This window comes from Phaseolus vulgaris, chromosome 8, assembly GCF_000499845.2.
Source record: "Phaseolus vulgaris cultivar G19833 chromosome 8, P. vulgaris v2.0, whole genome shotgun sequence".
Lineage (NCBI taxonomy): Eukaryota > Viridiplantae > Streptophyta > Magnoliopsida > Fabales > Fabaceae > Phaseolus > Phaseolus vulgaris.
In genome coordinates this window covers 14,539,130-14,611,218 of record NC_023752.2, presented here as the reverse complement: position 1 = coordinate 14,611,218, position 72,089 = coordinate 14,539,130, and the positions used below count along the sequence as shown (strand labels likewise).

The following is a 72,089-nucleotide window of genomic DNA, read 5'->3' as shown; positions in this document are numbered from 1 at the left end:
TTAAGTTATAATTTAATTTTTACTATATGTTTTCTTCACAATAATCAATTTGACTTCATTTTCAGGAGAAATATAAGAAACATCGAGAAGAAGCCCGACAACAGCAAATGCTTGAAAGCGCATTTTCGCAAAACTCTCATGTTGCCTCTATTGATGACAATGAAATATACATCGATGTTGTTGGAAGTGGAAATAAAAAAGGGAATGTCTATGGTCTTGGTGTATTGAGCAAAAGGTTTAATAGTTCAACAAGTGCTCACTCTGCTACTACAAGTCAAGCTCCAGTAGTCCATCAAATAGAAGAAATGCGTGAGATTATTCAAAAGCTAAATGATGAACTTATGACAAAACGGGTCAATGAGCGGACACTTGAAGAAAATATGGAGCTATTGATGAAAACTCATGAAGAGCAAAGTGAACGCTTGCGCAAACAAGATGAGCAGATGCAACTCATCCTCCAACACATTCAAATGAAAAATCCCGCATCAGACTCTTCGGATCCTACTACCAGTGGACATCATAAAGGAGACCACATTAGAGATGACAGTTCAGAAGAAGATTAGTTGTATGTTGAATTATATCATAGATTTGATTCTTTTAACTAGTTTTCAACAGTTTTAGTTGTGTAGTACGATTTACCTTTAATTTGAGTACAACTTCTTCTTAAACTATGTATTTGAAGTTCATTCCAATTTAGCTTGATTGAATTTTGAGTATCTATAAGCAGGTTTGAATTTGTTTATAAAATGGTCAAAATACCATTTTAAATAGGTATTAATAATACATATAAAAATAGCCACCGAAATTGATTTGGTGGCTATTTAGCCACCGAAATCAAATTTTTCGCTATAGGGGTCTCCATTTAGCCACCAAATTAGTCACCAAATGATTTATTTTTAGCGACCGAAAACGGTGGTCACTATCACCTTCTATCTCAGCCACCGATTTAGCCACCGAAATTTGGGTAGCTAATTTGGGTTTTAAATTTTGGTGACCTAATTTTCTGCGACCAATATAGCCACCGAAATTTCGGTTGCTAATTTGGTTTTCAAATTTTGGTGACTAAATTTATCTGCTACGAATTTAGCAACCGAATTTTCGGTTGCTAATTTAGTTTCTAAATTTTTGGTGACCAACTTCTCTGCGACCTATATAGCCACCGAAATTTCAGTTGCAAATTAGCGACCACTTTATAATTCGGTCGCTAAAGACTTTGCGACTAGGGTTTTCGCTTCCATCTTTATTTGGTGACTATTTCGGTCATAGATAGGTTTAGCGACCGATTATAGTGCTTTTAGCGACCGAATTTGGTGGTCGCTAAAAGTGATTTTTTTTGTAGTGTAGGTAGACTGAGTAGGTACACTCAATGTCCTAGTCAGGATCATTGGGATGTGCTTGCAAGACTCATGAAATACTTGAGAGGTACAATGGCTTGTGCCATTGAATATAGTGGATTTCCCGCTGTGCTAGAGGGTTACAGTGATGCTAATTGGATCTTTGATTCAGATGAGACAAAATCCACTAGTGGTTATGTATTTACACTTGCAAATGGTGCAGTTACATGAAGATCAGCAGACAAACAATTATTACAAGATCAACAATGGAATCTGAGTTCGTTGCTCTCGAAATGGCTAGTAGTGAAGCTGAGTGGTTGAAAAACTTCTTAGCAAACATTCTGTTAGGAATGAAACCAACCCCATTGATAAGTACCAAATTTCAGTAATATTTCATATTAAAATATAGGCACTTATGGATATTAATTGCTAAAATAAGTATAAAATAACCTCTAATTTATGAAATTATACCATTTTACATATTTTATTATTTTAATTTGAATAAGAATGATTTATTTCCAAATTTTTGTTAATTTCAGGTTTCTAGGGAAGAATGGAGATAACTGGGCAAAAGGAAAATATACAAAGCTAAAAAGAGAAAGTTGTAATGCATCAACACTCACTAAAGTTGCCCAAACTTGCAAAAAAGCCAAGATGTCACCAGTGAATCTCACTCAAGCGAGCTCAATCTCGCTTAAGTGAGATAGTTTCAGGAACGTTGGGGTCGCCCAGGTGAGCCCAATAACGCCCAGGCGAGAATTCACTTAACCCAATCAAATTAGATTAAATATAGGGCTTAAAGCACCACACTGATGTGCAAGATTGAGAGGAAAACACCACTGAGTGAATCATAACCCAATTAGGAGAATAGGAGGTGTGAAAAACATTAGAGGAGGCAATCGTTAAGAAGGAACATCCTGGATCTTCTTTTCATGCTCTCCCTGCTTGTAATAGTCATCATGTGTGGCTAATTCTATCCTTTGGGATTGAGAGTAATATGTTCAAACTCTTATGTATTGAGGTGATATCTAAACATAATATTTTGTTATTGATTGATGATTGATATTATTGTTTTGTTTGTAATTCTTGGTTTATAATGATCTAGAATCTTAAATTTGACTGGAAAGTACTTCTAAGGTTTTGGCCTAAATGATAATACTTAACATTTTGAATGTTAGGAATAAATTTGAAATGTTAATTGTTATCAACATATGATCTTAAGGATAAGTTGTTTTTTTTTAAATATGCGAGGAATTGATATTTAGGAAGCATCTTAATAATTTTATATGTGAGGAATCGATATAAATAATTTTTATACGGGCATCAATATCAATCAAAGGACACAATATTGTCATGCTAATCAAAATGAAAAAGAGTGAAAATGATGAATCTCAATTCCTATTTTTCCAATTGAAACAAAAAAATCTTTGATTTGTTTTCTTATTAATTGTCATCATAACAAATCTTAACAAACTTTTATTATTCTGTTTTATATTTAGTGAATCTTTTAGTTGATTATTCAACTATTCCCTGTGGGTTCGATATCCGTCCTTAGGGACAAATTATTCCTTCTAACAATGCGGTGCACTTGCCCTAGAAAAGTCATCAAGTTTTGGCATTATTGTTGGAGAACAGTTTAATTTTTTAATATAAATCCCTAAATATTGTGAATATTTTAATTATTTTATTTTTTGTTAATAGTTCTTAATTTGTTTATTGGAAAATAATAATTAAGTACTAACTTTTATTATATTTGAAATTCTGAAATTTATATTTATGTTATTTAAGATTTATAAAAAAAATCTATAGTAAATATTACAAATTAATACTTGACTTATCTTAAGTTAAACGTGACTTTCTGAATACACTATATTTCACGGTAAGAAAAGAAAAGACTTAACATGCATATAAAAAAGTACTAAATTTTGCATTAAAATAAACATAATAAATTTGATGAACTTTGCTAGATTAGCTAAAATTTTAAATATATTATTCATACGTAAAAACATAATTATGATAATTTTTACTTTAACTCGAACCTTAAAAAAGTTGAATTATATTGAGAAATACATAACTAAATTAGATTAAAAAATGCATAATTTCTAACATAACAATTCCAAAATTTAAATTAAATAATATAATTATTTTACGTCCCTATTAAATTTTACAAAGGATAAATACTCGTTTTAAATTATTTTTAATAAATAAAATATTTAAGGGTTAAATATGTTTTTTTATTCTGAAATTAATTTTTTTCATAATCCAAATTTTAGACTATTTGAATGTATAAAGATTATTGGAATGAATACTTGACAACAATCAACACTAACATTTTCTTGACACATGATAAAATATATTATAATATTTACGTTAATTATAACTAAAAAATTAAAATATATTATAATTAATATTTTTTAAATATGATTTTATAATTATAATAAATATTATAATTAATATAAATGTGAATGATCACACCATACATTTTTTAACCTGAAAAGAATTTGAAGGTAAAAAAATTGACAAAAGTTTTTGGCGTGATCAACCGATGCTTTATGTTGAATGATTTAAATTATATCAAAACTAAAATATTTTAAATAATATGTTGTCTTATAATTAATTTTAAATAATGTAATTTTATAGAGTTGATTAATATCATTCTTGTTTGGATAACAAATATCAGAAAATGGTTTCTGACACTAGTTTGAAAATGCAAAACTAATCTTAATCAATAAGAATCTAAACCAGTGTGTATCCTATAAAAAATGGAGAGCACCCAAAAGTTGTGCAATGCTGAAACTTTGATGGATCACAAACCAAACACTGTGACAAGTGAATGTTAAAAATAAACATTGTTGCAAGAAAAATAGAAGGGTATGAGACCAATACATGAGAATGGATCAAACATATCCAGCATGAGATGTGCTTCTGTGTCTCACGTAACAAGAGCAAAAAGTGGACCACGAAATTTCATATTCACCAATAAAAAACGGTGTTGTAAACACATCAATTTACCTTTCTATTTCCAAAATAAAAACACATGTGCAGCAAATGAGCCACAATATTTCTTCTCTTCATCTGCGAAACATTTGGATTAATTTGACGTATACCTATATTGTCCAAATACACTTTAATCATTTGGCTTTTCATATGTCATGATTATAGAAAATAATGAGTTTTTAGTGATTACTATTAACTATGTATATTTGACATTTAAATTTCGAATTTAAATTAATGGTTTTAATCACTATTTTTAAATTTAAGCATTTTTATTAATAGTTTTTAATCATAATACCTTTTTAATCATGATAGTTTTTTAAAAAAAAATCACTCATTTGTATTAGTTACATACATTGACACATGTGGCTAAACCAGAATGATCCCCTGTGATAGTTATGTGAGTGCACAGAAACCAAACCATGTGCATTCCCTTTTCCCAAGTCAAACATTGATATAGCCTTTGAACCTACACACCTAGGCCCCAGAACAAATAACATATAAGTTGTATTTCAGTTTGGGACCCTTCGTTGGGTCTAGTGTACTAAAAACTTTCTTATTGGTGTTTGGACATAGAGATATGACTTCTAGTTTTCGTGGTTGCTCCAGCACTTGCTGTTTGACTTTCTTGCACAATGACCAAACACATAGCAATAATCATCGTCTACGTTAACATCTTTGTTGCACTGGTATCAACAACTTCATTGTACTATTTGGTCATTCCTTTCAAGTTATAAAGTTCTGAGATACACTAGAGTCAAGCATCCATCAGAGTAAGAGAATGTAAATTTAGGATAGTTATTAGTTACCCTTCAACTATGCTACTATAAATATCTCCAAACAAATACAATGTTGTTTTTGTGGCTCCATAGTTACCATACAATCCAAACTAAATTTAAAGAGTCTAAAATGCTTTGTAGCTTTGAAATGCATAGTAGTGTTGATGCCATCTATTTGTTGCACGGTTCCAAATCCTTGTAGCTACTTTACACAAAGAATAAGTGGTATACACATTCTCCTTTCAATGAGCACAATGGAAAAATTGTATTATCTTATAGTCCTTTAACTAGGAGTTTATCTCTAGTGACAACTTTATCCAATATTAGACTCTAAACAAAGAATTGAGCTCAAAAGAAGAGTTTTAACTTCCCAAAGCTTACTAAATAGCTCCCCAACTTCTTCCAAGCATTCTTATTGTAGGATCCTAAAAGTTGAGCTAACTCAATATGTGGTTGATTAAGAACTTCCCCACTTCCACTCATTTATTTTATCACAATATAGTTGTTTGATCGTGATCCTTCTTTCCGGACTATTAAATTGGTTGACTTCCCACTCAAACCAATTCATTCTCCAATTTACCTTCTTGACCCATGTGTTATTATTCCACTCTCTCAAATCCTCTATATTTGCATTTGTATTAGTGTGGTTGAACTAGATTCTTAGGTACATTACATCCAAAATTTCCGCTCCTGCCTATTATCGTGCCAAAAGTTGATTTTCTGATCATTCCCTACTTACCACTCCAAGTTGATTTCAAACCAATTTATGTGATCCTGGCCACTAGTAGTCCTTCTAATGTCTCTCCTACATCTTCATTCCTTACTACTACCCACATCCATTCACCATCTCTATTTACCTAACAAATCCATATTGGACCTTGAAGTGTTTGTTTTGGTAAATACTGCTCTAATCATAAGTAGGTAAAAATATAAAAGGTAAAAATGGGGGTTAAGGTATTTTTAGGGGGTATGATGACTTTGTTGCATCTAAGGTCTAAACATTTTAGGCATGTATACAATGGAATAGGTGAGTATATATAACCTTCCAGGGCACTTTGGCTGAAAATTTTGAGTTTTAAAAGGGAGGGAAAATGATTTTGACATTTAAATCTTAGATATATGCTAGTGGTAAGAATTAACTCCATGTGTTTTCATGTTTGAGTCACTTTTCACCCTAGTGTCACACTTGTCATGTCTAGTCTCTCCTTTAACTTTTGCTTTCGTTTGGTTGAGAATTATATGGGCTCCAAGTGGGCTTGAATGACTTCAAATTGTTCCAACACTTATTAAGCTTAATAGATCCAACTACAACCTAAGCTAAAAATTACTAATTGCACAAATTTTACGAATGAAAAAAAAATATAAATCTTATAGAGTCCAAGAAATGTAAAAGAAAGAAACCAAACAATTATTTTTGTTAGCAAGAACATATTCTCTTGACAAGATCCTTATTATCATATTTGAAATGTTGTGTTATTTTTGTTATTTTTCTTTATCTTTATTCATGTACTCATTGTTCTTCATTTCTTGAAGAGAATTCACCCACAAATTTTTAAAACCCGCGTTAAAGAGAGTAAGATAACTCACATTAAATGTAGAACTAATTGTATAATCATAAGGTAGATCTAAATCATGCGTTACTGTTTGTTTTTTTTAGGACTTGAAAAGGTCTATCACCCCTTGGTTAAAGTTTGGACTTCTTTTAAGAGGTTCTTTCTCAAGTGAAGTCAAACTCAATTTCCTTGTTCAAGGATGATTTCCTTTGTTTCCTCATTTGCATGTTTAGCATATTGATCAATCTTCTACTCAATTTGAGCTTTAACTTTAGTGTGCAATTCATTAATTAATTGAGACTTTAAAATCCATTATTATACAACATAAGGTAAAAGATTAGAAGAATATGAGATTAAGAGGTGTTAAAGGATTAAACCAATACACAATCTCAAAAAGAAAATGGAAAGTTGTGGTATTAACCACTTTATTGTATGCAAACTCTATATAATGTATTTTCTCACTCCATTAGGTTCCCAAATATCACACATCTTAATAGTCGAGATAAAGGTCCATTAAACACTTTGTTTTGACGGTTAGTTTCAGGGTTATGTATAGTAGAAAAGAGAAGTTTAGTTCTAAATTTTCCCTATAAGGTTCTTCAAAAGTGACTAAAAAACTTTTGAATCCCTATAAGATACTATGATTCTATAAAACCAATGCAAACTAACTATTCCCTTAAAGAAGATATTTTCAGTATGACATGCAACATCAACCTTGTGACATGTAATAAAATGGGTTAGTTATGTCTAATCTTGTATAAATGATTTATGACTTAAAATCAAGGTTTCACTGATTATGTCAATTGAGAAAAATAATTATTCTCTTAATTGGTTCATATTCTAATAAATGTTTTTGATCTATTTGGTAGGGTTTCCTTAGGTTCTTAGGAGTTTTAGTATTTTTCACTTCTTATTTTTCTTGTTGTTTTGGAAACAAGCTAGTGCCAACTAAGAAAAGTTATTTTGAATTGTAAATGAATTTTATTATGAATATAGAAAGTTTGTTAAATGATATTGGTATGGGAATTGTTGAGATTTCGCTTTGAGATGTTTGATTTAATTTGGTTGTTAATGTATTTTTTTATGTTCTGAACTTGATATTTGGTTTGAATGATCAAATTGAGTAATACTTGATATTTGTGTTGTAAAAGTACACTTCAAACTTGTTAGAATAGATAAAATATTTAAATTTGGGTTGGAAAACTATTTAATGAAAGTATGTAGAATTGTTGGTTTTACATATGTTGAGGGTCAAGTCGTTGCAAGAGTGGTGCACAAGTGAGAGTCACCAACTTAGTTATTGAGCACCATTGTTTGACCAAGTAAACACTCAAGCAATAATACTCCTTAATCAAGTTGTGGTTTCTAATTGTAACAAGGGAGGTGTCACGTCAATTCTCCTTCATTTATAATAACTATCGCTCAAGCAACACCTAAAGGTTGCTCAAGCGATAGAATATTGGTGAGATGATTGAATTCTAGAAAGCCTTTGTATGTTAAGAGAGTGTCTTATCACTTGATTTTCAATGTTATTTTGAAATTAAATCATCTAATGTTGTAAAGAGACTTATATAATTATCACATATTTTTATAAAGTGTATTTTAAATATATACGTTAAAGGCTAGCTAAAGTGATGTGCATTTTCTCAAAGAACACATCTATTGAATTAATCTTTAATATATTCATACACAGATTTAAGATTCGTAGACTAAATTCTCTCTATTTTGTATTCTTCGTTCTTCATCCATGGATAGCTCACTATAAGAAAATCATTAAATAGAGACTAATTTTAAAGACCAAAAATAATTAGTCCCTATATTAACTAGATTAGATATTATTGTAGAGACTAAAAAAATTATTGGTATCTAGAGTAATTTCTATTATTAATAAATAACTTCTAAATTGGTATATATTTAGCTAGCAAAGTTTTAGCTACCAACTAATTAAATTCTAAAGTTGGTAGCTAAAATCATATAGGTTTCTATACAAAAATAAAAAAATTTACCTCAACTTCCAAAAATAATGGAAGACTCAAAATCTAGCAAGTTGTATGCTCATTTTGAAGTCTTAAAAATATAGAATCTAATTAAACTAAAACTATACAAAAATAATATCTACATAAAGGTTATAGTCAAAAGAGTAAACAAATGATAAATTAGCTGAGAATACATGATTAAAGCAATTATATACATTAAGTTTAATATATTACAACTAAGAAAATTGTTTAAAAAATCAAAATAAAACATATTGAAAGTGTTTCCATCATACAATAAAACTATAAATGTGTGAAAAAAATATTGTCATCATCGTAAAGAGTAATCCTTATTACTTAAGCGACATGAATTGTTACTTAAACAATTTATTTGTAGTTCAAGTCAGGATGGAGTTGAAAAATTCTCTATACCAAAATCTCTAATTATATATGCAACTAATTTAGTTATATATATAATTAGTTTGAGGGGTTACAATATTAATATAATTAACTTTTAATAATAGCATTAAGTTATACAATTTTGAGTATAGTCTTTATTATTTACAATAAAAAAAATGTCCTCCATTTATGAAAATATCACCACGTATGAAATTTTTATGGATAATTTTTTTAACAAATTAAAAACAAACATTGTCATATTTATAAGAACTAAAATAATCTCTAAACATTTTAATGGACATGTGTGTTAGTCGTTGGCAAAACCTTAAGATACATGTATTCATTTTCATTTAAAAGAGTACAAAACATACAAATATTACAAACAAATATTTTTACAAACTCAAACTAAAGAGCTGAAAACACGAATCGTAATCCATTTTTTATGGATTACAAACTGCGATTGGTTTAAACTATGAAACACAAATTCACAACTAAGCATAATGACTAATACATGTATGAGAAAGTCTTAATTTGTAACAAAAATTGACAATAGAAGGTACAAATGGGGAACAAGTACTTCTATTCAGTCCCCTTCGCCAGTTATTTTTGAAACAGCTGACAATGTTCCAATACAAGCGGATATCATGCCCACAACGATTATAAAAGAACAATTTGCTATCTGAAATTAAAAAAAAAACATGTAATTTAATTAGTTTCATGTGGTAATATTAAAATAATAATTAATGTTTTGAATAAAGATATGGTTTTGTACCTCCGAATTTGATAATCTGCCACTGTGTAACTTGAGAAAACATGCACATGGATAAATAAGTGCCTGCCTCAAAACAACACAATATTGTAAATATTTAATATATGTTTAAATAAATTGCACTAAAAATGTGAATAGGAAGCTAGAGAACTTACAACGAGTATGGACATGAATGAACCAATTAATGCCATCAAAGAACCTGCAATAATTTTTAAAGAGATAATTAAACCACAAAAGTGTATGATGTTCTTTGTTAATTATCATTGTTCTCAAGAATATTTAGATATATGACTAAAATATGTTTTTCTCATATTTTATACTATGAAAATCCTTGTATATGTTTTATAGATTCATCAAAGTTGATATTAAATGGTTTCAGTTTTGCATGCACCTTTCCGTTTTCTTCCCCTCAATATACTTTTTAAGCAAAAACAATGTGTCCCTTCAGAAGCCTTAAAAAAATTACATAAAGAAAATATTTTGATTGAAATTATTTTTCTGGAATTTTTACTAATTTATTTTTTTTTAAAATACTAAAATAGATAAGTCGTGTGTTACACAAGTTTAATTAAAATTTGACTATACCGAAGTCGTGTCCAGTTCAAATACACTAAAGTTGTGTCACCTTGACACAACTATTTCACAATATAGTCGTGTCATGTTGGCACGACTTATCCATTTCGATAATTTTTAAAAACCTTATCATTTTATTAATTAAGAAATGAAATTTCACTAGATTTTTTAAAAAAATCCTATTTTTCCATCATATAGGAGAAGAAAAATTTAATATTCTTTAAAAACTAATGTAATAAGATTAATAAGAATAATTCATTTTCAGTTCTATTTTCTTTTTCTACAAATATTTGTAGAAAGAAACTTATCAAACAAGACAAAAACTATTGACAAAGGTGATAGTAATAATAATGATGATAAATGTGTGAATACTTACCAAAATATGGAATATAGAGAGCCACAAGTAAGCTTAAAATCACTAAACTTGTTCTAATAAGAACGGAGGTAGCATGACATCTTAGCCTAGGAGAGGTGGCTAGCTCCTCTATGCTCAATGCAATAGGCAATAACGTTAAGGCATATTTTGCCAATGGAGTCACAACCTATAAAATACATAAATTTATTAAATATATATCATTTAAACAATCATAGACATAAGAGAATAAAAAAATTTCTTATGTTCAACATATATAAGTTCAAATTTGTATAATAACATAGAAAAATGAGACTAGTTTCTTCTCTTACCGTTGTCCAAGTTGCAATCTCAGATGCATATAATTCTTTAGGCATGTTTAAGGTAAACTGAGATGAAACTAAGTCACCAAAAGTTAAATACCCCATTATTCCCACACTCATATACATGAAACCGCAAAAGGCAAAGCTGCATAATGGAAGTTATAGTCAATAATTTTGTCCAGCAAAACAATATTTTCATAAACATTTCTAGAAAACATGAATTGAGTACCAAACATTACATCTTACAAAGCTCAATAATAGATTTGATACTTACCAGGTATACAACACTGATGGAAATTTGGATGGTTCCTTCATAGAAGAGTAGATGTTAGGAAAAACTGCATGGCCAGCAAAACAAAAACTATAGAGACCAATTGAGACAGGTAAGTTTGCCAAGTCTAAAACATTTTCTCCTGGCTTATATCCTACAACTTGGTCCATCGTCCCAACCCAAAACAAGCAAAGTGCAACAAGTATTGTTGCAAATATTCCTCCAACTGAGCAAAGATGAAACTTTTGTTAGCAATCAAAGAGAGATTTGTAAATTGTAACACAATGGTGATCAAATACCTGAAATATAAGAAAGTAAACTTAGATTTCGCAACCAAACTGTTGGTAGAACAAGAATTGCTGCTGTGATGGAAAAAATTTGTTCTGTGTTCAAATCAATCCCACCAAATCTCAAATGGGTGTTAGGATATAGTGATGAAAGGTTATCACTAACTAGTATTATATACTCAACACAAGAAGCCTGCACATAAGATCTATTCAGAGGTAAGTATGTATTTTGAATAAATAAAGCTAAAGAATGTGTTTAAAAACAATTGCAAATGCATATCAAACTCTTTCACTTACAAAAAGTTCCACGTATAAAAAGATCTGCATTTAACCAAATAAAATATGTTAGTTTTCCTTTCTATACACACAATAATGTTGTATATGCGCGTATTGAAGTTGATTTGGCTTCACTAAAGTGAGAAACTCACTTTAGAGAGTAAAGTAACTAATCATGATCATTGATGAGAAAATCATTCATTTTCATTGATTTTCTCATCAATGGCTAATTATTCACTTGACCGTTACCCACTTTAGATGACACTATTAAAAGTTATTATTTGATACTCACTGCAATCCCCAAGCGACCAACAATTCCAAAAGCAGCTTGGCCAATATCTGGGTAGGTTTTGAGTCCAACGTTGCTTTCTAAACATCTTATTAATAGCATCCCAGTATAACAACACATGATAGCAAACATTAAAAGTATTACAAGGCTCAGACACCCTCCTTTTTTCATTGCATATGGAATGGTAAGAATTCCTATTCCACATAGTATATTGGTTCCTTCATAAAAAAATAGATTTTGTAAGTCAACACAATGAGGATAATTATGCATAAAGCTTAACAACAATCTTTCATAATGAATTTAGTTTTGAAATAATTAAATAATTTTGTATGTAAATATCTTGTATCTTGTTTTCATTTCACAAAAGTGAAAACATTACCTTGGTTATTTTACATTATGACAAGATGACAGATGTAGAGGACATGGATAATGCAACAACAGATAGTAATTATATTAGAATTGTGGAATGATAGTCACCATTAATTACTGATTTTGCAAATGAACATTGTTCTTGTGGCGGTGGCAATTCCTCCACAGAAAATCTTGCACTACTAAGTGGTTGTAGGGTATGTGCTGAAGCAGGATGATTCTCTTGTTTGAATGCACATGTCTCAGAAACAAGGGGTAGAGTTAGAGCAGAATCCTCTTGGCATTCTTGAGATCTCTTGAATGATGTAGCGAGAGAATTACTTCTCCCTACTGAACCAAATCTCTTTAAGAGAGTAAGTCCAGGAGGTGTTGCACTAGTTAACATGTCCATAGATTGTCTGCTCATAATAAACAAAGGAATTTAGTACTTTAATATTGTTCAAAGTTCATATATTATATTGGGAAATAATTGATTTCTACATTAGTATATGTGTAGCATGCATCACAATAAAAGTATATTGAAATGCATATTCAGATTCAAATTCATTGGTCATAATCCTCTAATGTTATAGTGATCACATATAACTAACCAACACATGTTAATTAATGGGGTAATAACCTGTTTCTTGATGAAGAGACCAATGCAAAAACAACTCAAAAACTAACACAGGTAGAATTGAATGTACAACAAAGTGGTACAAAGATTCTTGCCCACTCAAAATAACAATAAAAAACACATCTAATTAACAACATGAAGAATTACCTGTAGCTTTGAGGCCAAGAGATCATGGAAACTTCATTGGATAAACTTGGCGAAGGAGGTGAATTATCAGAATCAGTATCATCATCCAGATGTTCAAACACCCTTTGTGCCTGATTTTCTTCATCATCTGTTTGGAAATCTTCCTCACGATCAGGACGCAGATCCTCATCTAGCTTCATCTTACCTCTTTGCATGTTATGCCACAACCTATTATTTTCCTATGACGTGTATCAAATGTACAACAGAAAAATTATCAAAACTTCATCATTATAATTTTCTTAGAATTGAAATAGAAGGATGATCAACACAAATGTTGAGGTTGCTTCGAACTATGTTAGCGTGACAGTTTTAGTTACACGGAGGTGATAGCTTGTGATAATTATTTGCTTCCAATTTTTATGTTCTCTTTTGTTTCATCAACTGTCAAAGAGGTTGTTAAGAATAGAAAATTACACAAGGGACGGTTAAGGATTAAAATTTAACTTACTTTTTTTCTTTAAAAGATTTTGTGGAGAGAAAAATTCAATTGAGAAGAAAATGATAAAATGTAAAACTCAGAAAAATTTGGATTTATTAACTAACCAACAGAAAACAACTTTATTAAAACTTCTAAACGTTAATGTATTTTATTTTATTATATATGAAAATATATTTGTTAATGTTAGATTTCTTTCTTCTTTTGGAGTTATTCGCTACCACATTATAATTATTTTATTATTCATATGTCATTAACATTCATGATATTGAATTCATGAAGATAAAAAAAATTACTATATACGAAAATATTTGTCAATATAAGATATCGCCTTATTTCTACTTTTAAAACAATTGACATTAATTCCATTAATATACAGAAATATGGTTGCTGGAAGGAGATCTCTCCTTATACTTATTACCATATATAATTACTCTGTTATTTAATATTTGATTTTTGAATTTTCATATATTGAATTTATAAACAAATATGATTTAATTATATATGAAAATATCTTTCTAGAGAAAAGATTTCTCCTTCTTTTTATTATGATACAATATAAAAAATACGATTTAATTAATTAAAGTAATCAAAGAAGTTAAACTTAAGTTATTTTAACTTATTAAAATGTTGTGAAATTTCACAGCATTAGTCTATATTAAAAAAAAATTAATTGCTTAAAAATATCAGTTTAGCAAAGTGTTGTTTGTATTTTGAAATCTATAAGGGAAAAACAAAAACACAGATTACGTTTTTCCATACTGAGAACTTTTTTTGTTAATAAAAAGATTTCTCGGAGTTCCTTTCAAAAAAAAAAATCTAAAGATCAAGTTCTATTAACTACCAATTACTTTTAGAAATTTAAAATAATTAATTACTATATTCATTAAAATAAATACTATTTCATAAATTAAAAAAATTATTAATATCTAAAATAATTTTTTATTAACGTAAAATAATTTTTATTATAAATAAAAATTTATAAAAATAGTTTTTAAATTGATATTTAATAGTAATTATAAAGGTTATTTACTATCTTTTTACATATTTTTAAAACTATCCATTTTTGTATTTTAAAATTTTGTATGGAGATAGTATATTGATGATTATAATAAAATTTACAAATAAAATTTTTTAGAAGGTTTAACTGTTGCAAATAAATATTTAGTTGATATATTTACCAACATATTAAAACTCACTAAAATTATCCATTTTTGTATATTTATAATTTTGTTTTTATAATTTTATTTTTCATTTTAGAATAAAAGATAAATTAGAATATAATAAAGTTATTATAAGAAGGTTGTTTGTCTTTTCTAGTTTGATTTTCGTTCCTTCTTGTTTGTGTTCAAATAAAAATATTCTAAACTATCAATAAGTAAATTAAAGTAGTTTTAGTTTTAGTGGATATTAATGTGATATAACTGAATGTTTTATAATCTGTTTTATTATGGATTTTATTCAAATATATACTAGTATGATTTGTTTTCTTATATTCCATCTATTTCCATAAATAATTTGGTCGGTAACTTGTATTGTTAAATCAAAATAGGTTAACTTTGATTTATGATTCATCAAAATACACAAATTTATCTTAAAGGAAAATATCTACGTATTCGATATCTCTCAAATCTTCAATGTCTATTAATTTTTGTATTTGACGGTACATACACCTCAGAAAAAAAAAGTTTAATAAAAGAAATCTAACCTATTTAATATGATGATGCATTTCCTTGGAAGTTGTATTGATAATTTATAATATATGGTAGGAATTCCTGAAAATTAATATATTGTTTGTTACTAGTTTTGAAATACAATATTGGGAAGGTGAAGTGTATTAGAAATAAAAACGTTGTTTATCTTAAAACAAGTTTTTTAAAACATAATATTTGCATTTTAATATAAATAATACATATTTAAATATTAAATAATAATAATAATAATTGAATATATACATTTATATTTATTTGTATGATAATCTAATACTTTATTTTAATCTTTATATTGTATTAATAATTGATTTTTTGAAATATTTATTAATAAATATTATTCATGTTAAATATAACAAAATCTTCATATTTAATGGTAAATTATTTCATTAGATATGGATAAAATCTTTATAAAATAATTATTAGCTGTACTAAATCATGGAAACGTTCTTATTATCTTTCAGGTATTCTATATTTTGTATCTTTATAAATTTATAAATCTTTCAGCTTATACATTTATTTATTATCTTTATAAAATCATAAATCTTTTTATTTATTCGAAGTCATGCATGGAAATACCACAGCAAAATATGAGAGAATATGTCAAAATAGGAATGTACGTATTGAAGAGGATAGGGCAAAATATGAATCATAATGATGAAATAAAAGATTTCTTGCACTAAGTTTGGAAAAAAAGCATTAAAAGTTCTGCATCTCTTTCCTTGCGAGAGTGCCTATGAATCCTGTAGATTTTATTATCCTTTGAACATATTAATAAAATTAAGTTCGGGTGGAACGATTGATGTTTTTGTAAATTAAGATTTTATGAGAAATTATTAAATTATAGAAAATTTAATAAATAGTAACAGGATGAATAAATAGTACTAGAAATAAAAACCAAAAATCAGTTATATATATAAAAAATAATTAATTGTTATATTGATTAAATTAGATATTATTTTAAAAATTATAATAATTATCGTATTTAAATTAATTTTTATTATTGATAAATAGTTTCTAAATTGATAACTAAAATTAAATATAATTTAGAAATTATTTATCATTAACAAAAATTAATTTAAATATTAATAATTATTTTAATTTTTAAATAGTATCTAGTTTAATCAATATAATAATTAATTAATTTTTATTTTAAAATTAATTTTTATTTAATGAGTTTTTTTTGGTAGTAATGATTATAATTAGGGGATGTAGAATATATAGTAATTAATTGATTGACAATTGTAGAATAAATAGTAATTGAACTCGAAGTTATGTTTAAAAAGAATAAAATGTTGAATTGGATTGATTAACCAGATTGCTAATGCTATATTTTATTATTAAAATGAGTAATCAGTATTTTTTTTATGTAAAAGATTTTTTTAACACTCAAAAAGTAAAATACATACATCTTAACAAACTATTATAATAATATAATAATATTTAAAATTAAAAAATAAATAAAATATGATTAAAATATTAATTTATTGGTATGTGAAGTGTATATATTTTACTGTATATTATTGTTAACATATCAAGATATTTTTTTTTTATTTACTTAAATGAGAAATTCGTGTCAAAGTGTCAGTATTTCACTCTAAACTCATGTGAGTTTATAATGATTTTACTTAAGCAAAGATGAAGTTGCGTGACCTACATGAGTGTGCATGATGAAGTTGTGTTAGTATATCAAATAATTAAAATAAAAAATAAGTTACAGAAAAAATAATAAAAAACTAAATCTAAAAATAAAATTAAATTAAATTAAAAAATATATATATCTAAATTAAATTAAATGAAGAATTTTGTTATCAAATTGGTGTAATTTTTTCAATAAATAATGTAAATAGATCGATTTAAAAAAAATGACCATGACATATTGGGTATGTAAAAAAGTATTGAAAAATATGAAACAAAAATAAAAATATAATTAAATAAAATAATACAAAAAAATTAAAAACAAAAAATACTAAAAGTATACTAAAAGAGATTAAACAAATATAGAAATATATTTTATTTAAAAAATATAAATTCATTTTGTAGTATGATACTTTTTCTTTTTTAAAAAATCAATCTCTTTTACATTAATTATGTTTAAAAGTAAAAAAAAAAAAATAGTCTAAAAAAAGAAAAGAAAACAAAGTCTCTCTATTTTGTTTTTGTTTTTAAACAAATGATTAAAGAAATGTCTTTATTTAGTTTTCTTATTTATCTTTTCTCTTTTACCTACCCTTTCTCTTATATTATGACTAGTAGGCGATTTCTTCTTTCCTTGTTATTAGGAAAAGAAAATTGGGGTATGAATAAGGAAAGAAAGGTGACAAAGGCTTTCGCTATTCCAACAGCCAATATAGTGGAGTATGGGTGGGTTTCACTCTCAAGAGCCGGCCAAGATTACAAGTGAGGGTAACTTCTTCCTGCTCCCAATAGTTCTGAAAATTTTAACATTATTCTTTTGAAAATGTATTTAGTTATTAGTGTTTATTGGTTGGAGTTTAATGGAGTTTGTGGTGTTTACTAGTGTTGGTAGATGATTATGTTTTGTTTCTGTTTTTGGTTAATTTTCATAATTTTTTCAATTCTTGAGTTTTGGATTGTGCAATCCAAATATAAATTTGAATTTTAAATTGAATAATTTGAAATGTAACTTTGTATTCTAGATTATAATATCCAAAAGGTAATATTTTGAATTATTTTTTAATTTAGTAATATCTTCTAGATTGCACAAGTGGGATATAACTTTGTATTTTGAATTGTACAATCTATAATATAATTAATTTTACTTATAATTAAAAATATGTTTGAAGGTTTTTGGCATAATTGAGTTTTAAACGTTTATCATTTCAAAAATCTTTATTGTAATAATCGATAAAATTATAATAAAGGTGTTATCTATATTTACTTATTTATGTAATTGTAGGATTATGGAGATGGTATCCTAATTATGGAATAGAGTTTCCGATGAAGTAGATAAGAGGTATGGTATGGAAAAGTTCAATTTAATGAAGTGAAGATGAATTGGTTGAAGGAGACTGTGTTACGGATTTTACAACAAATGAGGCAAAAGAATTATTTATTTATTTTAAAACTTTGACAAGTCATGTAATTATGTAGGTTTTTTGTACTCAAGATTACTTACTTCGATGGGTACGGGTGACATTTTGACTTGGTTTTTTAATTGTCATAACTAGATTTGATAAAGCAAATGGACAACAAGAGAGAAAAAATATTGGTGTTGTTAGGTTGTGAAAATGATGATAAGTATAGAAAATACAAACATTATTTGGAGGTTACTATAACTAGTACACGAATGTGTGATTGTCCTTTTAAATTGTGAGGTAAACATGTTGCCAATTGAGAAGGTTGAATATTAAAGGTAATATGTGGGAGTCATAGGCTCGAACATTAGTTGTTGACCCTTATGTTGATAGATTAAAATCGAATGAATATTTCATGAATGTTAACATGACTAAAAGTCTAGTTAAGTTCACAAATATATTACTTATTTTGAAAGAAATCAATGAGGAGAATGTCAAAACAATAAAGTAAGTGCACAACGTACGTTATATATGCATACAAGAGATCACTTAAAGGATGTAGAACTGAAATGCAATAGTTAATGATGTTGCTAGAGCGTGACAAATATATTCACTGGAGGAGTAGGTGTAATAAGTCTTCACAAGTTGTTAGTGATGTTTTTTAGACACATTATTCAGTGAAATTGATGAATGCATTTAACATTGTGTTGTTGATTAATAATACTTATAAAACCAATAAATATAGGTTGTCTTTGCTTGAGATAGATGGTATGACATCCATATAGTTGACTTTCTCTGCTATTTTGGGTGGTTAGCAAGTATGCGAGAAAACACCTTCATTTGGACTCTCTATGAAAACTTAGAAGATTGTTCCTGAAGTCATTACTATAGTGACATAGACCTTGCTTTAATTAATGCAATTAATTTGTGTTGGAAAAATCATAAATAATTCTCCCTTCTTGGTGGAGATACAAAATAGGCAGTTGCGAAAGCAATAAGCAGACAAAAGAAAATAGAGCAAAATAGAATAATGACACGAGAATTTTAAAGTGGGAAAACTTTCTGAACTTGAGAAATAAAAACCCATGATACCTAGTCCAGAAAATGTCTTCACTATGAAAGTATGATTACAATATTTTTATCTCTCGCTGCGTGAGGATAACACTTAATCACACCTAACCAGGATGGAATACAAAGTCTCTCTAGCATCTCACTAGGATTTTTAATCTCACAGTATGATGGATATTTATTCTCTCATTTACTATTTATGTTGCTCTTCTCACTTGCTTGCATCTCTTCCTCGCAAGTTCCCTTTATATAGAGAATGAGATGAAGGTTTCTTCATAAATAGATAATGGATAATTAATGCTTGTTACATTTTCAACATACTTTGAAAATACTATCTTCAACTTTCTAGGTTGAGCTTCATAGCCTTCGAGAGAGATATAATTCCAAGACTTTGGAATGACCATCATTGAATACAATTAATTATCAAGATTCATTGCTCATGGTCTCCCATGAATTAAAGAGGGGTTACTTCCCAACTTAATTAAGGGGTATCAATAATCTAATTCTCCTACAAGTTTAAGTACTTATTGCTTCCTTGAGGGATTGTCTGATCTTTGAAAACTGACTCTACATTGTTTATCATAAAATAATCAGTACCGGATTTCAAGATTTAACCATTTATACTTGGCAAGTGATTTTTGGCGGACATCTGAAGTGTTTTCTCACTCATATGCCCCAATCGTTTGTGCCAAAGATCTTTGGAATATGTAGCAACATTTGCTTCTCCCGAACAAATTCTTCTTTGCATAATGTAAAGAGATCCTTCCTTTGAACCTCTAGCAATAACTATGTTTCCTTTTGTTAGTTTCCACTTTCCAGTACCAAAGTGGCTTATAAAACCAACATCATCCAACTTCCCCGTTGAGATAAGGTTGAGACGCATTTCTGGAACATGCCTCACTTCCTTCAATACAAGCTTGTTTTTTGTGTTTGTAAGTAACACAATATTACCAATACCTACAATCTTTCTTGAAACATGGTTTTCCATTTTCATAGTACCATAATCACATTTCTTATAATTTGAAAAGAAATATTCAAGTGGACTTACATGGAAGGAGGCACTAGAATCAACGATCCAAGAGCAATCACCATATGTAACATTTAAGTAATTGTCTTCTCCAATGAGAAAAATATTATCTTCTATAAGGACGATTGTAGTTGGAGTATAATGCTTATTCTTTGGATCAACTAAGTCTGGATGGACAGTTCCAACTTTATGGTCTCTCTACAAAAATTTGCATTTAGATCTTTTATGACATTCTTTGCTACAATAATAGCATTTTATTGTTCTTCTAGATTGAGAACGACCTTTGGTTTTGCTTTGTTTCTTCCATGGGATTCATTTCTCTCATAGGTTTCACCTCTTCCTCGCTTCTCAATAACATTTGCTTCATATTGAAAATTTATACCTCTTTCTTTCCTTCTGGATTTTCCATTCAACTAATTGTCTAAAACAGTGACCATTGAGATCTTCCCATCTGGGACTGAGTTGTTGAGCGTGACTACTAGTGTGTCCCAACTTTCAGGTAACGAATTAAGTAGCAAAAATGACTGTAACCCATCATCAATCTTCATGTCTATCTTTATCAATTATTGACAAGACCTTTGAATGAATTCAAGTGATCTATCATATTTTGACCATTCGTGTAGTCAAGTTTCACTAGTCTTCTAACAAGAGATGCTTTATTTCTTTGAGTTTTCTTTTGAATCATAAATTGAAGTTTTGGTCATAACTCATAAGCATTTTGGTGTGTGGACACATACTCAAACAAACTTCTATCAATATTCTTTCGAATCATTACAACAACTTTTCAATTCAAAAGTTCAATCTTTATCACTCTTACCTTATGGCTTGTCTTTGTAAGAAATGAGCTCATGCATATCCTTACACTATAAGTGACCCTCCATCTTCCAATAGGAATAGTTGTCTGCTGTCAACTTGAACATGTCTCCATCATAAATGGCTCCTTATATCTTGTATCAGAAGCAAGCTCTTATACCATTGTTGGAAAAATCAGAACTAATTCTCTCTCTTTGGTGTAGATACAAAATGAGCACTTGCGGAAGCAATAAGTAGACAAGAAAATAGAACAAAATAGAATAATGACACCAAGAATTTTTAAAGTGGGAAAACTTTCTCAACTTGAGAAATAAAAATTCACGATATCTGGTCCAGAAAATGTATTTACTATGAAAGTAGGATTACAAAAAAAAAAATTTCTCTCACCCTGTGAGGATAACACTTAATCTCACCTAACCAGGATAGAATACAAAGTCTCTCTAGCATTTCACTAAGATTTCTAATCTCACATTATGGTGGATATCTATTATCTCATTTACTGTATATGTTGCTCTTCTCATTTGTTTGCATCTCTTTCTCACAAGTTCCCTTTATATAGAGAATGAGAAAAAAAAATTCTTCATAAAAAGATAATAAATAATTAATGTTTGTTATCAAGATATCTTGGAATGGTCATCATTGAATATAATCAATGGATCAATTATCAAGATACATTGTTTATCATCTCAATAATTAAGGAGGGATTTCTCAATAATTTGATACTTTATATAGAAAATAAAATCTACATTCCTGTGTTAAATTTTTACGATTTTGTGAACCCTTCATAATTATAATCATAGTCTCAATTTTAACTAGCTTGATAACAAGCAAAGTTTTTATGTATTTAGAAATCTCAATACGGACAAATCAAAGAAAATCACACAATTAGAATTGTTTGATAAAAAAATTGAAACAAAACTTTCAAGATGAAAAGACAAGCATCTATAATTTATAGGAAGAACAATTATCATAAAATCAGTTCTTAATCCACTACCATTAGTTTTTCTATCCTATTTTAAGATACCCAATAAAGTGATCAAGGTTATCATAAAAATTGAGTCACGGTTTTGATATAGTTGAGAAAGTAGAGGGAAGAAAAAGTGTTGTTCAAAATTGGTTTTCTAGTAAACTGACTATAAAAGTAATTAAATTACTTTTAACACTTGATTTTGTATTTAAAATAATTAATTGAGGATAAAAATGTTAACTTTTAATCATAATTTTTCAGTATGTTTAATTTCTTTTTTCTTTGTAGTGAAAATACTTGAATATTATGATTTGGTTTTCATCTGTTATCAAGCAAGAAAAAAAAATATTATAAACAATAAATTATAATCATTCATTAAAATTCATCCAAATATAAGTCCTATAGGCTTCTATTAATTTTTCCCATTTAATTAGATTCAGTGATTACAATAGAATTTGGAACAAAGGATGAACATCAACATATGATATTTATTGAACACATCTGCATTCACAAATATGGTTCAATTACATATAACATATACACTTAAAGAAAACATAGGAATATTGGAGTATCATGAAATGGGAGAGAAAAACACAAATAATAAATGCAATACAAAATGGTAGGTTTTGAACAAAGTGAAATTTGTGATTTTCTCTCCTATCATGACATATTATAAAGTTGTTCGTCCCACACGAAGAAAAAGGATGAAGGAGGGGATAATTATGCTTAAACAGTTACATATTAAGAAAACAAAGAAAGGAGAAAAGAAGTGATTTTGTTAAGTCTATTTGTCTATTTGATTAAGTTTACCCAATCCATTGCAACGAGCACAAACGATTTGAGTTTGATCCTTTCGTGCTGCATTTGCTCTCAACGTCACATTCGCCTTTCGGACAAACCCTGCTCCATCACATTCAGGACATCTGCCAAATGCATATTCATATATCATTAGTAATACAAAAATATTTTTTAAGAATGTCTGAATAAAACATATATATGCATTCATTTTAAGTTTAAAACCTCCTAAATAAGAATCAATCCATGAGAAAACTATGAAAACAAAAGCTCTCCATCAAATTCCCGAGGAAAAATAAGTCAATTGAAAATAGTTACATGATAAGGATTCATAAGTCCACTTTAATCATTGCACAATCAGTGATAAATATGTGAAATTATTAGATTGTGTCATGTTAAACATATGATTTTTAGGGAGAAAAATTACATGTAGTCCTTTACCTTAGGGGGAGGTGTGAATAAATGTATTCTCTTTCTTCTGCTCAATTTGGTTGGTCCATAGTTTTGTTATTAACTTTTTCTTATGTATCTTTATCTTTACTCTAACCTTCTTTTTCTTATAAGAAATCCCATATAACTTCATAATACATAATGAAAAGAATTTATAAGTTATCTTTTCTGGTTGTTTGCACATAACATATTTACAAATTCCACACTAAACGAATAATTAGCATAGTAAAAATCATTATGTGCCTTATTTGTAAACACTTATAGGATAAATCATATACTCAAGTTTAACAAAAATGTTAGGTTGTTATTTTTTATTTTCTCACTTACCTTCCTCCCCATAACACATGGATATTTTGCCACTTAATCCACTACTTCATTATCCCCATGTGCAACATTTCGTTTTTCCTCATTTACCCCATGGTCATTTCCATTCATGACAATTCCTTCCCCGTTAAGAACAACCTTGTCCTTAAGGTTGAAGTTCGGATAAAGGTGTCATGATCTTCTCATGTAGCATAAGATGCATCAATTCCTTCTCATTGAATAAGATGTTGTCGAATGTGTTGCTTCCTTTTTATGATAACTCTTGATTCAATAATAGTAGTAGGCTGAATTATAGAATTAGATTCAGTCTTAGTAATTGGTAAAGGCACATAGGGTTGAAAGTGATTGCCCTAACAAGATTTCAGTTGTTAAATATGGAGCACAAGATAGATCTTGTTGGTTGGAGGTAAAAGTAGTTGATAAGCAACTTGTCCAATTTTTTCCACAATAGGGAAAGGGCCACCACATGCTCAGTTTCTGATTCTTTTGCAGAACCATGGAATGTTGTTTGTATGCTTGTAGCTTGACTAAGACCTGATCAATCATTGTGAATTCAATTTGCTGAGAAGCATCTCTCTGTCAATAGTTCTTGTAGGGAGCTAGAGTCTTAGGACGAATTATATATTTGGTGAGGGAAGGGGGATCACGACCGTAGACTACCTTAAAAGGTGTCATGCCAATAGTAGTGTGAAAAGAATGGAAGCAACTTCGCCCAATCTTGAGAATTATAAATGAAACATCTTAGGTACATTTCAAGATATCTATTCGAGCCTCATATTGGTCGTCTGCTTGGGGGTGATTGGCAGAACCTAAACAAATGTAGTCAAATATGACTAGTAAAATTTAAATCTGTCAGATTCAATAGTTTATGGAAAACCATGTAATTTCACCACATTTTCATGAAAACTACAGCTACTTGTTTGCTGAATAATCAGACTTCATAGGAAAGACATTAGCATCTCTAGAAACCCTGTCAATGACAACTAGAACCACTGTATAACCATTGATGGAGGAAGCCCCGTTGATGAAATCCATTGCCAAATCCTTTCATATTTGTTCAGGAATAGGCAATGGTTGTACCAGTCCAACAAGTAATGTGGTAGATGATTTAGTTGTTGGCAGATTAAACAATCTTGCACAAACCTTCTAATGTCCTTGTGCATGCCTTGCCAATAGAATTGTCAAGTTATTCTAGCCAAGGTCCTGGCATAACTAGCATAAAACTATGGAATTCTTGTAGAGTTTGTTGAACTGATACATGATTAGAGGGATGACCAATCTCGCTTTGAATGGGTGATGATTTATGGGGTTGAGTTAGGCTTAAAGTTTACTTTATAATATGGTATCAGAGTCATTTAAAACCTATCCTATTTGAATTTTGTAATAGACTCAATGACGGCATAGAATTATCTAGCATAAGCTCATAGCAGTTGCAATCTGGGAGTAACTTTTTTTAGAAAAGCTAATTGGGTGATGATTTTGACTTAAAATTGTCCCAACTCTAGTGTTTGATGCATCAGTCTCTAGCACAGACGATTTAGAGAAATTTGGTAGAGCCAAAATCGGTGCCCACATAATAGCCTCCTTCAATTTTTGAAAAGCAGAAGCAACATGATAATCCCAATAAAAATTATCCTTTTGTAATAATTTGAAAAGGGACAATCAAAGAAAGATATTTCTTTATGAATCTTTTCTGATGTCCTTTTAGACCAAGGATTCCCTTTAATTTCTTGACGTTCTGAGGAATAGGCCACATAGCTTGAATTTTTTCTTGGTCCATTGCTACCCAATCACCAGAAACTATATGGCCCAAATATTCAATTTGTTGAAGGCCAAATGAGCATTTGGATAATTTAACAAACAACTTATTCATATGTAAAAGCTGCAACACTATTTCCAAATGGTGCAATGAGAGGTCCGTGACGAACTATATATTAGGATGTCATAGAAGAACAAAGATGAACTTCCGTCAGAAACCTTGAAAAACTTGATTCATAACACTTTGAAATGTGGCAGGGGCATTAGTAAGCCCAAATGGCATAACAAGCCATTCATAATGACCTTGGTGAGAGTGTAAAAGGTTATCTTGTGTCTATCCTCATGATTAACAAAGATTTGATAATAACCTTACCTTAAACCCAACTTAGACAAATATTTTGCACCAAATAGTTCATTAATAAGTTCATATACCATTGGAATAGGAAAACTATCTTTAACCGTGATAGTCCAAGTGTCATTTTTCTTTTTTACTAGGATAATAGGAGAAGAAAAGTGACTTGTGCTAGGCACAATACTTCCTCTATTCAACATATCATGCACTATCGATTCGATTTGTTGTTTCTGAATGAGAGGGTATTTATAAGGTTTTACCTTCACATGTACAGAACCAGGCAGCAGGGGAATGGAATGATCATAAGTACTTGTAGGAGTAGTTTTGTAGGAATAACAAAGACATCTCGGGGTGTCTGCAGCAACATAGCTATTTCTGGTTCCATAGTTGGCAAATCCAACTAGTGATTTGCAGTACGATCCAGAATTTGAATCTGCAAGGTGAAAAATTCAGCAATGGCACTAATGTAATGCATTCTTCTCAAATGGTGAAATTGAGCAAGAGTTGGCGGCATGTGTTGTTCACTGTGCAAGGTGACAAATTGGTTTCCCAAATAAAACTTTGGAGTTAGTTTTTGCTAATGTAGACAACCAAGTAGCACCAAGAACCAAATCAACGCCTGAAATTGGCTACAAGTAGACAGGTAGAGTGAGAGAGTGATCTTGGACTTTAACATTCAAATCTCTAACCAACCCTTCTTCAATTAGGAATAGATTCAATAGGAAGCTTAACGCAATGAGCTAGTATAGGTTGCAAAAATTTGTCATAGCTGCCACTATCCAACAAATTTGCTCCGACATTCATTTGATAGAGCCTTGAAATTTCATATTTCCCACACTAGACGACCCTTTAAGAGCATTATAAGACAAATGATGTTCTTTATCAATACAAGTATCAATAGTTGCAACAATATCTGGGGGTTCTGGATTAGGTTGATGTTGGTCTTCCTCGTCTAATTGCAACACCAGATACTGCCTATTAGAAGATCTATGGCTTGAGGAAAATTTCTTTTCAAGTGTATAGCATAATCCCTTATCTCTTTTGAGTTGCATTTCAGTAGGGGAAATTCTCTTGATAGTGTTGGTTCAGGACAAGACTAGGGTTAGGTAGTAAAGGAGGAAGGCTGGTGGTTTTGAGGGTTTGGGTAGTGTGGGGGTGGCTGATATTTCTAAGAGTAACAGGAATTAGATGATTTGGCTTTGGACATGTATTTTTCCTCATACAATTTAGATAGAGATACTGAACGAATTAAAGTTGTAGGAGCTTGAGCTATAACATCCCTATAGATATGTGGTTTTAAACCTCCTATGAAGCAATTCAACAGTGCCTCAAATGTGATACCATGGACTCCATTATAAAGCACAATAATTTGGCCATAATATTCATGAACGCTGGACGTTTAGGTAAGCTTAAACAAATAAGATCATGGACATTCATATGAAGGGACCAAATTCCAACTCTAAGGCTCTAGTAAATCCAAGCCAAGATGGAAACAAATTATTACAGAACATTATCCAGAACCAAGGAACTACCTCCTTATTATACAAGGGAATCACATCAATGGTCAAACGTTGTTCATTTGGTGCTCTATAATAATTAAAGAATTGTTCTGCCTTAAAAATCCATCATTGAACATCGGTGCCATCAAAGCAAAAGAAATCCAGCTTATGTTTTGGAACCGGAAGGGTTGTCCCTAACTTGTAGAACAAGTAGCAAGGTTACGCTTCATCAACGTGTTCAAACCTCATACAATATTTCTTTCTCGACTCTCCAATACTTCAAGCATGCGCTTCATATTGGCAGAGAGTTCCTTCAAGCATGTGTTCTCAACCACGATGGAGGAAAGCACCAATTGTTACGTGTAAACAGCCATAAAAAATAAATCGGAAAAATCTCTCTTATATGGAGTTTTCTTACGAGGAAAAGAAGGTTTCCCTACAGTGCTGCAAAGAAAAAACTAGTAATAGAACTAGGGAAGAAGAAAGAGAATGAATCCATCTACAATGGGATTATACTATATCTCTCGTGCTCTGTCTGGATTAAGGACGAGATTTGTGAGCAGGAAAGAGAGTAAATTTGTGAGTATTAGAGAGAATGTGTGAAAATATATGAGATTGTTTGAATTAAAAGATGATTGAATAGATTTATAAAGATAATTTATTAAAATTTGTGAATGATATGATAGTTTAAAGAAAATTTAGAAATTATTTTAAATATGTAAAAGGTAAGTTTACAAATTTATTTTTGTTATTAAAAATATTTGAATAATGAATTAAGATATATTTATTTTTAGATTTGAATTAATTAAATTTTTTAATATATAATATCCATAATTTCTTGTATTTTTTAATAAAAATTTAAAAAATATATAATAGAAAATATTTTTGTGTTAAATTAAAATAAATTTATTAAATATATTAAAAATTATAAAAATAATATTTAGTATTATATATATTTGTTATTTTATATGACATTATAATTTTATTTCATTACTTTTATTATTTATAATTATTTGTTGTTATTAATACTATAATTAAATATCTTTAAAATTACTAAATAAATTTATGTAATATTTAATTTTATATATTATAATAAAATATATATACAATGATATTTAAGTAAAATATGACGATAAATCACCACAAATCAAAAGATTTGTTTGATTAGTGTTAACATTGAAAAAAACACTTTCATCATCTCCTCGTTCCTCTCCCACTCTCAAAATCTCCTGATTTCCATTATAGACAAAATTAACACTAGTGTAAAACAGTTTGAGACAAACGCCGCTATAATAGACTGTTTTACCGTATGATTCTATCTATGAACATAAACATATATTAATTATATAAATTTGTATGAGAAATCACGACATTGTAACATTTAAAATAATGGTTGAATGTTTAAAATAAGTATTATAAAGATCAACAAATGTTTAAACAAGTAAAGTAGCATGCTTATAAGGAAAACAATCCATGTAAACCTGCAGAAAAATTGTAATAATGATTTTAAAAATGAAAGGTTAAAAATGCAGAGAATGAATTTACGTGTCTTTGCGAGAGAACAAGATGGGGAATCCGGTTCCAACGAGTGCCACTGCAACCGCGCCAGCAACAAGGTAAACGGTGCTATCAGCAGAAACGTCTCCAACAGCCGAAACAACAACCCTGGAAGATCTACTCTTGTTCCTCTGAATGGCGGTGCAGGGTAGCCCAGGTGAGGGCCCAAACGACACCTTGGTGTTGGAAACAGCGACAGATGCGGGGAGTTTGGGCGCAGCGTTGGGAAGCATAGTGTGAAGTGGAGTGATGGAAGCCATGTTGGTGGCAGAAAGACGATCGGAGAAAGGAGAGTGTCTGTGTTTTGTGGATTTTATGGAGGCACATATGGCGTGCTTTCATGGTTCTTCAAAATGTTTGGATAAGGCCACGTCAGAAGTTGGGATAACGTGGATAACTTCAAACTTTTAGATAGTCTTTTTCAAGCCAAATTCGCCTTAGCTTCTTATTTTCTTTTAATTTCAACAATTACAGTGTTTTTTATTTTATCTTTAATTGGTAATGATTATTTGTGATTTCGGCAATAAACATGGTTGAAATAAGTTTTGTAGATTTTTTTATTAGTGATTATTTTGTTTTGTTAGTTTATCTTTTATTTTATTTTTTTTAAATCTCAAAACTCAGAAAAAGAAATTAACAAGTTGTAAAAGTTAAATTATATTTGTATTGGATAACGTTAAATACACTCTCATGTGGAGAGAAATTAACAGTCAGTGTATGTGTAACATAAACACTAACACAAAAATATACATAATTTTAAAATGTAGAACACGAGAATACGGATTTATATATTATATAATTATAAATTATAAAAATTTAATGTATTTTTCTTATTTTAAATTATCTTAGACCCATATTAGAATTGTCAGAAATCCAATAAATATTTTTTAAATTAGACATTTCACTGATACGTGTGTCCTACAAGTGTCGGTATTTGATACATGTGTCCAACACGGACGCACCATTTAAGAAGAGTGTCCGAGCTTCATAGGTTGCAAGTGTAAGAGATGTAAATATGAGATTATTTAAAAATGTGAGAACTTTATTTAAAGTTATTTAAAATTTTAAACAAATATGAAGTGCAGAGAAAAAAGGTACAAGATGGCGGTAGAATTTATCATTTTTAACCCATCTAAAATATTAACTTAAATTGATAAAAAAAAATATAAAAATCAACTAAAATTGATTTATTTTTTCTTACAATTTTTATTGAATTATTTAATTCAAATTTCGTTTAAAAATAAAAAGAATGTCCCACACTATTTATCATATTTAAATATAATATCACATTTAAAAATCAAAATAATTTATATATATATATATATATATATATTTCTTCTTTGACCTTTATGACAGTCCTCTCAATATCAAAACTAACATTATATCAAATATAATGTTAATAAAGATATATTCTATTTACAACCTATCATATTTTTAATTCTAAATTTATGTAATTTATTAATAAATATAAAGGAAAGTTAAAATTATAAATATACTAACATATTAAAAGAATTTCAAAATATATCTTTTTATTTGACAATTTTTTCATGATAAAACGTTTAATTATTGTTCTGAAAAGGAATTCATAACATTTTTGTTAAATATATTTAATAATTTTATAATAATAAAACTACAAAAATCTATATAAATCTGGCTTAAACTTTTTAAAATTTAAAAATCAAACTGAACTGGATTATATTTAACTTGTCACATTTAGTTTAAGTGATTATTTAATAAAAGTAAAGCAAAAGGAAATATCCATATTTAATGTAAATATATGAGATTTTAAAATTTAGAAGTTCAGATAACTCTTGGCTGTGGATGGGACAGGGTGTAAGGGTGTAGAAACTAGGTCTTTAGTGTGAGGAAGATGTTAACCACATGAAAATGAAGAGGATAAGAGTACACAAGAGTTGTGCACTTTTCCCCCATGTGTTACTCAACTATCACATCTTTTTTTTTTAATACTTTTTAAAACTAATCAAATTATTATGAAAAAAAGTTCTGACCCGCTTTAGCTCGATCGGTTGTCGACACGTTAAAAGTGGGATGGGGCGAACTGGCTCATCAAGGTTGTACGGACAGAAAATAGTAACACGTTCTATCATAAGATGGGATGATAAGTTAGCTCGTCACTTTTAAAATCTTCTAATTCTTTAATTATTTTTTTTGTTTTAGATGTTATAATAATTGATATCACTTTTTGAACAATAAAAAAAATACAAAAACAATAAAATTAAATTAAATTTTAATATTTTAATGAAAAAAAATTAATACCTGACAAAATAAAGTAAATATCAACAATATTTCAATTAATCAAATGATGAATAAAGAAATTAATATAAATAAAATTTTATATAAAACATCAACCCCGCCATCGTATTTTGTTATGAAATATGCATGTATTTTAAAAATCCATATAAAGAAAGATATCATTTTGTAATAATCTTTTATATGATGTAAATTATATATATATATATATATATATATATATATATATATATATAATATAACATTTATATAATTTTGTTCTCAACCTCAAGTCTGTTGAAATAGTATCAATGTAGTTAATCATCACATATGAAAGTATTATCCACTTTGATAGCTCGAAACTCCGTCATTTTGTCCTTAAAAGACACCTTAGACTCCGTCATTTTGTCCTTAAAAGACACCTTAAAGAATCAAGACATAAAAGTGTATTTAAATTACCATTGATCTCAACTTCTAAATCATGTGAAACTATTGAGTGTATCAGAAAGTCTCTCGATCAATAACTATGAGAATAAGAATTCATCTTTAGAACCACTTTTCCATCCCCACTATCAACACCAATGTTTCGATCTCATGTTCATGTTCGTTGATATGACATCCCTAACACCAATTTAGATAATCTAATTAGAGACAATTTAGATAATCTAATTAGAGATGTTACAATGTAAGCTTGATATTCTTCGATATTCTTTACAGACTACCATCTCCAATGACAACCAACATTTTACTAATAAGGTTATGATTCTCAACCTTCCCTCTATTAGAAAGTAATAGAATAGATCACATAAAGGCCTAGACAACATAAGTCAACCTTTCTTTTCTATTGACTCTTCACTATAAAATCTTCCCAACCAAATTCGATGGAGCAACCCTATAGTGGTATTGTGAACTTGATTGACTCGTCAAAACTTTTTCTGCAAACTTTAAACTCATAAAAATGGAGAAAGTGAGTCTCCAAATGACGACATCAAATCATTCATAACATTAATGATGGTTATTTACAAAGTAGCCGCAGCATAAAAAATTAAATCAGAAATAAAACCCCCAAATTTTCGCATGTCATCAAACAATAGAGGGAATCAACAAATTCCAGTCATTTTAACAAAAAGAAATTGCATTATAAAGTCATAAACAAGGCACAAGTTTTCCTTGAATCATACATTAACAAAAGAAAATTGGGGCAATCAAATGCTTAAAGTTGAAAGAACTTCCTCATAACAGAAAGGCACAGGCAAAATGAAACTTCTTCATGCATCACATGAGATGAGATACCAATTTAGGCATGCTGGCATTAAAAATATAATCCACAAGCCATACCCTGGAAACAAGAAAAAATGCCCCAAAGTTCACATGTCATCAATCAGTAGAGTGAATCTACTAATTCCAATCATTTTAACTAAAATAGGATTGCATTATAAAGTCAGAAAAACAAAATGTTTTCTTCGAATCACGCATAAACTCAAAAACTTGAGGCATCCATATGCTTAAAGATGAAAAGAAACTATAAAATAACAACAGAAAGCCACAGGCAGAATGAAACTTCCCCATTCATCACGTAAGATACCAATAGAGGCATGCTCGCCTTTACTAACGAAAAATAAAAGGCAAATAGAAAAACACAAAAAAGGGCCATACAAGTTTATGGCAAGTTTCAGATCACATCAGAGAAGTCCACATAATTTTTTTGTTGGTATTTAAAATTCCTTCGATCTTCAAATAAAGTAAAGAGACATATCACAACACCTTCAAATTATCGATAGAGACCGGCTACAAGAGAAATACATATGAAAAGTACACTTGGAAATTATTCAAGATAAAACTTGCAAATGAGAAATTGATCAAGCAAAAAACGAGCACCCTACACCAGAGACTGCAACATGTCCCCTTAAATGCAGATTTGACCATTAAAGCCATTGGTGAGAATGAATAACCAGATGGACAATTTATTCAGAAGTGTCCTAATCCTTCTAAATAAGTATTAGACAACACGAAAGGAGATAGAGTACGTACTTCAAGTGGTGATCTATGTTCCTTAGCACATCCTTTTACTGCAATTTGGTATCATTTATCAATAAGGAGTGAAACGTTTATCTACCCAAACCAATCACATGGAAAATGAGGTTTGAAAGCGGCAATGCCACTAAAGTAGACCCACAAATATTAAGCACCACCTAACATGAGCCTAAGAAACCAAAGCTGCGGTAGACAAAGAAACAGACCATGTTACATCAACAATAGAAGTCATAATTTCCCATAACCCAACAGAACCACATTTCAAAACAAATAAAACACCACAACTAGCAAGCATTGATTACTTAACTACAAAACCAATGAAATTATTCAAAACCAAAAGACAAAGATACAACAACAGTTACACAAGATCCTCTTTCCACCCCAGCATGACATCTCATCTTCCTTTCTTCCTTCCTAACTAAACCTCATCACAACCACAAACAAACAGCAAAGCCCTGAATTCAACACATTCATACAATCAGCTAATTGCAACCGTTAGATGAAAAATCAGACAATTCAATCTCATAAATCAAATTTAAATTACATATCTAAAATTTAAACAATCCGATATTTATCCAAAACTATGTGCTAATTCAAAACCACCCTTCAGCAATTGCATAAACCGTTTATCAGTTATAGTTATTTACAGTATCAGAATCAATAAACAGAATACAAACATTACAAACAATCAAAATTCCCCTAAATTCAAACGAATACTTAAACAAACTAAAAAAACATTAGGAAAACCGAACCCCATTGCTGTCATGGTTTCAGTTTCATTTTAGGAAATTGCAAACAAATGTGGCGAATAGGGCAACAATTGCGTCACGATGACCTAAAAAATCTTGATATTGTGGTCGAAATCGTAGTTTTTTAAAATCTTGATCGACTCCTGAACCTAGAAAAAATGGTTGTGGCAGAGCGTGATCTTCCATTGACACGCGAGTTTCTCGTTCCACGAGAAAAGGAACTCCTAACTCTTCCGAAATAGGAAACGAGATTCCGAAAAGCAGAAGCAAACCCCCTACTCTCCCTAGACCTACCAATAGACGAATCCCAGGAGACTCTCCTCGGAACGCCGTTAGAGGCGTTAAACGCGCCGTCCATCTCCGTGTACACGAGGGGGAGTTCTCTACCTCCGATGAGCCTGCCCACAGCGAATCCTCCCCCAGGGAGTCTCCATATGGTTAACCCCATCGAATTGTTATCATGGACTTCATCGGAAGGAACCACGCGCCGGCACACGGGGCACGAGTTCCGCACGGAGAGCCACGGCACGATGCACTCCGAGTGATATACGTGCCCGCACGGCATCTCCCGTGCGTCGCAATCCACTTGAAAATTTTCCATGCACACCGCGCAGTGGGACTCCGCGTGCGCGTGGCTCGCCAGGATCTTCACCACCGGCATCGACTCGATCGCCGCCTTCGACGCCGCCCGGTCGAGGCGCACCGCGGTGCCATCCAGCTGGTCCAGCAAGTGGTCGAAGCCCGACGAGCCCATCAGAAAGTCGGTCACGCCGGCCGGCAGCGGGCGTAGAGGGCCCGGACCAGAAACCCCCTCGTTGTAGTAGAGCTCGAAGTTCCCCGAGGCGACGTCGTTTTCGTTTTCGTTGGCGTTTGCGTTTTCGTTTTCGTTTCCGTTCCCGCCCCCGCCGCGCAGCATGATGACGGGATTGAAGGGCGACCCGGCGCGCGTGGATCGACGCGAGTGGGGAGGCGTGTGGAGCTCTTCGAGGAAACCGGAGTGGCAATCGGGGCAGAGAATGGTAGGATCTGGCTGCCCTTCTGTAGCGAGGGAAACCCTAACGACGCGGTTGCATCGGTAGCACCAGAATGAAGAAGAAGAAGATCCCAACGATGCCATGATTTTTTATTTTCTCTCTTTCGGATTGTGCAAGAATTATAAAGAATTGGTGTGTTTTTGTTTGGTTGCGAAATGGAAGACGCTGAAATTTTCCGGCAAAATTCCCGAGTGAGAAAATTGGTAAGGTGGGTTTGGGAACAGAGAGAGGACTGGTCGAAACTGAAGAGGATATTTAATTGACTTCCTACTTTATACTTCTTTTTTTATGCCCAATCAAAAACACTCTTCACTTCATTTTTTTATTTTTTTTATTTCTTTCTACTCACAAACTCTTCACTTTATTTCTTACATCTATCCATTTTAATATTTTTAATCTATACATAACATTTTTTAACTTCATTATCTATTTTTATAAACATTCAAGCAGATTCAAATATGATATACAAAATTAAAGGAATATTTTAACGTTTAACATTTGACAAGAGTGTTTCGTCATTGGCAGTTACCAAAAAATAAAATAAAAAATGTAATTTGAGGAATGGAATATTCCGTGACACATTCCTTTTTAATTTTGCTAAACTCTGTGTACTTGTTCTCTGTATCTTCTCCTGGTTGATTTATAATTTAAAATAATCGTTATTTAAAGGAAAGAGAAAAAAATGTATACGCCATTGGATTGTGACTTCATTATGATTTTCTATAATTTCTGAACAAATGAACCATATACTATTATGAGAAAATGCTAAACCATTTACCTTGTCTAGCATCGTATTTGGATGTTCTACTTGCTACTTCAAATTTATTGTTAAAAAATAACTTATGCAGAATATTATAGATGTTATTAATTTATGTTATTCTTAATTAAAATTAAATTTTTATCTTTTATTGTTAAAATTACTGGAGTGAAACTATTGTATGTTGTGAACTTTGACAGCTAACTATTATTAGAAATTTATTAAAAATAAATCAATTTTAGAAATAAAATAATAATTAATAATTATATTAATTAAATTAAATATTATTTTATAGGTTAAATAATTTTTAATATCTAAAGTAGTTTCTAAATTTATAAATTAGTTTTTAAATTAGTATTTAATTAACTACCAATTTAAAAATTAGTTTATAAAATTGTTTTATATATTAATAATTTTTTTAGTCTCTAAAATAGTATTTAATTTAGTTAATAGAATGACTAATTATCTTTTATTTTTATTTAGTGGTTTTCTTATAGTGAAAAATGTAGAAAGTGTTCATTGTGATTAATTGAATAGTGAAATTGTTAACTCCTTAAGATAGTTCAATAGTGATGAAGACCTACAAGAGAGTGTGCCCACTGATCAAGCTCAATCTTCCCGGAAGATGACTAGGAGCATGACTCAAGACACGGGGTTAGGTTGGGATCCACTAAGTCAATGCTTCAGTACCTAGTCTTCCTCAAAGGATCATGAGGAGTAGAGCACATACCTTAAGAGTTGAGCATCAGCTAGCGTCTTTATTTGTAATTTCAATAGAATATGTTATCATTTAGCATAATAGGGTCACTTTAGCTTCTTTTTTACCTAATTTCTAAAAAAAGTGGCCTAGGGTGTGCCATTAACCTTAGTCAATGCTTAAGGCCGCCCCACTTTTAGGTTTCCCATCCTACCCTTGCTTCTTGTTTCCCAAGGCATCCTATAAATAGGGTGCCTTCCTCCTTGTATGATCATGTTGAATTTTATAAGAGAAGGAAAACTCTGCACAAATTGGGTGAAGCTTGGTTACTCTAAGCATTAGATCTTATCTTGGATGAATTGAGAGCTCTCAAGTGGCGGCCCTCTACCCTCATCATGGAGGAAACCTTACTCCAAGTGGTGTGTCCTTTCTCAATTCACACCATAAGCTTTCTTCTTCCATCCTTTTCCTTCATTTCCATTACGCCACTTTATTCTTGTGCTCTATAATTGTTATAATTCGGTTTTCCTTTATGTTCTTGTGTTGTTCTTTCATTTAGCAATCGTCCATGGTCATCTTAATTGTTTCCTTTCATGTCTTTCAATTTCCGCAATGCATCGTCACTAACACCTTATCTTGATTTTCCTCTTTGCCTTTGAAAGTGAACCTTCACACTTACTTAACCACTTGGTTAAGTTCGTGTTCAGTGGGAATCTTCCCTGAGTCTCACCATATACTTGTTAAAAATCTCAATCATAAGTGAAATGTCACCTCTAAAATGGAACAATCTAAAATCAACTCATATCAAATAGTTTCTTAATGTAAAAATGAAAACTTAAATGCAACTTTTAAATTCTTTTTAAATGAATTTATGTTCACAAAGTATAAAGGATTTGTTACAATTAAAATATGAACAAGGAATAACTTTTTATGTTATTTCCCTTAACAGGAATTATGTTCACTTATTTTTTACTATAAGAGTTTTATTAATTAAAAGTTTGATTACAAAGATACTCGTAACTTTTAGTAAACAATAATGTTTGATTACAATCAACTCACAATATAAGGATATACCATCAAGCTTAAAACTAGCTAACTTTGTAAAGAATAGGAATTGAGTTGTATGCTTCCATTTAAACTATTAAACCCACAAGCTATATCAACAAATATATCATAAAATTTTTCTCACTTTGAATGTTCACTTCTTCTATTTTCATCTTTAAGAGATTTCTCTTACATATTGTGTTGTAAAACAGAATTTGATATAGCAAAATAAAAACATAAAACAGAGTGTGCAAAACAGAAAAACAGAGCACGCGCATAAACTCTAGGTTTTTCGGTGCTTCTGTTGGAGGAGATATCGAAAGCAAAAGCGTAACAAAGACTGATTCTTAGGATTCCGTTGTTGCGCAATTTGCAGAAACTCTCGTGTGTGGGATCCTCTTCTACACTCACGATCATTGCAAAGGCAGGTGCTCTATGCGCAAGACTCGAACCTTTGAAGACTCGACCGTTCTTCATTAGATGTTGGGCCGTTGGAGCGAGGGGTAGTGTCGCCAGAGACGGGATTGAGGCTGTGGCGGTTTTGGGGTCGTTACTCCTTTTCCTCTATATAAAGAGAGTTCCATCCTCTTCATTGACACATCTTCTTTGCCTCTCATCTTCCGCAACTCAACGTGCAACCTTTCTTCTTCCTCCCACCTTTTCACAATTTTTTCTTTCTCTCTCTTCATTCGTTTTAAAGCCTCAAATATTGCATATTGTACCAAAAATTGCATTCATTGTGATAAGTATTTTGCCCATTCATAATAAGATAAAGCTTTGTTTTAGTCAATATGCTTTTTGATAAGGTAAATAAATTTTTTTGCATGTACGACATTCTATATGTCATGTTGAGTTATTTGCTCCCTCTATCATATTGTTATTTTTCATTAGAGGTGTACTTTGTTGAACTTGTTGATGTATTTGATGAATTCAATTAATTGAACTTGATAAAAGAAGTTTAAAGACTTAGATGTATTAGTGTGTGTGTGTTGTGTGTTTGAGTTTTTGGTTTTCCTTTCCAAGTTGTTTGATTTTTATTCACAACAAAGAGAGTTGTTTTAAAATATTGTTTATAACATAGTGAAAAAATAATTTTAACTGATTAAAAGGTATTTTAATCCATTGAAATATTTATTATTGAAGTTCAATATCGTTGCGACATATATTTTAATAGATGATTTTTTCGAAACAATTTGTTAAAATTACTTAAAAACTGAGTAGTTTTGAAGAACAATTTCAATCTACTAAAATGAGTTTTCAACAAATTAAAATTGTTTTATGCTTTGAAGAAGATGTGATCAGTCTATTTTAAAAAAAAATAAAAGTACGAATTAATCCATTCTTTTCACTGATATGTAAAATCAATGGATTAAAACGTAATTTTAATTCACTAAAACTGACATAGCATATTCTATAAAACTCTCTCATTTTCATATCATTTGACACAAATTTTGAAAATTTGAGATTCATAAGTGATATTGTTTCAATTGTAATTATTTCATATCTTGTAAGATTATTAAGCTTAATAAGGTTTTCAAAATTAGCTTAGTGAGTGTTATTGGTGTAATGTTCTTACCTTGTAGGGTTCAAGAAAGAGGATATTGGTGTTTTCTTAAACTGCTCCAATAAACAATTTTGTTTCAGTGGTTACTTGACTGATGCAATCAAGTAGCTAGATGTAGCTCTAGTATAATGAAACAATTTCAAGTAGCTAGATGTAGCTCTAGTATAATGAACCAATATAAAATTGTTGTGCATCTTTCTCTTTCTCTTTTGTTAGTTTTTTAGAATTTTAATATGTTCTTTAGTTCTTGTTTTGAATTTTAACACATTAAAATAACTTACCAAAATTCTAAATTTTGATTTTCTTATTAAAGATTCATTCTAAGAAGTTCTTTTTTTAACTTCTCGATGGTTAAATTCAACCCCCCTCTTAAACTCGACCTTTAATTCTACTATCTGCTCTTTTTGTCATCAATAACAAAGGGTTCAAAAAGAGACTCTCCTATCATTGTTGCGGTGGTGGTTTTGAGGGTTTAGATATAGAGGTGGAAAGTTTGGTGATCTTTATTTAACTTAAAGTTGTGATGTCTCCAAATACATGATGATTGCTCGAAGGCTGGGTTGTTGCTTGTGGGCATGGGTTCTGGGTAGATTAGTATTTATCAATCCACTCTTAGCTTAATCCAAAACTGGATCAATCAAGTTCTTTCAAAAGAAAAGTGTTTTTCAAAGTAGTGAAAAATAACTTGTTGATTTATCGTTTCAATCGGTTGTTTTACACTTAGTAGTTTTGAAAAAGATTTCAAAAGGCTGAAATTGGCTGACCTAACATTCAAGGCCAATTCAATCGGTTGAATCGAGTTTTCAATCGATTGTTTTACGAAAAATCCTAACAGAATTTGTTAAGTATGGTAAATATGTTCTCCATGATTCTAAATTGTTTTGGCCTTTGATTAAAAGTCTTAAACAACTATTTTTGAGACTATATAACTGGTGTTTACATATCTGAAAAAGAGATATCAGGTTACCAAAAAGATTAAATTTTTTCAAGATTGCAAGATTGCTTAAGGCTTTGCTTTGGTTAAGAGTGGAATAGGGAACTGTTGTAATCCTTTTGTATCAGGTGTGATCCTTCCTGTTCTTACTTTTATTCGTTTCATATTTGTAAAACTTGTAAGGTACTGGTTGTTGATCAAGTGTGATCAAGTGCTTTTAAGAATCCAAATACAATGTGTTTGATGGAAGCCTGGCGTTGCTGTTGTGTTTGGGTGGGATCTGGGTAGATTAAAGTGTGATCCACTCCTTTGTTGAATCTAAAACTAATGTGAATTAAAACCTTTTTTAAATCAAGTGTTTTTCCAACTAAGTGAAAAACAACCTGTTATTTTGTCGAATCAACCGGTTGTTTTACTCTTAGGAGTTTTGAAAAAGGTTGAAAACCGTTTTGGTTTGGTTGACTTAACTGTCAAGCCAAAACAATCGGTTGTTTCGTGATTTCAACCGATTGTTTCTTTAAAAATCCTAACAGAATTCAGTTTTGAATGGTGAATCTGTTTTAAATGTTTTCTAACTGAATACGCTCCTTCATTAAATGCTTTGACCAATCTTTGAAAAATATAAATGGTTTGTTTATGTTTTCAAACAAGTAAGAAACAGTTTTGAGAAATTCAGTTTGACAGATTTGATTCTAATATTTCAAGATTTACATTAAGCTTTGGATTTTCAAGTGAGAGTGGAAAAGGATTGCAATTGTATTCAATTCAGACTGTACTATGATCAGGTGTAATCCTTTCTAAACCTACTGTATTTCTGGTGTTGTGTTGCCAAGGAGTGTTGTGTGTTCTTGAGGTGTTCAAGATCAATACTCTTGGTGTGGTTTGCCAAAGGTAGTGTGTTTCTTGAAGGGTTCAAGGTCACTACTTTGGTGGTTTGTGTTTTGTAATCTGGTTTGATTGCTTAGTGGATTATCCAGTGATTTTCTGGGGACTGGATGTAGCTCTTGGCTTAAGAGTGAACCAGTATAAATTGTTTGTGTGATGCTCTCTTACCCTGAACTCATTTAAATTATGTTTTAAGCTTAACTGATATAAACAACCAATTGTTTCGAAGAAACAACCGATTGTTTTTCTGTGTATTGTTGTATAACTGCTTGAGTTCTTGACTAACTTGAATCCTGTTCTGGATTTATACAAAGAATTTCATTAAACCTGAAAAAGTTTTCAAAAACCCCTTTTAAACAATTCACCCCCCTCTTGTTTAAGGCCATATATTCTAACAATTAGCATCAAGAGCTTGGTACTTGAAAAGTTTGATCCTAAAAATCTTTTTTCTATGGCTGAAAAATGACTTTTTGGGGAGGGTGCCTCAATGAACAGGCTACCTTTGTTTTGTGGTTTGAATTATCAGTTTTGGAAAACTAGAATGAAAATCTTTGTTGAATCTCTTGATAAAGGAATTTGGGATGCAATTGAAAATGGTCCTTTTACTCATAAATTTGAAAAGGATGGATCTTCTATTGAAAAACCATGGTCCCAATGGACTGATGCTGAAAATAAAAAGGCTAAGTTTGATTGCATTGCCAAGAATATCGTAACCTATGCTTTGAACTCTAATGAATTTTTCAAGATCTCACAATGTGCATTTGCTAAGGAAATGTGGGATACTCTAGAGGTCACCCATGAAGGAACAAATGATGTGAAGAGAACAAGGAAACATACTCTAATACAATAGTATGAGATGTTCAGAATGCTCAAAGGAGAATCAATTGTTGAAGTACAAAAGAGATTCACTCACATTGTCAATCATCTAATGAGTCTTGGAAAAATCTTTGACAAAGAGGAGTTGAACAAAGTCACGATAGATCTTGGCAACCTAAAGTCACGACTATCTCAGAATCAAAGGACTTGACATCTTTGACTACAACCTCCTTGTTTAGAAAGCTTAGAGAACATGAGTTGGAGATGAATAGACTTAATGTTCAAGAAAGTGAAGACAAGCATGTAAGGCATTACCTTAAAAGCTGCCAAGCACATGAATAAGCAAGACTCAAGTGATGAAAGTGTGGAAGAAACTCTTAGTTTGTTGTTCAAAAAGTTCAACAAATTCTTGAAGAGAAACTGCAGCAAGGAATCCAACAAAGAAAGGTATGGAAACAAGAAAACTAGTGATTTCAATTCTAACAATTACACTTGCTTTGGTTGTGGAGAACAGGGGCATATAAAGGGGCATATAAAAGCTTATTGCCCAAATAAAGAAAGCAAGGAAAAGAAGTCAAGCAATAAGGAAAAGAAAGGGAAATAAAAAAGAGCCTATATTGCTTGCACTACAAAAAAAAAAGTGTATATTGTGACGGTTATTTTCGTATAAATTGGCATTTATAACCGCCGCAATATACGTTTGTGGCGGTTTCCCAAACCGCCATAGAATTGGCCGCCACAAAGTTTTATGTGGCGGTTTTATACTACCCGCCGCAACACCCGCCACTTTAAAAATAGTGTAAGTAGTGGCGGTTTTTATATGTAAGTACTGTCAGTTATAACCGTCATAATTTACATTCATTGAAGAAGACTCTGACACCATAATATACATAAGTAGTGGCGATTTTAACTGACGTAATTCTAATTCTGAATAAATAAAATTTAACCACTATTTTTTTGTAATTTCTTTTATAATCTGTTTTATACAATTATTAAATTTAACCACCACTTTTTTATAATCTTTTTTATAATCTGTTTTATAGAATTATAAAATTTAACCACCACTTTTTCATAATATAATAAAATAATGTATAAAGTTATAATCATCCATTCATTTCATTGAAAATTAAAGCACGCATAATAATGTTCAAAATTTGTATGGAATTGAAAATTAAAACACATAAACCCAAATTTAACCACCACTATTTTATAATCTTTTATATAATCTGTTTTATACAATTATAAAATTTAACCACCACTTTTTCATAATAAAATAAAATAATGTATAAAGTTATAATCACTCATTCATTTCATTGAAAATTAAAGCACACATAATAATGTTTAAAAGTTTATATATAATTGAAAATGAAAACACATAAAAAATTCATGCATCCTTAATAAAGTTTAAAATAACAACACATAATTGTTCAAAAGTACAAGGCAGTCCAGTATATCATCATGATCAATACATCATCATCAATTAAGCACTACTTCCAACATCCGGTACCTGAAATAAGTTAAAATATGTTCATAGTTAATTGACAATTTTTAAAAAATAAATGAAAACAGTATTAGAATAAAATTTTACAATCATGGGATAGATTCATCATTCAAATACCTGAAATTGTACTTAAGCTCAAGAAGAAATGCGGCACAACAACTAGTACAAGCTTGGCACAACTTAATAACATTGTAGCATAGTAAGAATCCTAATAATTCAACAACAGAAATCTAGGACAACAGTAGACCTGATTTGCTAGCATAATAGCCTTACAAATTAGACATTATTTGGACATCTCCTTTCACTAAAAAAATAATGTAATTTCTATAGGATGTTGAAGCATTCTTGAAGATTCTAAACTACAGCAAAATGAATATATGTTTTAATTTATTTCAAGAATGCCAATTATATTTCAAAACTGAAAAGAAAAACTTAATATTTGCACCTCTAAAACAAATTTCTGTGAAATAAAACTGAAAACTTATATTACATCCACAAATCATTATAATTTATTTCAGTCCTTTGTATATTACAACCTCAAATAGTGCTAAAGATAGGTCCCAATTGAAAGAGAAGTGTAGAATGCACGTGGCATAAACAATAAATTAACACTCTTGAAAATGAAAATGTTTCAATTATATAAACTTTTGAATAATACATTACTAAAATTACACCATAAACAGAGGAATTTACCATCTTTAGAGAGCCTACGAGCTTCTGACTTTGCCCATGCAGTGAATTCTTCTTCTTAACCAACAACAGACAGTTGAAGCCGATCTTTCAGAATTGCTAAAAGCTTCTGCTCCCTTTTCTTTTGCCATGCCTATGGTTACAACAAAGAAACAGTTTCAGCTACTAAAATATGAGGAGCAGCAGTACAAAGGATTTGGGAAAACCATCATAAAGAACTAGAAAAAAAAATACCTTCATCTTTTCTTGAATTTTTTGCCTCTGAATTTCAGGATCCTATATGTCTTCATCAATCTCTATAGATGTTAAAGAAGCTAGTGCAAGTTGTCCAATATATTCTTCAAAAACTTCACTTCTGAAAATCATTCCAAATACAGCTGTAGGGTCCATCATGGAATCTCTGAAAAAAATATCAGTGTATTTAGCAGGTTTCTCAATCCATGAAAACATTTTGTTACATTAGATTCATCTTGAAACATCTAAAATAATTATTTTAGTGGATTCCTCATAAATAAACAAGCCTTAATTGGTTGATATAGATTAATACTAATTTTGGGAGTTACGTTATAAACTAATTTTAGGACTTTATTTTACTGTTTGGTATTATTGCAAATTAGCTAGAATTGTTTGTCTTTCCTTTTAGATAATATAGAATCGATCTAGATTTTATGGTATCACATTTTAGTCTTGAAATCGTGAGATAGAGATACTGTACTCTTAAATAATTGTCATTCTAGTGCAATACAAAACAGAGAAGTTCATTCTCTCATCCTTCAAATAAAAAGATAATAGGTCTCCACTATAATTTTGATACCTCAACATATAGTGGAAAATACTCACAGAACTAGCACACTTGATCAAATTATAGATTTTCTATAAACAACACTCGATTAATTGAGAATATTTTTTCAAAACCTTTCTTGTACATTTGAGCAAATACAACAAAATATCTTCAATGAGTTTCACTAAGTTTGGTTAGACTTGCTTTCTAACTTGCAACAAAAAGAAAAATAACCTATGAGGTTGTCACCAATGGCAAATACTATTAGTAACATAACAAACACCATGTTAGGCACCTTTCTATGCTCAATCATGCGGGAATGATATATCAGAGGACACAAAAGGTAGGTCTGTGAATATTGGAGAGTGAAATTCTGATAAGCTGAGTACATGAGAGAAGGAGGGGAGGTAAAAGGGGCACAAAAAGATTTATGTGGTTTTCAACAGTGAGGAAGCAAGCCCCTTTAAGTGCCTATTGTATCTCTATCTTTTCACTTGTTTCTTTTACTTCATTTTACAGTAACTCTAAATCATTGTATAGACTTGAATCACATTAATATTTAAAGAGATTCAACAACATGCACGTAGAGTATATTCAGTTACATATGTTCGGTTCCGATTTAAATTTGACAACAGCTGGATATAGTAACAAGAAAAGGAAAATTCAATGAATACAGACAATTATACCAGAAACTTCTTTTTGATAAAAACCTTCACAAGTTATCTTTGAATTGCAAAAACAACACTTCACTATTTGATGGAGCATTAATTAATTGCAAGCAATTATTAGCTAATTACTGGTGAGTAATGGAAGATAATATAAACTTACTGCGGTAATCCCTCCTTTCCATTTTTATCATATGCTTCACGCTTCCCGAGGTCACTTAAAACCTGGTAAGCCTCACCAAGTTTCTGGTAAATATACAAAGATACCAGATTTAGAAAAGTATATTGAGAAAATAAACCAAACTGAATAAAGGGAGAGATTCAAAATGTATAAATACTTCTATATTTTATATTGTAAAACGTCTAACAATGAGAACTAAGAAGGATGGCATAACTTTGTTAATAATGGTCTCTATTAAATATATCTTCGTTTTGAGAATCCGACAAAACATAAAACAGAGCTTCTTATTGCTTACCTGAAAATTTTCTACAGCCTTAGGATCCCCAGGATTTTTATCAGGGTGAATAATTCTTGCCTGAAAAGGGAAGAGAGAGAGATTAACATCTATTAAATTGAAAAAAAAGGAGGAATTGTCAAGTTTAAGATTTAGTTAGAAAACAATATAAAAAGGTAAAACACAAGCATAAATGAAGTTTTCTAAAAATTTAATGTAAAAGTAACTAAAAGAAAGCCATCATTTCTTCTACTCTCTCCCAAAATTCACCCTATATATTTTGTGTCACCAATTAAGAGTTTTCTGGAAAGCACATTTGAAATTAACAGCTACCAAGGCAGAACAAGATCAATAAACAACTTCAACCTTTGGGCTTATTCAACTCCAACTTTCAGACACAATTCAAAATAGAAAATGTCAAATTAACCAAGGCAGTCTAGTTATATGAAGTTGTTGTATAGCACTAGTCTTAGAATGGATAAAAAATTAAAATTAAACCACCAATTCAGTCCATGAAGCATCACCCTCTCTGCTAAATTGTCCTTAAACTAATGAAAGCATACATGTAGCCACTAAAGTATTACAAATCATGCTACATAGTCCCTCATGTGTTGAAAAAATCTTCAAACCAGTTCCTCAATTTCTGTAAAATATATCAAATATTGATGGATATTCAATACTCTATGGAGACAACTTATATAATTTCATTAGTTTAAGGACCATTTAGACGAGGGGTGATACTTCAAATACAAATTGATGGTTTATTCAAAATTAAACAACAAAAAAACCAAAGCCATGTTTATATAACCACCTAGTCGATTCCATAACACAAACACATAGTATAATCAAATTCAACATTCCATCAGATTAGGTAACAGTACAAGAACATTTCGAATATATGTTTTTTGTTGTACAAATCAAAAAAAGTGAAGGACATTCATTTCATTATTTATTACCTTGACATAATAAGCCTTCTTAATATGTTAGACTTAAGGATAAAAGGATAAAGTTGAGTGACCTGCAACAAGTTAGAAATACAAGCAACAAATAAATATACGTCCAAAGAAATAAACAAGACCATCGAACATCACTAGTTATCTGCTTAATAATAGAAATATGGACAGGTGGGTAAAATGGATTTGCACCTTTAATCAACCATGTGTCCCACTTCTATTTGTTCAATTTTTTCTCTTCGTATGAGAAATTCTCAAGAGTATTGACGTGATGCAACCAACCTCCACAATTGTATCGATGGACATTCTGTCAAACATGTTACAATCATAATTTTAATCTAAGATTTCATTTAATCTTTAAGCTATTGTGGAAAATGGGCTCAAACCTAGGGTTGTCGAAGAGGAGCTTCAGGTGCTCTTTGTCTCTTGCTGAAGAATTCGTCTCCACATGAGGTTGCTTCCCATCTCCGTTCGTAATCGCACAACCTCTAAAATTGATAAGACCATAGATCAAGCTCACAAAGAGGACTCCCTCCCTTGCTCACGAGTCAATACACCCTTTGAGACTTCATTTTGTACGTACTGTTCTGAAAATATTTAGTATAATTGTTAGATCTGCAACTCCGTTAACCAAAAACATCATCGTCCTCTCTAACTACCTCAAGCCTATTGACTTCATCATTGGCACAAAAATGAATGATACGAGAATATCAAATGTCCCACAAACCATTTCAGTAAAGGAGGAAGAGTGCACGACAATCAAATTATAAACGAATTGGGAATCCAATTTAGAAACCAAACCAAGAATCATCGAAATCGTAGTTGTTGCGATGATGAACTTTTGAAATCGTTGCGCGGAGGGCGTCCTTCAAGCCGGCGGCGATGGCAGACAGAACAAACGGCGACAATGGTTTTCTGTGAAGGAGTGTTAGGTTTTGCGGTGAGAGGATTTGCGGAGACCGAGTGTTTGCGTGAGAGTGAGAGGGCATGAGAGAGGCTTTGACGAGAATAGTGAATGTGAAAGTGAGCGAGAGTGTTTGCGGTGAGAGTGAAGGGTTTCACGAAAAGAGTGAAGAGTGAAGGGAAGGGTTTACAGAGAAGAGTGAAGAGTTTGAGGGTGCCGTGAATGAAGAGTGAAGGTTTGAGGTTTTTGGAGAGGAAGAGGATTAGGGTTTGTGAGTGAAGAGGATTCCTAAGAGTAAAATTGATGAGGTTTCCAAAAAATAAATTGAGAATGAGAAAAGGTACAAAGGGAAGAAAAACGCGGAGAGTGTATATTTCAAAAGGAGATTTGTGACACTTTAAAATGACACATTCTGCAGGATAATTCTGGTGGTTACTAAAACGTCGTATTAAGCAGAAATTTGTGGCGGTTATTAATAACCGCCACATTAAAACTGTCACTTTATACATAATTTTTTGTAGTGTTGGGATGAAAATGAAGTCTCTTCATCAAGCTCCTCATCAAGTGAAGATGAAAAAGCCAATATGTGTTTAATGGCTGAAGGAGATGATGATTCAAGCAGCTCAAGCAATGTAAGTTCTTGTGCCTCCTTAAATGCTGAAAACTATAGTCAATTGCGTCAAGCTTTTAAAGAAAATCATGAAGAAGCTAACTGATTGGCTCTCTTAAACAACCGATTGAAATGGTTGAATAACTGGCTTGAAAATGGAGTCGAGACACATGAAGAAGAATTGGAAAATTCAAAAACTGATTTTGAAAATCTTGAAATGCATTGCAAAAAATCTTCTTGCTTGTGTGACTCAAAAGCTTGTGAAAATTGTAAAACTCTTGAGAGTAAAGTCCACTATCTTGTAAGAACTGTGGATAAACTTTCAAAAGGTAAATCCAACTTTGAAACTGTCTTGGCATCCCAAAAATGTGTTTTTGGAAAATCTGGTTTGGGGTTTAATCCTCAAAACAAGAAAAATGGGATTTCAAAGCCTTTTTCAAAAGTGCCAGAAAAAAAAAACTGATTGAAAGATCGAAACAACCGGTTGTTACATGTTTTTACTGCATGAAGAGATGTCACTTAGTTAGGTTCTGTAAAATTAGGAAATATTTTGTTCCTAAAGGTATTATGAGATGGATTCCCAAAGGTTCTGAAGTTTTCAGTGATAAAGTTGAATCAAAAGGACCCATATTTGCAAGGGGACCAAATCTTGTTGCTTGAATTTGTTGTGTTGCGGGGATACTAAAAGAAGCATGGGCTCTTGAGTTATCAGATCAAGCTTTTGGAAGAAAAGGATTTTGTCTGGAATTGAATTAAGGTTTTGTACCAGCTTAAGTCCTCTTGAAAGCCAAAAGAAGTTTTCTTGATCATGAATAATGACTCATTGAAGAGACTCCATGACAAAAGGATAAGACTTTCTTTGTCTTTGTTTTTCTGTTATTAATCCATGCTAAAATCTTCATCTATTCAGAGTTATATATGTATAATTACATTTTGATTCTTCTCTGTTTTTAAAATTTAAACTTGTTGTTGCCTCAGAAAAACAATCGATTGTTTCTTCTCTGACAACATTGCATAAAATTGATTTCATTTCTTTATGCATTCTATCTTTTACAAAATTCTTTTTTAAAGGGATTATGAGTCAATAAAGGATTCATGAGGTCTGATTTGGTTCAGGAGAAAGTTACTTCTTGTCATCAAAGGAATATATTCCATATCTTGGAAATTCAAGTGCCTTTATGACTAGTCAAATCCACATGTGCTGACCATGTGATTTTCTGGTAAGGGCTGACGTGGTTTTGTGCAAGCTTGGACCAGATTATTTTTTCTTGAAGACTGAAACCCACTAAAACCAAGGGATCAAAGAAGATTTTTGTTTTGCTATAAAACCCTCTGCAGCTGTTTTTCTACACAAAAACAACCCATTGGCATATCTTTTGCTGCATATCATATCTTCCTCTGATTTTTTGATTTCTCTCATTCTGGTTTCATGGATTCCAGTCCTCCATCATAAAAAAGGATTAAAACCAGAGTTGTAAGATTAGGAGGGCGTCTTGAAGGCTGGTTTTCAGGAGACAATGAATTGATTGAGAAATATCTCTTTGAAACAAGTAGAAAAGTGATAAACAATCCAAAAGTTGTCTCTTTTAGCTGGTTGAAGAGTCAAAAGTTGGATGATGTGAGAAGACTACTCAAAGAACAACTGCTAAAGAGGTTCTTAGAGATGAAAGGGAACATCTATCCGGATCTTATTCGGGTTTTCTACACCAATTTAAAGTTTGAAGGTAACAATCTTGTTTCTCATGTCAAGGGTGTGGATATGGAGATTACTCATGAAGTATGGGCTACTGTGACTGGCTTAAAGTATGCTGGTTTGAGAATCAACAAAGGGAATATTGGTGTGGTGGAAGATTTCAACAAGATTCAATATTATAAAAGTTGTTTGAAGAATCCTCATGCACAAGTAAGAACTTGTTCTGTTGGAGGGTTGAAGTTGAATGAAAGGTTGTTGGCTCTCATTGTCACTTGGATTCTAACACCAAGAGGGAGCAACCATTATATTCTCACTGAGGAAGATCTTTTCCACATATACTGCATTATGAGCAAAGTCAAGATCAATTGGATTCATATCATCAAGGAACACATGCAAAAATCTATGAGGTTAAATGACTATCATTATCCTTATGCTATCTTGATTTCTAAATTCTTAAACTATTTTGAAGTGAATCTTGAGGATGAAACATCTGATTTGGTGAAATCGACTCATGAAGTGAACAATGTTTCACTAAGAAAGATGGGTTTTACCAAGATTAATGGAAGATGGGTAAGTAAGGATGGTGAACATGGTGGTTCTCCTCAAGTGGTGCTCATGCTGAACATGATGAAGAAGATCAAGAAGTTGTTGAAGGTGCTGATGTTAATGTTCAAGATGAAGAACAACCTGCTGCTGACTTAGGTGTTGGAACAAGTGCTGAACATCAAGGAAATAGGATTCCCTCAATGTCTTCCTTTAAGAGATTCATGGTCAATAGGCTGGACAGCTTTGCTGAAAATCAAAGAAATCTTCATGATCTTTGTGTTACAAATTTTTAGAACTTTGACAACAAATTTCAAAGCATGGACACACGTTTTCAGACCCTTGATGAACAGATTGAAGTTGTTCAAAACCAGCTTTTTGAGCTACAGTATGGGAAAGAAGATTGAAGCCAAGTTTAGTTATTCTTTCTATGCTTGTATTGCTTTATTTTGGACTATTCTGTTTTTATCTCTTCCTAAAGTCTATTTGTGAAGACAAATAGGGGGAGAATATGGTTTATGTGTTGTCTTAAAATTGTTATAACTCTTATTTAATTCTTTGTTGCATTCTGGTTTTTTCTAATTAAATTTTCTACTGCATTTTGGCTTGTATAATGTTGCAGTTTGGTGTGTTTTAGCTTAGCTATTTGGTTGGTTTTTCTACGGATATGGTTATGTAGAAAACTATTTTATGTGCTATCATAACCTGCTATGAGAGATGATCTGAATTGCATAGCTTTTTGTTTTGCAAGTGTTGTTTCATATTCAATCAAGATTAACACAAGCAACCATGGATTTGTCTTCTTCAAATAGGGGGAGATTGTTGATCAAGTGTAATCAAGTGCTTTGAAGAATCCAAATCCAAGGTGTTTGATGAAAGACTGGTATTGCTGCTGTGTTTGGGTGGGATCTGGGTAGATTAAAGTGCGATCCACTCCTTTGTTGAATCTAAAACTAAAGTGAATTAAAACCTTTTTGAAATCAAGTGTTTTCCCACCTAAGTGAAAAATAACCTATTGTTTTTTCGAATCAACCAGTTGTTTTACTCTTAGAAGTTTTGAAAAATATTGAAAACTATTTTGGTTTGGTTGAATTAACTGTCAAGCCAAAACAATCGATTGTTTCGTGATTTCAACCAATTGTTTCTTTGAAAATCCTAACAGAATTCAGTTTTGAATGGTGAATCTGTTTTAAATGTTTTCTAACTGAATACGCTCCTTCATTAAATGCTTTGACCAATCTTTGGAAAATAAAAATGGTTTATTTATGTTTTCAAACAAGTAAGAAACAGTTTTGAGAAATTCAGTTTGACAGATTTGATTCTAAAATTTCAAGATTCACATCAAGCTTTGGATTTTCAAGTGAGAGTGGAAAAGGATTGCAATTGTATTCAATTCAGATTGTACTGTGATCAGGTGTAATCCTTTCGAAACCTACTGTATTTCTGGTGTTGTGTTGCCAAGGAGTGTTGTGTGTTCTTAAGGTGTTCAAGATCAATAATTTTGGTGTGGTTTGCCAAAGGTAGTGTGTTTCTTGAAGGGTTCAAGGTCATTACTTTGGTGGTTTGTGTTTTGTAATCTGGTTTGATTGCTTAGTGGATTACCTAGTGATTTTTTGGGGACTGGATGTAGCTCTTGGCTTAAGAGTGAACCAGTATAAATTCTTTGTGTAATTCTCTCTTACCCTGAACTCATTTAAATTCTATTTTAAGCTTAACTGATATAAACAACCAATTGTATCGAAGAAAGAACCGATTGTTTTTCTGTGTATTGTTGTATAACTGCTTGAGTTCTTGGCTAACTTGATTCATGTTCTGTATTTATAGAAAGAATTTCATTAAACCTGAAAAAGTTTTCAAAAACCTCTTTTAAACAATTCACCCCCCTTTTGTTTAAGGTCATATATTCTAACACTGGTGTCCACAGTCAGAGGGTGTTTTGACTTGTAGTGAATTGTGTATCAAAGAGGGTGAGTGGTTTTGAAGGACTTAAGATCACTTCTTTGGTGTTTGTGTTTTGTAATCTAGGTTTGATTACATAGTGGAATACCTAGTGGTTTTTGGGGACTAGATGTAGTTCTTGGTGTAAGAGTGAACCAGTATAAATTTGGTTGTGTGATTCTCTCTTTCCCTAATTTATGTTATATCTATTTTAAAGTTGTTTTTATTAACTGCTGATAAAAACAATCGGTTTTATCGCAAAAACAACCGGTTGATTTTCTGGAAATCAATTAAAACAATTTTGTAACTTAGGCATATTCATTCCTTTGGATTTGATTCTTCATTGGCTTTCTCCACACTTTCAAAGTTTGCGAAAAACATTTAAAAACAATTCACCCCTCTTGTTTTAGGCCTACAATTCTAACAATCTTGTGAATTGGTAGCAGATGGATGATAAAAATCATCCAACCTTCAAACTTTTCGACTAAGAAGATAGACGAAAATTGAACCTTAATGAAGAGATTTAAAGTCTTTTTTTCTTCTTCTTAACCTTGTAAAAAATGTATAGAGTAGTTAGGAAGTATTGAGCCTTGTTTTTGGGCCAAGGTAGAGTAGGTTGTGAATAGAAAAGAAAGTAGAGTGTAAAGAGTAAAAGAGGGGTGCAAATAGAAATGTAGGTAAGAAAGGTATAAGGGTCCACATGTCCTCTCCTTAACGGAGAGGATTTTACTCCAGTGAAGGAATGTCACTTGTCACTCTTCCAATGAAGAGGATTTGCAGGTAGTGACACTTGTCACTCTCATTTGAGAAGTTTTGAGAAACTCGTTGAGGATAAGTGAAGATTCTACTCAACTTTCATGAAGGAGTGTTGGATGAAGAAAACATGTTTGAAGGTGTATAAAAAGTGCATATCATGGTCTTAGTTAGGATAAAGTTGTTTAAGTAGCCTTTTGCATTTTGAGTCAACCTCATATCTCATAGCCATGATGATGATCTTAAGCACAAGGATCTTATTGCACAAAAATTTAATCTGTTGTTTGATAAAACAATTTATTCATTTGCACTGCACCAAAATTGTTTTGATTTTTTCAACATTTTGTTTTGTCTCCAAAATTCAGTTTTGTTCACATATTCAGTTTTCAACTTATCATAGGTTGATTATGTATCACTTAAGTACTTTTTCAAAATACAATTTGTTCTTTCAAGTTTTAACCTGTTGTTTTATAACAAATTTTAAACTGTTTTGGGAAAACTATTTTGATTTGAATCTTATAAAAGGATAGTTGTATCACAACTCAAATCACCTCTTGCAATTACAAAGTGCTTACAATTTTCAAGTGATTATCATTGAGGTCTTCATGTGAGCTTAGTTTTTGAAAGTTTTTCTTAAAAACTTTTAAGAGTTCTTGTGTTGTTTTCTTTCGGGTTTGGAGTTGAAGTTTTGTCAAAATACTGCAACAGTGAGGATCTGGGTTTGAGTTCCTTAGTCTACAAATAAAGTGTTATCTTTCCTAATTCTTTTTCTTTGTAAATGTGTTTTTGTATATACTTCTTAATAGTGTTTCTAGAAGTAGAGTGTTGCTGAAATAGTGTGTTTCAGCCTATGCTTTTGGTTCTTGAAGGGTTCAATAACTAAGTTGATTGTAAAGATTGCTTTGTTTTGAGTGGAATTCATCTTGGTGTAAGGTGGGACTACATGTAGCTCTTATTGAGTGAACCAGTATAAATCTGTGTGTGTCATTCTTCTTCCTTAATCACTGCCTCTAAAACTAAAATTTGGAAATTTGTGATAAAATAAATCTGTTATTTCATAATTGAATATGTTATTTTTAACTGTTGTGTTGGTCTGAATCACATTCTGTTTTCAAGATTTTTATAAGACTTTAATCAAACTTTTAAAACTCTAGGAATCCTTAATCTTTTATGGATTTATTCTTAAAATTAGTCACCTAAAAACAGTCTTGGTTTTGAACTATTTTGGAAATCTTCACACCAAATTTGTTTTAAAAAGGAAAGTGTTTACAAGTTTAAATTTTGACTTGTTCTTAATCAATCTTTTGCAAAACTGATTAGAAAAATCTTTTAAAACTTTGTGTTTCAAAGCTTCTATTTTTTAAATCAGAATTAAAGATCTTAATCTCACTTGGTTAGTTTTTCAAGATCTTGTTATTAAAACTAAATTGATTCTTTGATAACTCATTGTATTCAAAGCTTTTATTCTTAACATTGACTTTAATATTCCCTCTGTATAAAGATTATAACTGTTTTAGGTAGAAATCTTAAGTCAAAAATAAAATCTATTAATCCTAAAACTAATTTGTTGTATTTCTGAAATTTCTTCTTGAACAAGAAAATCAAACTGTTTTTCTTAAAATTAATCTGTTCTTTATCTATCAGGATTTCCTAAAGAGTGTATTTGCTAAAATTATCCTAAGTACAATTCACCCCCTCTTGAACTTAGACTCCCATAATCTCAAAAAAACTTTCTTCATGCTTCCGCAGTATCATTAATCTTACATAGAAGATATTCAAATCAAACAATGAAAAATAAAATCTATAAAGGAAGATGAAAGCTAGGATTGTATCAATGAAGGTGGCAAAATACTAGGTAGAGTTATAGTATAGTACGATATGATGATCTTTTTGAATATTTGTCATAAACATTTGATGTTGAGACATGAATTTTCCAATTACTGGGTCAATGTGCTTGTTCTGTTGTTACTCAAGTTCTAAGGAGTGAGCATGACTTTCCTTGTGATTTTTACAAATCACTTATTGAACAATTTGATGGACAATCTAAAGTATATCTTATAATGATATTGTGGGAGGTGAAAAATTTACTACTAGTACTTTGATGGGATAACATCTCTGGACTCAGAAAATGGTGGTTTCGGAGGAAGTTGGTTGATATGAAGCTCTGTAAATGTGTTAGTTGTAATAACCTTAGCTTTCTCACTACAAACTTTCTTTCATCTTTTAACCTTTTCTTCTCTTCATCAACTAGTTTCTTAACAATCATAACTAGTATTTTATCATCTAACTCTAACATGATGGATACAAGACTTAGATTATAGGAGCCTTTGATAAGAACTCCCATATGAATGGAAAAGATCTTGCAAAGCAATTCATCATGTGTATCTTGTAGAAAAAAGGGGTATCATTTTTGGTAGAAAATGTCTTGGTTGGTCAAATGGAGTATAAGTCCTCAAAAGTCTAAATAGCTATTTTCAACCTCAAAGGACTTAGATGATTGGGTAGATTTATAGTTATCTCAATACATATGTACAGTGAATCATGTAACGATTTGATTTGTGCATGCACAACTTTTCTAGTTCTTCTTTAACATTTTCCAATTTATTGTAGTATATAGGGGATAAATGAGAAAACACCATGTCAAGATAATTTTTTAAAGGTTTGAAAGTTAACATTTTCAAATTCACTTATATAACACTTTTTTTGATAAAAGTAATTAATATTTTATTTTCATTTTGTACATGTATAAAGAATGTACATAAGTCTTTCAAAAGTTAGTGTTGTCCTTATGGATTAAAAATTTCACTCATACCTATCTAAAACAATTGTCTACTATGATTAAATTATATAATTCACTATTTATAAACACAGTTCTAGGAAGATTAAATAAGTTAAAATGTATCATCTCGGAAATGTTTAAGTAAAAATTTCATTAATTTTTTTTTAAAGATGTTTTAATTTATTTTTATTTTATACATATCTCAAAAAATATTGTCTTCGAATAAGAAATTTTATACTTACTAGTAAAAACTTCATTATAAGTATTTATTAGTGTAAAAATAAATAAAAATGTTTACCAAATCAAAATTAGTTTATGCATAAGTTATTTTGTCAAATATTTCATTTTTTTTTTCATTTTTCATTTTTATTTATACATAATTGTTAATTTTAATTTTAGTTAACTTTACTCACAATTTCACGAACAAACTTAGTTGTTGAACTAATGGAATTGGATAAACTGGTGATAAGACAATTTTTTTTTTGAAGAAATTCATTTTATATTTTTTGTTGTTTGACTCTGCTAGAAGTATTTATGCATAAGTTTGTCTAAACATATCTCTAACATAATATAATTAAGCAATTTATATTTTATTCTTCTAACGCTGTGAGCTACAACATTTTTAGTCAAAATTTATAATTAATCAGTTTTGACAATATATGGTCCTCTATTCCGTTTTTACCTTGCAATATAGTTTGGTTCTAGAATAACATCTAAAAAAAGTAATTTTCAAAACTTTTCAAAAATTTACAATTAAAACTATTGTTAATAGTTCTTTAAACGTTGCAAACACATTTTTAAAAAGGCAACTTCTTTGAATATTTAATTCCTTTAATAAGAAATTTATTTTTTATTAATATTTCTCAGTACGTTAAATTTTGGAAAAAGAAATGAAGACCTTTCCCTCAATAATGCTCATTGTAGCATAAAATTGTTCTAAGGTGAATATAATAATCCAGGACAAAAGTAACCTTAAGCTTCATCTAGACGAGCAATATTATATATATATAAGCTATATAAAAATGAAGTCCATATTCCATTATGAGCTAGCACTTTTCAAGCAACTATGCTACTTAATTCGTCTTGTTGAAAACAAACGTATATTGATTTAATATAATTTAAAATAATGAAATCAAAAATATTGTTTCATCTAATACAAAATAAAATTAATATTCCTTGGACGAGTCTTAGGCAAGTTCATCTGTAGTGATCTTGTTTGAGCGAGTTTGGACGAGTTTTCAATGCTTCAAATTTGTCTTTTCTTCTTGTCTTTCACTTGTTCATTATCCTTTAGCCCTTTTACCTCAATTTTTTTCTAAATTCCTGAAACTAACACAAATTTGGAAATAAATAGTTCATAGTCATCTTATAATCCAAAAATATGTAAAAAAAAAGTTAAAATTCCTAAATTAGAGTTTGATTTATAACTATTTTAATAATTAAAGTCCATAAGTGTATCTTTTTGTATGAAATATAACTGAATTATGACACTTAGCAATCTTATGTACTTTTTAGAGTTTGAAGTAGCTCGAAAAGAAACTGAAATTCATCTTAGCCAGAGGAAAAACTCTTAAGACCTTATTAAAGAAATTGGAATGCTTACATGCACTCTCATGCCTACTCCTATGATTCATTCTTCACGACTTTTTGCAGAAAAGGGTCACAAGCTTAATTAAAAAGATTCATCCTTCTATAGAAAACTATTGGACGTCTTATTTACCTTATTACTTGTCCTGATATAGCTTTTTCTATCAATCATCTAAGTTAATTTGTTTATGCTCCCACGAGGATCATTAACAAGCCATTTTGTTTCGTATTCTTAGATATTTGGAGGGTGCTCTTGGTACCAAAAAATTTCTTCACAACAACAATATCATTAAACTAAAAGCTTACAGTGACTCTGATTGGGCTACTTGTCACAAACTAGAAAATCCACCACAGGTTTCTCCATATATCCCTGTGAATCCCTTCTTCAAGATCTTCAGGTGCCTTATCTCAAGCTTGTTCTTCTCTACCATGACAATCAATATGATGTTTATATTACATCCAACCAAGTTTTTCATGAAAGAACAAAGTACATTGAAATAGATCGTTACATAGTTCGCGAAAAAAAAAATGAACAATGGATTACTCAAACTTATTCCCACCATCCTTTCCCTTAAAGCAACAAATATCTTCACCAAGCTTCTTGCTCCTATTGTCTTTAAGAACCTACATTCCAAGCAGGGAATGAGAAATATTTATTCCCAGCTTGATGGGGGATTGATAAACTATATTTTATTTTTAGATTTGTCTTTTTTGTTTGGCCCCTAGTTTTGTGTTTTTGGATCGTTTATGTGTATGTGTTTGTGTTTGATGACTTTTCTAGGCAAGTGCACCGCGTTGTTAGAAGTAATAATTTGTCTCTAAGGACGGATATCAAACCCATAAGGAAAAGTTGAATAATGAAGTAAAAGATTCACTAAATAGAAAAGAAAATAATAAAGTTGGTTGGATTTGTTATGATGGCAATGATTAATAAGAAAACAAGGCAAAGAGTTTGTTGCTTCAATTGGAAAAATAGGGATTGGGGTTCATTTTTTTTCACTCTTTTGTATTGCATGACAATATTGTGTCCTTTGATTGATATTGATACCAATATAAAAATTATTTTTATCGATTCCTCGCATATGAAATTATTAAGATGCTTCCTAAATATCGATTCCTCCCATATTTATAAAAACTTCTTATCAATAAGATCAGACATTGATAGCAATTAACATTTCAAATCTATTCCTAGCATTCAAATATGTTAAGCATTATCATTTGGGTCAAAAACTTAGAAATACTTTCCAGTCAAATCTAAATTTTGAGATCAAGGCGAACAAGCATTACTAACAAAATGATAGATGATTGATCGCTAGAAACTTGGATGTCACACAATCCCCAACTTCGAACTGAGTAGGCGAAGATGCTTATCTAACAAAGTTTACCAAAATTTATGAAAAACAAATCATCTACATTAAAAATAGTAATTACAACTTTACTTATTTAGATCACAAGTTCAACTATGTGATTAATATAAAATTATTTAGAATATTGAAAACTTTGAGTAAATGTATTTTATAGTTATTTTTTAATGAAGAAAAAAGGTTGTATTTTTTATGAAATATTTTTTCTTTGTTCAACTCTTGTAGACATTAGTCCAAAAATCAATTAAAAAATAATTTTATTCATAAAAAAACACATTAATGATAATTAATGATATTTGCAAGTCCCACATTGAGCAAAATATAAATAAGCCAAATCTTTATAAGCATCTGACAAGAACGTCAGTTCGCCGAGTTGGGTAACGCCAGCTTGTGACTCAGGTGAGGGCAATATGGTGGTGGGATAGAACTATGGCCTCATTTGGTTGAGCTTTGATTGCGAAATGCAGGCCTACCCACTCCAAGTTGAGAGTTGAACCATGGGACCTAAGCGAAGGCTTGGGTTTCTTGGTTCCTAAAGTGGAGGGCACAGCGTGAGGCTGGATTCACAGAGTAGATTAATGAGCCTGGTTTTCTTAGACCATCACTTTTTTTTTAATTTTTTATGAACTCATCACAGTGGTCTTCAATTCATAAGGTTAGTTGTCGTGTATGCATTCTTTATTGATCTTCCCTTTATACTTTTGTGCCTTGTTATGTGTGTATGTGGTTAATACTCCTATGTGAATACAAATTATTAGAAATTTTATCTTTCACAAAGTTGATTTGGGAAAATTGAATAGCTAGAAGTTTACTTATATTTCATTTGCATCGCTATATAGGAATTGATAATAACATTTTGAAGTTTTACATATCATTCTTACTTTTTTCATTCTCTTAAATGTTGTTCATATAACACTATGCTTTATCTGTATAAATGTTCTTGATAGTGTGTAGTTTGTTGATGACCACAGTGATTGGCATTCGTTCACTAGGTGGATTTGCAGAGCAAGACATTCCAATTTGCATCAGAGACACAAAGCAATCCTCAATCAAACCTTTAGTCGTGGCTTCAATCTCATTGTTTCTCCTTATAGCTTTCGTTTCGTACTCAAATTCTTCACTTTCCCCTTCAAACTTATTCAGAGACTAATGAAGGATCAGTTATATCCATGACATTGTTAGGTAGAGCCATTGCTACAAACTACTGAGTTCCCGTGCACCTTCAAATGCTTCATTTGTAGGTCTTTTTCCTGTGAAAATCTCCAGTAATAGTATCCCATAGTTGTATATATCTCCAAGTGTAGAAGGCTTCCCACCCATACCATACTCTGCATGTCAATTATTAGTTTGTCATTTTTAATAAATGTAATATAATTTACAGTTTAGCACTTTGAATTTTGAATAACACACCCGGAGGGATGTAGCCAATAAAACCCCTTAGGCTAGCTGACATAACTGGTTGTGTGGATAACTTGCTTGATTCTTCAAACAGAAATGTAGCTAATCCAAAGTCCCCAACATGGGAAACCATATCATTGTCAAGAAGCACATTGCTTGGCTTTATGTCACAATGAACAATTGGAGTTTCACAGAAGTGATGGAGATATTCCAGTGCACAAGCAACATCAATAGCTATGTTGAGTCTTTCAGTGAATCAATGTCTTATTCTGAAAGTGCAAATTGCTTAAAGGATGCAATGTAACCAATCTTCTAGACTTCCATTAGGCATGTACTCAAACACTAGAGCTTTCAAGTCATTGCCTTGATGATCAACTCCTGATATGGCAGTTATGATCTTCAGAAGGTTGTGATGCTTTATGCTTCTCAGAACTTGGCATTCATCAATGAAGCTCTTAGATGCTCCTCTCTGTTGAAGGTTTAATACTTTAACTGTACCACTAGATTCATCACCTGACAGAGTTCCTTTGTATACAGAACCAAAACTTCCCGAACCAATCAGGTTATCCTGTGAAAATCCATCAGTGCACTTGGTAATTTCTGAGTAAGAAATTTTCAATTCCAAATCCCTTTCAGTAGTTGATGTAGGAGTTTTCTTTTTTGATCTTTTAACTATGGGGAGCAGTTTAAGAAAACATGATAGAATTAATAGTAATACAAGCGCACAAGCTATAGGGATAGCCACCTTAAGAGCAAGAAGTCTTCTTGCCAGAGAAGCTTTCCTGACAGTGCATGCAGGGAAATTTAGTTCTGGGACACCCCCACATAGCTTGTTGTTGCCATATAATGAAAGGGAAGTAGCATTTTAGAATATTCCTTTCTTTGGTATTTCACCTTCAAAATTATTGTATGCTTGGGATAGCAATAACCCATCACACCCTCCCTAAAACTGGATAAGCCGCTTCTACCAGTGTCTTGCCTTAAGGACACATAATCAGACAATCCTGTGCTGGGGAGGTTAACCCCCACACCATCTGGGCCTGAAACCCAGACGATGCCAAGCCATACTAGCCTGATCCTGGGGCTATCTATTCGAAAGAGCTAGAACTTGAAGGAAGACCTCCTTCCCATAATGAGAGTTGAAAGGGGATCTGATCCACCCAACATGTAAAGAAGGCATGAACAATAGATAGGGCATATAGGGAATGGAATCAACAATTGAATAAGTGATGACTTGGGTTACGGTTTGAACCAACCTGGAAAGCCTTGCCGACACACTCATTGACGAAAAGGGTGTGGGTTGAGAGAAGGAAACTTCCTTATCGTAAGATCCAGAACTTTCGCTCTTCATTCACATCGTTTTCTCATGAGTTGGGCGCAAGATTTAGATGCTAGAGCTCAGTGAACTCCCCAAGAAACTCAGGGATCTTACCAGACAAGTTATTTCGTGAAAGATCTATGTCAAGTGAACCTCTCAAATTGTTTAAAGTTTGAGGGATGTTTCCATCAAAAGAATTTCCCTCCAAATGCAGCTTTTCCAAGCTAATGCAACTGCCAAGAGAAGATGGAATGACTCCAAAAAAGTTGTTCTCAGACAGCACCATCTCCAAGGTTATGTAGCTCACTCACTTCAGCTGGAAGAGTCCCTAAGAAAGCATTATGAGATACATCTAAATATATTGCTAGTGAAGAAAGGCCAATAACTTCAGCTGGTTGGGTGCCACTGAGTTTGTTGCTATAAAGGTTGAGTACCAATAAATTTTGGCAGTTTCGAAGACTAGAAGGGATGCTTCCCTCAAAGTTGTTCTCCTCCAGAAAGAGTTTTATTAATACAGACAAATTTCCCAAGGAGGATGGGATTCTACCTGAAAATTTGTTGACATTCAGATACAATTCTCTCAGATTTTTCAGCCTACCTAATGCATCAGGAAGACTACCAGTTAGACGGTGTCCTTCCAAAGCTATGAGGGCCAGGTTAGCAAGATTGACAATTCCAACAGGTATATTTCCATGTATTCCATTGAAATTAAAGGAAAATGTGTGCATTTGGCTTGAGAAATTAGCAATTGCTTTAGGCAATACTCCACCAAAATTATTTACTCCTTGACGTAAAACTTGTAGAACAGTGCAGTTAACCAAATAATCAAGAAAGCTAACATCATCTGTTTTCCCAGTTCCCAGTCTGTTGTGTTCAAAGCTAAGTCTAGCTAATTTGTTCAAGACCCCTAAGTTCGTTGGCAGTGCTCCAGTGAGACCATTCAAGGAGAAATCAAGAATCTCTAGTTTTGATGCATTCAACAATAATGCAAGGACAAATCCTGTGAGATTGTTGGCCGCACCAACAAATACTTGAATGTAGGAAGAGTAATTCCAACATCAGCTGGTAAGTTCCCATGAAGATGGTTTTGAGTAAAAGTGAAATAGTATAATGAAGATTTGTTATAGATTGAAGAAGGAACTGAGCCAGACAAGTAATTCGCATATAACACCAGATATGTCAAGCTTGATAAAAGGCCTATCTCGTGTGGTATGCTTCCAATGAAGTTGTTTAACCCAAAGCTAATTCGAGAGAAAGAAGAAAGGTTTCCTATGAATAGTGTAAGAGTGCCTCCTAGTCTCAGTTGCTCAAGATTAAGGTCCATGATCCTTCCATTGGAGATGTTGCATGTGATTCCTATCCAACTGCATTGATGGATGGAGTCATTCCAACTTCCAAGAGCTCAAAATTTTGAATGGATCTTCTACTATCCTACTCTTGAAGTCAAGTAAGGCTTGCAAATCAATTTCATTTCCGGCAGGAGTTACTTCAAGAAAATATTATATATTAATTATGGAATTATTTACTACAACTTTTTTTTATAACATGATATTTTTTTCTTGAAATGTAATAAATACAAATTATAGTTAGTAAAACTTAAGTATTCCAATCTATTTCTGTAAATACTATTTTTATATTTATTTTAATTTTCTATATTTATAATTAATTATTTTGAATATATTTATTATAAAAAATAATATTGATGTAATTTTTTAAAACCCTAAACCATATATAATATATAAATAAAATCAATTTATAATATATAAGTGAAGATAATTCTCAATTTTACAAATAAATTTGTGAGAAAGTTAGACTTTAATAATTTTAACTATAAAATCAAATTATTTAATTTTAATATGAGTTGAATTGAATTTCATATGTTAGTGTAATTAAATTTTAACATTATATTATTATTGATTTGTTCTCTAAATTTTAATTTTTATCTATATTTTTTTAATGTTTGTAGTGATTGAAGAATAGCTAGTATTGTTGTGGAACCTTGATGGACCATGGTCTCTCTCCAGATCTAATTTAGTTTTAACAATCTGTGAAAACTCATTTAATGAAGCTGTCTTCTGCTATCATTTCTAGTCATAGATCTCTTCTTCTTTTCACAATATATATATATATATATATATATATTAAATATTTTATTGTTATAATTTTTAGACGTATAAAATGCTTATTTAAATAATTTAAATTATAATAATAACTAAATAAGAAATTTAAAACTATACATTTAACTAAAAATATAATATAATTTTAAATTATATTTTTTACATATTATTATAATTAAACACTTACTATATAATTTATTTAAAACATGGTGGTTAACCATTTTGAATTATTTTGCAACATTAGTGTCATAAATATGTTTTAAATTAAGTCAATTTAAAGAAAAAAAAACTTAAGTAATTTTTTAATAATTCGGAAGTCTTTTTTAGATTTGTGATTAGCTTTTTGGATTACATCATTTAAAAGTCTTTTCTACTTATGAGATTAGTTTCCAAATTATGTAATCTCAAATATATCTGAATCACATAATTCATAACCTACTCTCAAATCCAGAAAATACTTCTGAATTATGTCATTCAAAATACTATTTTTTATAATATCTTTCGGATTACATAATTCGAAAGTTATTTTTGAATTTGAGATTAACTTCTAAGTTATGTTATCCAGAATATATATATTTTTTAAATTGCTTATGATTCTATAAACCTGGAGAACATTTTCAGATCCAAAAAATATCTTATGAATTCGAAAATGTCTTACAAATAATATAATTTGGAATGTTTTTAAAAAATGAAAAAAATGAAAGACATTCAAATCAGTAACAAACCAATGTAAGAAAAAAAATAAAGATCCTTGGGGTGTTAGGGTGAGATAAAATGAAAAAAGAAAGAATGTAAAAAAGGTGTGTGAGATTTTAAAGATTAATTTACTTTTTATTAAAAGACAAAAAAGTATTTTCACATTTAGTATAAGGTGCCACAAGAATGTAAGGAGGTACAGGAAGAGGCAGCCGAAATATCGGTCAAATAATAAAAGTGTTGGGTGAAAATATTAACATAAGAAGTTTAGAGTTTAAGGTTTAAGATTTAGGATTTAGGATTTATAGTTTAATTAGTACATGAAATTTAGGGTTTAGATACCAACGGAAACATAATTAGTACATGAAAGAACAAAATCAATAGGAAGTCGTGATTTCCATATTTTAGGAGGCAAACTCTTCCTCCACCTTTTTCCTACACATTCATTTTTTTTTAAATTTCCAACCTTATCCTTCTCGGTATATTTAGGATTTTGTATTGATAGAGACTGTCATGGTTTATTCTCTATTTTTATTAGTATTTAATTTTTTTTATTATGTAGAATTTGATATTGTTATTAACAAAATATTTAATCAAATCTCTTAATTTTAAAAATGTAAGGATGTGACCCTTTAGTAGATTGATATTTTTCTAAAAGTTTAGAATTGTTGATTATAAATTCTATCATGTATACATTAAAATCATCATTATATATATTTATTAATTATTTTCCTTGTTATTGAATAGAAAATGATTAGCATTATTGTGTTTGATTGAAATGTTTATTAGTAATAAAAATAAATGAGATAAATAAATAAAGAGTAAAATTAATAAGGCAAGTTATTTAAAAAAAAGTGAAAGTCATGAACCAAAAATCTTACTTAATTCATATACTTTATGATTAAAAAAATAAAAGGAAGTTGACAAAAATAAAGAAAATTATAATTTCCTATTTTAAATAACACTCACACAATCTAGTTTAAAGATAGACGTATATCTTCTTCGTATATTTAATAAAATGGTAACCACACTTCGTTATAATTTTTAAATGAACATTTATCTTTCCTATATGTTTATCGAATAGATATTTTTAATGTTTTTAACAAAGTGACGTTCTTCGCCTTATTTTATTTAAAAATAACATATATTTACTAGAACTTATATATAAAAACTAAAAGCTAAAGTAATAAAATATAGAAGAATTAAATGAATTAATAATAGAGAAATTCTTTTAATTTTCTCAAATGATATTCATACATTGTTGGAAAAATCATTTAAAGGAAAGTTTGTATTCAATCATCACAAGATTGGTGGAGTAAATGAAACATTACTCTTGTTATTATATGTATCCATTATTCTATTTTTCTTCCTTATACCTACACCTCCACATGTGAGTGCTCCTCATTAGAAGCAAAAAAAAGTTGAGTTTTTTATTTTGAATTGTGCAATTCAAAAACCTCTTCAGATAAGGCAACACTTTACTCAATTTAAAATTTATTTGTTTAGCGATCTTCTTCAACAATTTGAATTGTACAATTTATAGTGCATTTCGAGTTTGAGTAATTTAGAATGCATTTTGGGATTACATAATTTGAAATATTTTTTCAAATTCCACAATTTAGAATATATTTCTAAGTTAAGAAAAATGCATTATGAATTCTAAAATGCTTTTTTATGTTGTATTTTATTTGAGGTAGATGTGTCTAAAACAATGGGTGAAGTCTCTCAACCCATTAAAGGTTAGAAAACCTTACTTTGTAGAAGAGATCATGATGTGACCCTCTAATGTGGGTCATGCGTATGATAATGTGTATGTAGAGAATGTACTTGCATAAAGAGCCCATAATGTGGAAGCATTTCATAGGAAATTATTTGACAACCGTGTTTCATTTTACAACTCAATAAATATTAATATTTTAATTATTTATAGAAATTCATAGTTTTGTTAAAACAATTCTAACTTTTTGCGTTTTGCGTGTATTTTCATTAAAAAGTTTTTCTTTTATTTTTTTCTATTGCAAATATTAATATTTGTTATGATGCTGGTTGTCAAAATATTAGAACTCGTCCCATGGACAAAATATGAAGACATTTGTAATCTCGAATGAGTTATTAAGGTTGTAATGGGGAATCTTGAGGAGTTGCTCTTCTACAATGTTTTTTTTTTATCAGCAATAAAATAAATAAATAAATAAATAGGGACCACTTCAGGGGTGGTCCAACCCTTATACAGAAATACTTGACATCAGTCTTCTATTAGAACGCCTACCAAATTAGCAAAGGGATAACCATACCAACGCTAACCAATGTTAATGAATCAACCTCATACAAGCCAAAGGATTTAAAACCCAACTAGAATAAGGGAAATAAGCGGAACGAGACTTTGCATAAATCCAAGACCATACCTTTACTTGCACCGAAGCGAACACTTCAGACACATCTGCCATACCTCTATTGAAGATGACCGAGTTCCTATGTTTCCAGATTTCGCTCACAATGCCAACCCAAATTGTACCCCAAACTTCGTTACCCGAAACAGAAGCCTGACTCATCCAGAATTGTGAAAAATTTGACTTAGGATCATTGTGAATTACAGACGACACACCAAGCCACTTAAAGCACAGACACCAGACACGCCAAGCAAACCTGCAAACAAAGAACAAGTGACAAGATGACTCCTCCTCCTCCCCACACAAACAACACAAGAGATTTTCTACCGCCACTCCGCGCCTTACCAAGTTAACCCTAGAGGCAATCCTATTCTCCAACACCCTCCAAGCAGTGAACAGAGCAGATGGCAAGGCTTTGCACCTCCACAACTTACTATACACAGGAGAATACTCCCCTCCTCTAACCCGCCTTACCTAAACATAGGCAGAGTTGACTGAGAAAGTTTGACTCTCCCCAATCTTCCAGACCCAACTGTCCGCTTCCCCAAAAACCAACTTCACCTCTTGCAAACTTTGAAACAGCTGTTCAACCAAAGACTTCTCCCAGTCGAAAAAGGATCTACGCCAGTCCAAATTCCACACCCATTCACCATTATACCAATACCCAAGCTCAGCCATTTTTGCGTTTTTAGCCGAGCTTAGAGAGAAAAGTCTCGGAAAAACTCCCTTCAAAGTGCCACAGCTCAACCAACTGTCCTCCCAAAAAGAAATCTCCTTACCATCCCCCACTTTCCACTTAAACCCATCTTCAAAACTTCTACCCCAACCCTCTGAATCCCACACCTCCTTCAAATCTTTCCACCAGAGAGAGCCCCTACTAGACTTACCGCCTTCTCTCAAACTTCTCCAACCACCATACTTAGAATCAAGAATCTCTTTCCACAAACCTCCTTTATCCGTACCCAGTCTCCAAATCCACTTTCCTAATAAAGCCAAGTTAAATTTCCTAAGATCAATGATTCCAAGACCTCCAGAATCCCGAGGCTCACACACCTTATCCCAAGAAGCCCAAGCGATCTTCCTTCCATCAGAGCCCCACCCCCAAAGGAAATTCCTTTGGATCCGAACTAACTTGTCTGCCACCACAGAAGGAAGTTTAAATAAAGACATAAAAAATAACGGGATTGAAGAAAGAACAGACTTGATTAAATGTTAGTTAATGTTAGTTTTGAAACAACAAACAATCAAAAACCATGTTGTTTTATTCATTGACGTAACACAAATTGCAAAGTATGAACCCCAAGAGAGAAAGATCTTACATGATTATTTTATGTGGCATTATGCAGTTGGGTATCGTGTGACAGAACATTCTTCTCGATTTCTTTGATCTTTGAGTCCATAGGCTTCCCTTTAAGAAAATTTGAGTACCATTCATCAGAGAGCTTAGGTTGCCTCCTTAAGTTTGGATCATTGATATCAACGTAATATAGGCCATAACCTATCTCAAATCCACTCACTAACTCGAATACATCCATGAAGGACCATAGAAAGTAACCTTTTACACTCAGTTTTTTTGGGTGTGCAGAGAGACACAGTGAGGTATGTTTTCACACTCAATAATAGGTTAAGTGGGTTGCTTCTTCCTGCACCCTATAGGTTGTTACACTACCCCATAAATATTTGAAATTCCAAAAATAACCTTTTGTAAAAAAGTTAAAAAAGTTTGAAGTGTTATGTATCTTCCAAATTATATAATTCATAAGTCTTTTTCGAATCTAGGATTAGCTTCTAGATTATGTGTACCTAAATCTTAAACCCTAAAAAAATATGGAATAGATGAGGTGCTTGGGATGTGTCGTGAGACAAATCAAAAGAAGGGGTAGAATAAAAAACCTAGGTGATTGAAGGTTTTTTTTGTGATTGTATATTGAGTTTGGTAACATTTTATAGTAAGTTTGTTGTTGTATGGTGAAAAATGTTAGTTTTTCATATGTATTTCACTTTTCTCCTGCATTGATTTTGTTACATTAATTTTTTTTTCACTTTTTAAGAACATTCTAAACTATATAATACGGGATTATTTTTAGAAAAGATATTAGCATCTGGATTAAGTAATCCATAATAATTTTTTGAAAAAACACATTTTAGATTATATAATTCAGAAATTAATCCCGAAACTAAAAAAAAACTTCTAAATTATATAATCCAAAATTACCTAACACTTAAAACTTTTTAAACTTTAAACTTTTTACAAATAAGTATTTTTGAAATTTCAAATATTTATGAGGATGCGGAAGAACCTATGCGGTGCAGGAAGAAGCAGCCGTTAAGTGGCATGAAGTATTTAGTTTTCACACTGTTTTAAAGTCTTAATTATGTTTTTTTTTCATCCCTAATAGTTTTTATCTTCTTAAAACTGTTTCTGTCATTAATATCACTAACACAATCAACTTAATTATGTTATAATATTATAAAAAAATATATATTTATAAAGATAAAAAAAATTAGTTGTAAATGAGAAAAACATAAAAATGTAATTTATTTAGAAGGACTAAGGTAAAAATAACATATTTATGGTAGAATAAATATTAGTGTGAGATGATTTTTGTAAGCCTTAGTATAATAATAAATATTATGACAGTTGAGTGGCATTTTAAAAGGATAATTTATGTTAATGTTAAAAATGATTGACTTAACTAAATTTTAAACAAGTGGTTGGGATCATGTCAAATACACTTAAGATGTAGTTTATGCATTCAATGCATTTTTTTAAAGTTTTTATTATTCTCATAAGGTTTTTTCTCAACTCATCTCCTTCATAAATGTGACTCCTACTTGAGGTACAAAAATAACCAAATAAAAAAATGTAACAGGTTATTCCAATCCTTATTTCAAATAAGTTGCAAATGGATCAATAGGCCATTTAACTTACAAATTAAATGAAATAGGTAAAAAAAAATATAGTTCAATTTAGTTATACTATATTTGCCTATCCCAATCTATACTAGAGGTTTTTCAAGTTACCATATAGAATAAATCCATTTTTAAATCTTCTAATTATAATGATTGATTTTAATCACTAATTTAAGTAGATTAACTTAATCATTTTTAACATTAACAATCTAGTTCAACTTTCTTAATGTTTTGTTATTATCTTTCTTAATGTTTATTATTATCATCATTATAAAAAAAACTAATAGTAATCAATCGGAACTATTTTTTTTCTTCTATTTTAAATGTTTTATAAACTATATTTATTACTTTAGTCCTTCTATATCTTAGCTTATATGTTTAATCCTTATTGATATGTTTATTTTTAATTCCTTATAAATTTTTTATTTTTAATTTTAGTAATTTATAAATAATTTTTTTATTTAGTTCCTACAAACTTTTTTGTATTCCTATAAATAAGTATATTTTTTATTTTAGTTTTTCATAACATCAAATTATATCATATTTTTTGCTAATGTCAACATCTCTGATTTGATAATTTTATGGACTTAACATATAATATTTCATAAACATTATTTTTTAACGACAAAATTAATGATAATAACGGTTTTAAAAATAATATTAAGAATGAGACAAAAAAAATTAGAAAGCAAAACTGAAATATTAAGAATGAACTATTTTGATTTGTTTTAAATAGATTCCTAAACTTATTTCAGATCATGGTCTTATATCCTATCTTTTTAAAATAGTTCTAAAAGTCAGAATTTTTTATGGTTTAATGTTGTGAAAAAGTGTTTTTAGAAATTTTTTAGTTTAAAAACTGAATTAAAATGTCTTTTAATTTAGAGGGTTAATTGAATATTTTAAAAATAATTTAAGATTCTACTTAATAATTTTCTGAAAACTTATAATATTTTTTGTTGAGATAGAACTTATAATTTAAATCACGTATTCAAGATAAATACGAGGGCACTTATTAAGATGGAACCATTCTGTAGCTGATTCACAGTTTAATAATTTGTACTGATTATCATTGTAATAAATATATAGAGATTATAAAACAAGTATTATTAATTGATTAAGTAGAATAGATATAAGAAAATAATTTAAATAAAAAATATTAATTTATAAATAGATATCGACAATGTTAAATCCTGAAGAATAAAATATTACTGGATATAATTATTTTTTAGTAAAAACTGATTATTAATTGCCTTAAAATTTAATATTTCATATCACGTTTTTTAAAATTTGTAGTGTTTTTTTCCCTTAAATAATAATAAATATGTTGTAAATAAAGATTTTAGTTTGCAAGTGTTTTAAAAGAAGAAGAAAAAATAGAAAGAAACTTCGATTCTGTTAAGTATAAATTACAAGTAAACACCTTTTATTAAATTGTCCATTTAATAAACTATAATTACGTTATATATATTTTAGGTATAGATATGTTTTTTAGTGTTTAAAAGTTGGGTTAGTTGATTTTGGTTCTTGAAATTTTGTACCCTATTTTAATTTTTCAAAAATATTAAATACTAAATTTGAGAGAATAAAATTATTTTCTTTACAATTTAAAATTTATGGTTTAGATATGCTTCATGATTTAAAATAGTTTTAGTCTGTTAAATTCAATATTTAATGATTAAAACTATAATTTTAAATATTGAATGATAAAAAAAATATTTTGAGATCAATATCACAATTTAGTATGTAAAGATAGAAATAAAAAATGTATATATTAATATTGATTAACTTTTTTCATTTTTAATAAAATTGACAATGAAGATAAAATTTAAAAATAACATAAATAATATCTATATTAAAAAGTGAATTTTAACTAAGAGAATGTGTGAGGTGATAAGTTTGTCAATTTAGGATTTATTCATAGAAAATTATTTTATTAGTATAATATGTTTCCATCTTTTTTCTTCTTAAAATTTTTCAAGAATAAGTATATATAGTCTACCTATATGTATCGTTTTTGTTAACATATAGATTTTGATCTAATTTCCCGTATTTTTTTTTTTTGTATTTTTTTCTTTTTTCTTTTTTTTAATAATACTTTTTTCATGTGATGACAAATGATTGTTGTTATTTGAAGTGTC

The 72,089-nt window shown here is 30.5% G+C and overlaps 3 protein-coding genes, 1 long non-coding RNA gene and 1 pseudogene across 5 annotated transcripts; all 5 read right to left on the bottom strand.

Annotated features, from left to right (window-relative positions):
• Positions 1-9,615: 9,615 nt before the first annotated feature.
• On the bottom strand, positions 9,616-13,483 carry LOC137824629 (amino acid transporter AVT1D). The gene is made up of 11 exons (XM_068630293.1): positions 13,305-13,483; positions 12,650-12,939; positions 12,176-12,390; positions 11,905-11,928; positions 11,620-11,800; positions 11,324-11,546; positions 11,059-11,194; positions 10,751-10,916; positions 9,957-10,000; positions 9,805-9,867; positions 9,616-9,711 (listed from the first exon to the last, which is right to left on the bottom strand). The coding sequence occupies exons 1-11, from the start codon at positions 13,481-13,483 to the stop codon at positions 9,616-9,618; spliced, it is 1,617 nt and encodes a 538-aa protein (XP_068486394.1).
• Positions 13,484-22,869: 9,386 nt separating this feature from the next.
• LOC137823650 (uncharacterized) lies at positions 22,870-29,564 on the bottom strand. The gene is made up of 2 exons (XM_068628869.1): positions 29,125-29,564; positions 22,870-23,324 (listed from the first exon to the last, which is right to left on the bottom strand). Exons 1-2 carry the CDS (start codon positions 29,394-29,396, stop codon positions 23,186-23,188), a joined length of 411 nt encoding a protein of 136 aa, XP_068484970.1. The 5' UTR covers positions 29,397-29,564; the 3' UTR covers positions 22,870-23,185.
• A 4,426-nt stretch (positions 29,565-33,990) lies between these two features.
• LOC137825536 (E3 ubiquitin-protein ligase RDUF1-like) lies at positions 33,991-35,460 on the bottom strand. Its single transcript, XM_068631225.1, has one exon. The coding sequence runs from the start codon at positions 35,284-35,286 to the stop codon at positions 34,294-34,296; it is 993 nt and encodes a 330-aa protein (XP_068487326.1). The 5' UTR covers positions 35,287-35,460; the 3' UTR covers positions 33,991-34,293.
• A 7,775-nt stretch (positions 35,461-43,235) lies between these two features.
• Positions 43,236-48,205, bottom strand: LOC137826795 (uncharacterized). 2 transcript variants are annotated; one of them, XR_011083587.1, is made up of 9 exons: positions 47,747-48,205; positions 47,332-47,527; positions 47,138-47,252; positions 46,949-47,010; positions 46,014-46,073; positions 45,701-45,783; positions 44,326-44,491; positions 44,095-44,224; positions 43,236-43,407 (listed from the first exon to the last, which is right to left on the bottom strand). It is a non-coding gene; the product is annotated as an uncharacterized lncRNA (long non-coding RNA). The 2 variants fall into 2 exon arrangements; XR_011083586.1 differs by having other exon boundaries at positions 47,332-47,532; positions 47,747-48,202.
• Positions 48,206-59,535: 11,330 nt separating this feature from the next.
• Positions 59,536-68,290, bottom strand: LOC137824627 (probable LRR receptor-like serine/threonine-protein kinase At3g47570; annotated as a pseudogene).
• Positions 68,291-72,089: the final 3,799 nt, after the last annotated feature.

Bases quoted from the DNA above. Each gene is read 5' to 3' on its own strand.
- LOC137823650 (XM_068628869.1), bottom strand. From the start codon at position 29,396: ATGGCTTCCATCACTCCACTTCACACTATGCTTCCCAACGCTGCGCCC. The intron at 23,325-29,124 runs GTAAATTCATTC...TGCATTTGGCAG, and splicing joins TTGTTCTCTCGCAAAGACAC to ATGTCCTGAATGTGATGGAG.
- LOC137824629 (XM_068630293.1), bottom strand. From the start codon at position 13,483: ATGAAGCTAGATGAGGATCTGCGTCCTGATCGTGAGGAAGATTTCCAA. The intron at 10,917-11,058 runs GTAAGAGAAGAA...TGTATTTTATAG, and splicing joins AGATTGCAACTTGGACAACG to GTTGTGACTCCATTGGCAAA. The intron at 9,868-9,956 runs GTAAGTTCTCTA...GTTTTGAGGCAG, and splicing joins CATTCATGTCCATACTCGTT to GCACTTATTTATCCATGTGC.
- LOC137825536 (XM_068631225.1), bottom strand. From the start codon at position 35,286: ATGGCATCGTTGGGATCTTCTTCTTCTTCATTCTGGTGCTACCGATGC.